The 71,481-nt window shown below is 44.9% G+C and overlaps 3 protein-coding genes across 3 annotated transcripts; 1 reads left to right on the top strand and 2 right to left on the bottom strand.

Annotated features, from left to right (window-relative positions):
- Window positions 1-33,557: 33,557 nt before the first annotated feature.
- LOC149383269 (uncharacterized) lies at window positions 33,558-34,290 on the top strand. Its single transcript, XM_089627730.1, has 2 exons — window positions 33,558-34,033; window positions 34,118-34,290. The coding sequence occupies exons 1-2, from the start codon at window positions 33,664-33,666 to the stop codon at window positions 34,288-34,290; spliced, it is 543 nt and encodes a 180-aa protein (XP_089483856.1). The 5' UTR covers window positions 33,558-33,663.
- A 4,432-nt stretch (window positions 34,291-38,722) lies between these two features.
- Window positions 38,723-41,053, bottom strand: LOC149383268 (snurportin-1 protein). The gene is made up of 7 exons (XM_089628130.1): window positions 40,566-41,053; window positions 40,293-40,479; window positions 39,931-40,181; window positions 39,731-39,845; window positions 39,532-39,624; window positions 39,313-39,456; window positions 38,723-39,042 (listed from the first exon to the last, which is right to left on the bottom strand). Exons 1-7 carry the CDS (start codon window positions 40,940-40,942, stop codon window positions 38,926-38,928), a joined length of 1,284 nt encoding a protein of 427 aa, XP_089484256.1. The 5' UTR covers window positions 40,943-41,053; the 3' UTR covers window positions 38,723-38,925.
- Window positions 41,054-49,293: 8,240 nt separating this feature from the next.
- Window positions 49,294-50,145, bottom strand: LOC149383267 (uncharacterized). Its single transcript, XM_089627729.1, has one exon. It carries the CDS (start codon window positions 50,143-50,145, stop codon window positions 49,294-49,296), a length of 852 nt encoding a protein of 283 aa, XP_089483855.1.
- Window positions 50,146-71,481: the final 21,336 nt, after the last annotated feature.

The raw sequence follows: 71,481 nt of genomic DNA, 5'->3' as shown, positions 1-71,481 counted from the left end.
AGAGTTTGTTCATGCAAATCTACATTTGTCTCTTCGTAAGTTGTTAAGTTTGTTTATGGACTAAAAGACTAAGGTTTTATCATAAAGCTTCAAACAAAGAAAGAATGAATGAACGTTTCAACTTTTTATTAATGAATAAGCAATTACAAGCAAGAGTCTTCGTAAGGCTATATGACATCAAATGTACATAAATAGACACTACTACTCTTCTTGTGGGCACCATTGACAACAAACTCCCACTTGACTCAAAGAAGATGTGAGTTGTCCTACATGCCTAATCCCTCTCGAAGTTGGTCGAAGACCATGTTCGCTAGGGCCTTGGTGAATGGATCTGCCAGAGATCTACTTCACCTCCACGTCTCCGCGTTGCGCGATCTCTTGAATCAAATGGTATTTCCTCTCAATATGCTTAGAGCGCTTATGGCTTCGAGGTTCCTTTGAGTAAGCGACAGCCCCACTATTATCACAATAAAGGGTCATGGGCTCGTCGACGTTTGGAACAACTTCCAAATACTTAAGGAATTTTCTAAGCCATACAGCCTCTTTGGATGCTTCACAAGCAGCCACATATTCTGCTTCCATTGTGGAGTCAGCAATGCAAGATTGCTTAATACTTCTCCACACAACAGCTCCACCATTAAGGATGAACACAGATCCCGAAGTGGATTTCCTGGAATCCTTATCCGCTTGAAAATCGGAGTCGGTATATCCCATCATAGTCAGGTCAGTACCTGAGTATGTAAGCATCAAGTTCCTAGTTCTTCGAAGATACTTAAGAACATGCTTAACAGCAATCCAGTGCTCGGGTCCAGGGTTGGATTGGAAACGACTAACTACGCCAACGGCGAAACAGACGTCAGGTCTAGTGCAAAGCATAGCATACATGAGGCTTCCTGCGGCAGAGGCGTAAGGAATCTTCCTCATGTCTTCAATCTCTTGTGCAGTCTTGGGAGACTGGTCCTTAGAGAGTGAAACTCCATGCCTAAAGGGTGTTTGACCCTTCTTGGAGTCTTGCATCGAGAAGCGATCCATAATCTTATCAATATAAGATGTTTGAGATAGCGACAGAGTCCGGTTCTTCCTATCTCGAAAGATTTGGATCCCCAGAATGTACGCGGCTTCTCCTAGATCCTTCATATCGAATTGCTTTGCTAACTAGACCTTAACCTAAGATAACTTACCCACGTCATTACCAATGAGTAGTATATCATCGACATATAGTACCAGAAACACAACTTTACCTTCGTGTATTAACTTGTAAACACAAGGCTCATCTATTGACTGTTCAAAGCCAAAGCTCTTTACAGTTTCATCGAATCTAATATTCCATGACCTAGATGCTTGCTTTAGTCCATAAATGGATTTAAGCAACTCACAAACCTTGGTCTCTTGACCTTTATCCACGAAACCGTCTGGTTGAGCCATGTAAATGCGCTCGTCAAGATTGCCATTCAGAAAAGCTGTCTTGACATCCATTTGCCAGATCTCATAGTCGAGAGCTGCAGCTATGGATAGGAGTATGCGGATGGATTTAAGCATTGCGACTGGCGAGAAGGTTTCTTCATAGTCAATCCCTTCCTGTTGGGTATAACCCTCCATAGTCAATCCACATCGAGTGCATTTCAACTTTCATGGCGTCAAGCCAAAGGTTTGATTCAGAACAAGCCATCGCTTGGCTATAGGAAACAGGGTCATCCATGTCGGAGACGGCTACAAGAGAGTCTCCATAAGACATGTACCTGTCAGGCTTTTGAGTAGCCCTCCCACTACGTCTAAGTACTACTTGACGAGATTCTGATGAGTTAGGTTGTGTTTCAGTTGGGGTAAGAACAGTTCTTACAGATGAGGTAGAAGCTTCCTCACCCAACTTTTCTTCAAGCACAATTTTGCTTCTAGGTTTCGCATCCTTCATAAAGTCCTCCTCAAGGAAACGAGCATTCGTGCTAACGAAAGTCTTATCGTCCTCGGGACTACAGAAAGTAAAACCTTTGGTTTCCTTCGGATATCCTACAAACAGGCACAATTCTGACCTACTAACCAACTTGCTAGTCTTTTGCCTCAGCACGTGTGCAGGGCAACCCCAAATTCGGATGCGGCCAAGATTCACTTTACGGCCAGTCCATCGTTCATAAGGAGTACCAGGAACCGTTTTGGACGGAACTTGGTTCAGAATATAGGCGGCTGTTTCAAGGGCATATCCCCAAAAGGAAAGCGGGAGTGATGAGTAACTCATCATCGATCTAACCATCTCCATAAGAGTTCGGTTTCTTCTCTCCGACACTCCGTTTTGTTGAGGTGTGCCAGGTGCGGTAAGCTGAGAAGCGATACCTTCTTCTTTAAGAAAGTCATCGAACTCTCCAGACATATACTCACCACCTTGATCAGATCGAAGGGTTTTGATCACTTTGCCAGTTTGCTTTTCCACTAAAGCCCTAAAGACCTTAAATACGTTAAAGGTCTCGGATTTGTGTTTAAGCAAATAGACAAACCCATATCTTGAGTAATCATCAGTGAAGGTAACGAAGTATTCGTATCCTCCACGTGCCTATTGGTTGAGCGGACCACATACATCAGAATGTATTAGTTCCAGCAACTCAGTGGCTCTTCGACCCTTATCGGAGAAAGGTCGCATAGTCATTTTTCCTTCTATGCAGGATTCACAAGTAGGTAGTGAGCCTATTGCAGAGGCTTGGAGTGGACCATCCCTCACAAGTCTCTTAATCCTATCTAGACTGATATGACCAAGTCTTAAGTGCCATAGGTATGTTGATTTTGTTAGATCAGAGGATTCAGAAAGTTTGATCCTCTTTGGCTCCCTTATTAGATCGTTATCTATTTCGGTGTCTAAAAGAGAAGGTTGAGTGGGATAGATGTAGGAAAGAGCATTCTTCATACATGCATCAGTGACAAAAGAATTATCAGGAAACGAAATACGAATTCCATTCTTAATGAACTTTAAAAAATAATCTTGCTCAAGAAGACGAGCAACGGATATTAAGTTCTTCCCAAAGGTAGGAACAAAATAAACATTATTCAAGTTTAAAGTGCGGTCTTCAAAAAACAGTGCCACGGATCCCACAGCCTTCGCGGACACCAGGCTCCCATCACCCCATTTGAAACAGAACTCGCCTTCCTCTAACCTTTTGCTTTTCTTGAAACCATTCAAGGAACAGAAAACATGGTTAGTAGCAGCGGAGTCAAGAATCCACGTTAATACATTATCAGCTACTAAGCATGCTTCGGTAACTAGTACAATACTATGTTCCTTTGCTTTGAGATAGGCAGGACAGTTCTTTTTATCGGCCTTGTGAGGTCTCTTCTTAGTTCCAGAGGCGGAGGCTTTGTGCTCAGTAGCATGTGCCTCTCCTTTATTCCTCTTTCTCTTAGTGAGACCTACAGCAGTGTGAAGTTCCATCATAAGCTTGGTAACAATGTGCTCTAGCTTGTTTATGGAGTAGTTCATCTTGAAGGTATCAAGAGATGCGGGGAGAGTTTCTAAGATCATATCTATGACATTCTTCCCTTCAATCTCAGATCCTAGGATTTCCATTTTATTTAGATAACTAATGATCAGTATCATAAAGTTTCTAACAGGAGTCCTAGCCTTCATTCGACAGTTCATAAACTGTCGAACTGCTTGTAGCCTTGTTTGACGCCTTTGCCCTCCAAACATCTCAAGGAGATTGTAGAGCATGTCAGCGGCAGTCTCGATGTCACGATGTTGCTCTTTCAGCATATTGTTCATAGATGCCAAGATATAGCACCTCACAATCTCATCGGAGCAGAGCCAGGCCGCTAAGGCGTCATTGTCCTCTTGAGTTGAATCATCATTCGTCAGAGGAGGACACGGGGTGGTGAGTACCCATTTGTGCTTGTTAACGGTAGGTATTATGTCGAGGTTACGTTTCGAATCTACGTAGTTTTCATTTTCGAGTTTGATCGAGGAAAGAAAGATTGAGAGATGGTTGAGAGACATATTGCCTATATAAGTTGAAACAAGTTTATGATTAGTCTTTGGTTTAGGATTTAAGTTTTATTAAGACTTTTGTAAAATCCAAAGGTGTTATAAACCAAACGATAATTTACTCCCTCAAGAGAAGGCCGCAAAAAATCTCCATTTATAAGTAAATGACACATCATTAATGCTAAGCCAAGATGTCAATACATCTATTTTGACTAGCCACCTTTTAAATTGGTTTGATCACTCACATCCTTTCGCAGAGCCTCAAGGGAGGATTACTAGGGATTGAGCCTAAGTGTGTAACCAACCACTTAGTCCAAAAGATCAGCTTTGAAAAACAATCCCCCAAGGGGAGGCCTTGTCATCATTGCATCACTCTCGGACGTAGCTCATTGAGCAATGATCGAAGCAATAACGCCTTGTAGTACTCACATTTAAGTGAGGGTCGCAAGAGCGGCTCTTAGTCCCACGTTATTGCATCTTTCACTAGTGTTGGGGTTACAAACAACGAATATAACCCTCCCACTTAGTTTTTGGAGATGGTTCATCGACTCTTATAAGTTCGGAAACAAATATCCTAGTTAGAGAGCGACAGAGCGGACAACTAGAAGAGAATCCTAGATCGACATGTTCAGAGCAGTATTAGTGCATAAAGGCACAAGGTACATACTCGATCTTTTCCTATTTTCTATTTCGGGAAAGTGCGTGAGGGAAGTGTGAACTTCAACTCACTCGAACACTTGAAAGTTTGAGATTACACATCTTTTTATTTTTTGGCTTGTCTACAAGGAGACCTCCCACTCAAAATTTTCAAGAGCATATAGATTTTGAACATATGTGATATAGATATAGTTTTGAAAACATTTTAAAAACTTATTTGATTTGGGTGACAAAATATTTTCAAGTTTGAAAGTGAAAACGGTTTTTCAAAATTCAAACTAGTTTTGTAAAAACTCAATTTCAATTAATCTTTCAAAAATCAAAACTTTTAATCTTACACATCATGTTTATAATCATATGAAAAACATTTTTTCTCAAGAAAGTTTTCTCATTAGAGTTCTATAACTCATGGTAGTGGGGTTTGAAAATCCGGATTTATAAAAAACTGCAGTTTCAGACAGCCGCGTACCTCGGAGTAAAATCGCCATATCTGGCGGCTCCGATGTCCTTTTCAGCCGAAACCGGTGGCATTGGACAGAAGACAGACAGAGCTTTAATTTGATTCAAGAATCATTAAATTTCGATTTCTGAGCAGAGAGTTATGCCACTTTTAATGCGGGTTTACTCCAGCTCGAAGAAAAAGAAATAAATTAAAGCTTGGTCCTACTTAGGTGCGAAAAAGAATCAAGTGTAACGGAACGTTTTAAGATGTTGTTTAAAGCTTTTATTTGTGTTTTATTAGCAGGGTAATAACATAAAATAAAAGAAATAACAACATGCATAAAACGATTACGGTAAATAAAAGAAACTAGAAAGACAAAGTAACTAGTCACAAAATTTACCGAAATTTCTCAAACCTTTAAAACACGTTTTTCAATATAAAAAATTAAAAACTTTTAGAACTGATTCTAATGTGTTTTAAAAACATCCCAAACTCATAGAAAAACAACATGCTTTTTAATTTAAAGACATGAGCAATAAATTAAAAAAAAAAATCTAAGATAACAATTCTAACTTGTCACAAAATTAGTAAACTTTCGAAAACGATTTTCAAGCTCATAATTTTAAAAACATGTACATGCTAATCTTTGACCATAGCTCTGATACCATTTGTTGGAATCGATCTAGGGTTTGAGAAAATAATTAACGCTTCGCTAAGTGGCGGAATTTTAAAAATTTTCTTTTACAAGTAAAACAGTTTTTACTAACCTAGACAAGTGCAAGTACATGTAATTAAAAACCAATATGAGCTAGAAGTTTACTAACCTTTCTTGAAGCTTGAACTTTGAAGAAGCTTGTGGAAAGTTTGCAACGCTCGTCTCCCCTCGCAGCACGTCTCTCTTTCTTTCCTTGGCACCTCGAGCAACCACGAAAGTTTCTATCACTAAATCACTCGAAAAGAAGGAATTAGTGAGTGGGCACTTTTAAACACTACGACTTAAGAACAAGTCTCGAAGTCGCAGAGCTAAACACTAGGTCGAGTGAGGGCCTAGGTGCCAAGACAAGAAAAAATCGAAAATAAACTAGAGAGAGAGAGAGAGGATTTTCGGCCAAGTTCTAGAGAGAGAGTCTCTCAATCTCTTAAACTTAGGATGAATGAAATGTGAGGAATGGGGCTCCTATTTATAGGAGAGGTTTTACCTTTAATAAGGTAGTTTCCTCTTCTATAGAATATCACATATTCATGAGCAAAAATCCTTTATTTCCCATTCTATCTTGGGCGCCCAAGGCTGCCTCCTAGAGGCTTGGATTTGTTTCCTTTTTTTTGTTCCTTGGCTTGCCCTTTTCTCACTTGGCCGAAATTCCCCATGCATGTGTGGGAAATTTGTTTCCTCTTTTTTTCTTTTGGCAAGTATCTAAATACATTTATGCACAAAATAAACTCTCCTATTTCTCTATAGGGTAGGCGCCCATAATCTTCTAGAAAAGGCTTCTAGAATTTTCTTCATTTGTTCATGACAACATAAGAAAAGGCCCATTTAGAATTTTCAATAAAATTCTTATGAAATGAAATTAATTCACAAGGCCCAATGATCAAGTCATGGCCGAGTGACATTAAGTCATCAAATGAACTTGTCAAAAAATTTATTGACATTCATTTCATCTTTTGTCTCAAAAGACAAAAATACCCTTTTGACTATTTTCGTTCTTGTTTTGACTTAGCTTCCAGTTTAACTATTCCTATCGATGTGATTCGTGACAGTGACCTCATGGACCCAAATGAACAAAGCTTGAGCTAAACACTTGGACTCAAAAGTTCACAAACCTTTTCCAAGTTTAGCTTAATACCAACTGACTCCACTAAAGAGCTGACACTGAAAATCTATCGGTTCAAATGAATTTATTTTCTACTCAAGAATTCGACCTAATTATGATGAGCGGATCCGCTGAATATTATCTATGTTTACCCTTCATGAATGTCATCAGCTAGTCGGGATTTACTAAATTACCATTTTACCCTTCTAGCTGTTATTTCCTCAACTCCTTTGTCGCTTGTGAATAAGTTAGAAACAATGTATTGACGAGGAGCTAACAAGTCACATTGTTTCATCCAAAAGAGTCAGGACTCAATTTGGACACTGGCCAGTTCATTTATTCACACTCCAAGGAACAAAGCATGAGGTGACATACATTGCATTTCAGCAATCTTGTACATGAATTCCATATCTATGAGAACTTCACAAAGTTACTCATGACAGACTCACAACTTAGTACTTCACCAATAGGCCTTGTTCGGAATCACATAGTGAGTCCGAACTTTGACTTTCTCAAATGAGAATACTAAGGTGTGAAATGGCATGTCTCATTTCAGGATTAAGGTAAGCATGATGCAATTCATACATAGTGACTTCGAGACATAAGAGGTTAAATGGTTTGTTCTTATATTGTCTCTAGAAGTGCACTGGTCAATTCAGTACCTTCGGAAGATACCTAGAAGAACTATAGAGTCCCCAACTCTCAATGCCTCATAACCAGACATCATAGATTCTTCTAACAATCATACTGAGGTCAATAGGCCTTTGACCCTAAGATTGCGAATATATCGTTTTAAGCAAACTACGAAGAGTTTGTTCATGCAAATCTACATTTGTCTCTTCGTAAGTTGTTAAGTTTGTTTATGGACTAAAAGACTAAGGTTTTATCATAAAGCTTCAAACAAAGAAAGAATGAATGAACGTTTCAACTTTTTATTAATGAATAAGCAATTACAAGCAAGAGTCTTCGTAAGACTATATGACATCAAATGTACATAAATAGACACTACTACTCTTCTTGTGGGCACCATTGACAACATCGAAGAGGTCGCACCGTGTAGCTCTCGGGGGATATGCGTCCGTGCCATTGGCGACTGGACGTGCACGTTGCGCCGGGTTAGGCCGGCGTCTTTTGAGTTCGTGCCCTGGGGCAAGCGAACGTAGGTTGCGCCGGGTTAGGCCGGCGTCTTTTGAGTTCGTGCCATGGAGCAAGCAAACGTGTGTTGCGCCGGGTTACGCCGGCGTCTTTTGAGTTCGTGCCCTGGAGCAAGCGAACGTATGCTACGCCGGGTTAGGCCGGCGTCTTTGGAGTTCGTGCCCTGGAGCAAACAAACGTAGGTTGGGCCGGGTTAGGCCGGCGTCTTTTGGGTTCATGCCCTGGAGCAAGCGAACGTATGTTGCGCCGGGTTAGGCCGGCGTCTTTGGGGTTCGTGCCCTGGAGCAAGCGAACGTATGTAGCACCGGGTTAGGCCGGTGTCTTTGGAGTTCGTGCCCTGGAGCAAGCGAACATATGTTACGCCGGGTTAGGCCGGCGTCTTTGGGGTTCGTGCCCTGGAGCAAGCGAATGTATGTTACGCCGGGTTAGGCCGGCGTCTTTGGGGTTCGTGCCCTGTAGCAAGCAAACGTATGTTGCGCCAGGTTAGGCCAACGTCTTTGGAGTTTATGCCCTGGAGCAAGCGAACGTAGGTTGCGCCGGGTTAGGCCGGCGTCTTTACTCAAACCCTGTGTGTTGCACCGGGTTAGGCCGGCGTCTTTGGTGTTCGTGCTCTAGAGCTAGCGAACCTATGTGTGGCTCAAATTTGGCCGTTTAGGGTTTGAGGCAGCGCCTTTACGCGACTTACATGCATCCCAGAAGACGTCTTTCACCTGCTCCTTTACGCATCTTACGGCACGCCGGGAAGGCCGACGTTTTACCTGAACCCGTATGCACGAAGGGCCGTCGGGGTCCGAGGTTCTTAAGTCTGTATCCCCGTGGGGGACTTAAGCCTGGATAAAAGTGTTCGTGCTGTTGAGCGACCGAACTTATGTGTTGCGCTGGGCTGAGCCGGTGTCTTTGAACTCGTGCTGTTGAGCGACCAAGCATATGTGTTGCGCCGGGTTAGGCCAACGTCTTTTCTCAAACCCGTATGCTTGATGGGCCGTCGGGGTTCGAGCTTCTTAAGCCTCTGTATCCCATGAGTGGGGGGCTTAAGGGTTTTTTGTTTTTTTTGGGCCGTGGATTTTTGTATGTCGCATGACCCACCAGCCCCCCCAAATTTTTAGTTTACAGGTCGTGCCGTAATGACTAAAAACTTTAATAGAGTGGATGAAAAGATCGCACACTTTATTTTTCTTTGCTAACAGGGAACATCCTCAAACAGTGGCACGTAGGCCTTATTGAATAAGGGAAATCAGAGCAATAAATGGGGGGAGCTCAGTCACAGGTGGTACTGCCTCAAGTGTTCGGCGTTCCACGGGTGCCGGATCGGAGTTCCGTCCGTGTGTTCGATGTAGTAGGTTCCGTCATGTATGACTTGTCGAACTCTAAACGGTCCTTCCCAGTTTGGGCCCAAGACCCCGGCACCTTGTACTTGGGTGTTCTGGAACACGCGCCTGAGTACGAGGCTGCCGACGGCGAAGATCCGCCTTTTGACTTTGGCGTTGTAGTATCTCTCAACATTTCGCTTTTGTGCAGCGAGTCTGGTGAGGACCTCGGATCTTTTCTCGTCGGTTAGATCCAATTCGAGGCGTACGGCCTCGTCATTTTCTTTTTCATTGAAAGTGTCGACTCGGTAGGTGGGGACCTCCGTTTCCACGGGGACCACAGCCTCAATCTCGAAAGCTAGGGAAAAGGGGGTCTCTCCGGTGGCGTTTCAAACGGTCGTTCGGTAGGCCCACAAGATGAAAGGTAGCTCCTCAGCCCAGGCGCCCTTTTTGGCTTTGAGCTTTTTCTTGAGGTTACTTTTTATCGTCTTGTTGACGGCTTCCACTTGGCCATTAGCCTGTTGGTGTCGCGGGGATGAGAATGTCTTGCTTATCCCTAGTTGGGCGCAGATTTCTCTAAACCTGGCATTGTTGAATTGCGCGCCATTGTCGGTCACAATTGATGCGGGGATGCCGTGGCGGCATAGTATGGACTTCCAGATGAAGTTTGTAGTGTTGGCCTCGGTGATTCTGGCCAGAGGCTCTGCTTCGACCCACTTAGTGAATTAGTCGATAGCGACGATGGCATATTCGTATTGTCTCGGAGCTTTGGGAAGCTTGCCGATGATGTGTACGCCCCATTTCGCAAAGGGACATGGAACTAAGATGCTACCCAGGGGAGATGGCGGTTGTCGTGGGACGTTAGAGAAACGTTGACACTTGTCGCACTTTCTCGCCCAGTCGTAGGCGTCTCTTTTCATCGTCGGCCAGAAATAGCCTTGTCGGAGTGCTTTGAGCGCAAGGGACCTCCCAGCGGAGTGGTTCCCGCAGATGCCTTCGTGAATTTCGCGGAGAACCTTGGTCGACTCGACACTATTGAGGCATCGGAGCAGCGGGGTTGAGTACCCCCGCTTGTATAAGGCTTCACCTCTCAACACATATTTAGATGCAAGGGCTTTCAGCCTTTCGGCTTCTTTGCGGTCATCGAGAAGTGCCACTCTTCGCAAGAAGTCCGTAAGCGGAGTCATCCAAGTTGGATGAGCGGTGCTCTCAATCGTTCCAACCTCGTCACGGGAGACGGATGGTCGCGAGAGAGACTCGATTGGGATAGTTCCCAACCCGTCTTCAGTGATACCGGATCCGAGGCGAGCCAGAGCGTCAGCCTCGGAGTTCTCTTCTCGTGGGATCTGGATGATCTCGAACCAAGAGAAGGCATCTAACTTGGAATTTGGTTTTGCCAGGTAGGCAATCATGTTAGGTTCTTTGGCAACGTAATCGCCTTTAACCTAATTTACGATTAACTGCGAGTCACAGTGTATTCGTAAATTCTGTACGTTGAGCTTTTGAGCGAGCTCAAGCCCTACGATGAGGGCTTCGTACTCGGCCTCATTGTTGGAGGCTTGGAATCCATAGTGGAGGGCGTAGCGTAGCGTTTCCCGGTCGGGATTTGTTAAAATCACGCCAGCGCCTGCTCCTTGGGCATTAGATGCTCCGTCTACGTGTAGTTCCCAAATGGGACTCGTAGGGTCGACCTTTCTCTTTCGAGCCGACAAGTAGTCGGTCGAGTCGTCTTCTACTCTTCCCATGTCGGGCTTGAGCCTTTATTTCCGGTCTCGAGTGAAACTCGATCCCGTACTCGCTCAATTCTTGGGACCAGATCGCCATGCGAGTCGATGTTCCCTTTTAAAGAACCTTACCGATGGGGTGTCCTGTTCGGACAACAATTGGGTGAGATTGGAAGTAGGATCGTAGCTTTTTGGAGGCTACGAGGAGAGCGAGAGAGAGTTTCTCTATCTCTGTGTAACGCGTTTCGGCGTCGAGTAAGGCTTTGCTCACAGAGAAGATAGGCCATTGAACCTTATCTTCTTCACGGATCAGCACAGCGCTTACGGCTCGTTCGGAGACAGCGAGGTAGACGTAGAGCGTCTCGCCTTCTTTTGGCTTGGAAAGGAACGGAGGTGTCCCGAAGTAGGCCTTCATTTCTTTAAAGGCCTTCTCGCACTCGTCCGTCCATATAAAGCCGTCCGTCTTCTTTATTGCTTTGAAGAACGGTTCACACTTGTCGGTTGCTTTGGCCACAAAACGCGAGAGGGCGGCAATCCGACCGGTCAGACTTTGGACTTCCTTGACACGTCGCAGATATTTCATGTCGAGGAGCGCCTTGATTTTCTTGAGATTTGCTTCGATTTCTCGCCGGCTAACGTTGTAGCCTAGGAACTTCCCGGATTTGACCCCGAACACACATTTGCTGGGGTTGAGCTTCATTTTGTACCGGCGGAGGATTAAGAACATCTCCCTTAGGTTGTCTACGTGATTGGTAGCCAGTAGGCTTTTAATGAGCATGTCGTCCACGTATACTTCCATAGTCTTGCCGATTAGGTCGGCGAAGATCCGGTTTACCAATCGTTGGTAAGTAGCTCCTGCGTTTTTAAGGCCGAAAGGCATGACCTTGTAGCAGTAGAGGCCACGATCAGTGACGACGGTCGTCTTGATCTGATCGGGCTCGTGCATTCGTATCTAGTTATAGCCCGAATAGGCGTCCATGAAACTTAGCAGTTCATGTCTTGCCGTGGCGTCGACCAGTTGTTCGATGTGTGGGAGTGGAAAGCAATCTTTTGGGCAGGCTTTGTTAAGATCTTTGTAATCTATACAAATGCGCCACTTCCCATTAGGTTTTTTGACCATGACCACATTGGCCACCCACTTGGGGTACTTGGCTTCTCGGATGAAACCAGCGGAGAGAAGCTTTTCGACTTCTTCGTTTATCGCAAGGTATCGTTCAAGGTTGAACGTGCGTCTAGCTTGTACCTTCTCAGTGATAGTTTTATCGTCATTCAATCGGTGCACAATCACATCAGGGTCTATACCAGGCATGTCTGCATGTGTCCACGCAAAGACATCCTTAAACTCCCGAAGGAAGGACGCGAGTTGAGTTTTGATGGCGAGAGGGAGTTGTGCACCGATCTTCCCTACCTGGTCAGGTTTAGCTTCGTTGAGAACGATCGAAGTGAGATCATCGGGGGTGTCAACTTTTAACCTCTCGATTTTGTCACGAGGGTCTAGTTACCCGAGTTGCCGTGCGTCTTTTTGATCGCACGGGTAGTCGTCTTCTAGCTGGTAGATCGTGTTAACCCTTTTTTCAGCGGGCTTGCCGTCCACGCCTTGGACGTAGCATATCCTCGCTTGAGTTTGATCACCAGCCATGACGCCGATCCCCTCCTCAGTGGGGAATTTCACCAGTAGGTGATACGTGGATGTGATGGCCCTTAGTCTGTTCAACGTGGGTTGCCAAATTATAACATTGTAGGGCGACTCCTGGTCGACCACAAGAAAGGGGACCTTGTGAATGACTTCGATACCTCCGGTAGTTCCGAAGGTGACTGGTAAATCAATGATTCTTTAGTCATGACCTTTTCTCCCGTGAACCCAAACAAAGGCGTTTGGGTCGGGACAGGGCAGAGCCCCCCGAGCTTCATGCGCTCTAGGGTGGTCTTAAAGATTATATCGGCTGCGCTGCCATTATCAATAAGAACTCTTTTTACCAGATTGTTGGCCACCTGGGCCTTAAGGACTATAGCGTCATTATGCAGGTGCACAACTCGCTTGGCCACTTCATTGGTGAATTGTATCGTCTCATGCGGTACGGACGGAGGTTCCTCATAGGTGAGGTTAACCTGCCCGGCAAGGCCTTCCTGAGAAGCAGCCCTGAGAAGCTTTTTCCTTTGCCGGGCTGAATCCCCGTCTTGCAACCCACCTAGGATGGTGGTGACGACGTGGAGTTACGCATCAGCCGTAGCCGCGACCGCGGTGCGGTCGGTGTCAGTGTTGGACCCTCCACCTTTCTCAGGCTGTGGCTTGTTGTTGGCGGGGGCCGCAGCACCTACCATGTGAAGGACAAACTCTTTGAGCTCGCCTTTTTGGATTAATGTCTCGATTTGCCTCCTAAGATGGAAGCATTGAGCGGTCGTGTGACCGTAATCTTAGTGGAACTCTCAATAACGCGACCGGTCGCGAGACGCGGGGCCACATTTCATTGGAGTTGGAGCGGTGAACTTGTCACCCGCCATAGCGTAGATCTGCTCTACCGGGGCGTTCAAAGGGGTGTAATTCGAGTAGTCTCTGAAATTGCTCGCAAGACGCGGCTTTTGAGACATAGGGGGTCGGCTATCGGAAGCTTGACCTCCCTTATTCACTCTTTTGCGTGGGTTGCCCGGCTCATTGCCGGACTCATCCCGGCGGTGGGAGCTTTGGTTGCTGCTTCTGCGGCCGTCGAGGTAATCTTCCACCCCCATGAAGGTTTTGGCTCGGTTCATTAACTTGGCCATCGTAGAAGGGACTTTGCCGACGACGGACTTTAGGAAGTCCCCACTGCGTAAGCCTTCAGTGATGGCTGTAATTGCGTCACTGTCGAGCCACACGCCTCACTCGCCGAGTCGTTGGACCCTCCCTGACATTGCCTCTTTGACCGAGTCGGTCATGGGCTGAACGTCGAGAGGTCTCTTCTTGAGAGGAGATCGGTATTGCCTTTGTTTTAGGCGGCGGATTTGACGGACCGGCTTCGATCTCAACAGGGAGTTCCCCGTCTTTGGTGAGAGAAGTCTCGATGTCTGCTGAAATTTCCAAGCCTTCATAGTCGGGGTCATAGTCATGTCCCTCGTCCATAAGGTCCTCGGATTCCCCGTGGTGGGTGCCTTGCGCAGGTGCCTTGCCCGCCAGTTGGAGGTGGTACGTTGCATTGGCTATCTTTAGTTGGCAGATTTTCTCCTCCATCTCAAGGATGCGGTCGTCCCGACTGTCCTGAGGTGGAGGAGGCGAGGGAGTGTGGCTCTCGTCGTTGAGAGACTCCTCGTCGCCTTGTGCCAGGTAGCGCAAGAAGTATTTCTTCACTCCAGTTGCGTTTTCAGGGTTATTCACGCCCTCAAAACGAACGGGTGGTTGACCACTCATGTCTTTCTCAAGTTGAGAAGAAAGGGGTCGAGCTGTAGAAGGGATTTCGGGCAGTGTAAGTCGGGAAGTCCCCTCCTTCTAGCGCCAAAATGTTGTCGCACGAAAATGAACAACGATTAAATATCTCGGGCGGTTCGATCCAAGGCCGGACCAAGTGACCACGCCCGGGCCAAAAATGGGAACTCGAAGACAGAGTTGCACCCTCAAGACCATGAGGTGTGTTTTGGGGGGTGTGACCGTGCCAAAGGTTGGCTGCCTACGTACCCTTTAGTCGGGATCAGGTTAGAACATAGTTCAGTTTGAATGTTGGGGGCTATCTTGGGCTCGGAGGCTTGAGAATCCAAGGCTTTAGAGTAGGACCCGGCTCGTAGCTTCTAGTGAAGACTTTAGAGGGGTCGCTTGCCTCGTAGCTCGGAGTTCTAGCTCAAGGGCCAAGAAGCGGGAGAGCAGTGTGTACTGCAGAGACTCGAGTCGCAGAAGAGGATCGCGCTCCCTCTCGCGGAGGGGGGTCCTTGAATTTCTGAGCCGAGGGAGGAGGAGCGCGCGCTCTTGGAATGTCACAAGAGCACGGAAGAGGAGAGAGAGCTCTCGAGATAGAGAGAAGTGTTGGAATGAATTGTGTATTTTCCCTCCCCCTAAGAGGGGGTATTTATAGCGTTGGAGGAGGCCTTGCGCGCGAGACTCGACGCCTGGACGGGCGAGGGGCGCGCAAGGCGTGCTGCCTAGACGGGTGCGGGGCGCGCGGGGTGAACAATTGGATGGGCGCGGGGCGCGCAGGGCGAAACGTTTGAATGGGTGCGGGGTGCAAAGTTGAGGCAACACGTGTGCCCGGTCGAGGCAGCAGAAGCTCTCGGCCCGAGCAATAGGGGCACCCGGCCGAGGCGGCAGGAGCGCTCGACCGGGGCAGCAGGGACGCCCGGCCGAGGCAGCAGGTGCGCTCGTCCAGGGCAGCAGAGGCGTCCGGCTTAGGCAGCAGGGGTGCTCGGCCGGGGCAACAGTGACGTACGGCTGGGGCAGCAGGGGCGCTCGAGCGGGGCAGCAGGGACGTCCGGCCGAGGCAGCAGGGGTGCTCGATCAGGGCAGCAGAGATGTCCGGCAGAAGCAACAGGGGTGCTCAGTCGGGGCAGCAGGGACGTTCCGCCGAGGCAGCAGGGGTGCTCGGCCGGGGCAACAGGGACGTCCGGCCGAGGCAGCAGGGACGTCCGGCCGAGACGCCCGGGGCGCAGGGACGCGCGCGGGCCGGGACACCCGGGGCGAGCAGAGCGCGCGTGTGCCGGGACGGCCGGGAGCACTACGGCACGCGCGCAGGCCCACTGTGCCGGGGGCGAACGTGCGTGCGCGGGCCGGGACGGCCAGGAGCGCTACGGCACGCGCGCAGGCCCACTGGGCCGAGGGCGCAGGTCCGCGCCCGGCCCGGGGGGGCGGGCAGGCTGGCGCGCGCGCAGGACCGTCGGGCCCTAGGGCGCGGACGCGCGCGAGCCGGGGCGCGGGCATGCTGGTGCACGCGTGGGCCTGTCAAGCCATGGGTGCGCTAGGGCGCTCGGGCCTCGCGGGCCGGGGCCCATCAGGCTTTCCGGCCGGCGAAGCCCAGTCGGTCTCAAATTGTTTTTGAATTTCCGATTTCCCGAAAACGACCGGTAACATTGTAGTCTTTATTTTGTACATTTGATGTAATAAAGTCTCACGAAGACTCTTGCTTGTAATTGCTTATTCATTAATAAAAAGTTGAAACGTTCATTCATTCTCCCTTATTTGTTTGAAGCTTTATGATAAAACATTAGTCTTTAGTCCATTTAACCTCTTATGTCTCGAAGTCACTACGTATGAATTGCATCGTGCTTACCTTAATCCTGATATGAGACATGCCATTTCACACCTTACGTATTCTTATTTGAGAAAGTCAGAGTTCGGACTCACTATGTGATTCTAAACAGGACTTATTGGTGAAGTAATAAGTTGTGAAGATGTCATGAGTAACTTTGTGAAGTTCTCATATATATGGAATTCATGTACAAGATTGCTGAAATGCAATGTATATCACCTCATGCTTTGTTCCTTGGGATGTGAATAAATGAACTGGTCAGTGTCCAAATTGAGTCTTGACTCCTTTGGATGAAACAATGTGACTTGTTAGCTCCTCGTCAATACATTGTTTCTAACTTATTCACAAGCGACAAAGGAGTTGAGGAAATAACAGCTAGAAGGGTAAAATGGTAATTTTGTAAATCCCGACTAGCTGATGATATTCATGAAGGGTAAACACTGATAATATTCTGTGGATCCACTCATTACAATTAGGTTGAATTCTTGAGTAGAAAATAAATTCATTTGAACCGAGAAATTTTCAGTGTCAACTCTTTAGTGGAGTCAGTTGACATTAAGCTAAACTTGGAAAAGGTTTGTGAACTTTTGAGTCCAAGTCTTTAGCTCAAGCTTTGTTCATTTGGATCCATGAGGTCACTGTCACGAATCACATCGAGTAGGAATAGTTAAACTGGAAGCTAACTCAAAACAAGAACGAAAATTGTCAAAAGGGTATTTTTGTCTTTTGAGACATAGGATGAAATGAATGTCAATAAATTTTTTGACAAGGTCATTTGATGACTCAATAACACTCGGCCATGACTTGATCATTGGGCCCTGTGGATTAATTTCATTTCATAAGAATTTTATTGAAAATTCTTAATGGGTCTTTATCATGTTGTCATGAACAAATGAAGAAGCTTCTAGAAGCTCCTTTTATAATTGAAATGGGCGCCTACTACCCAAGAGATAGAGAGAATATTCTGTGCATAAATGTATCAAGATACTTGCCAAAAGAAAAAGAGGAAACAAATTTCCCATGCATGCATGAGGATATTCGGCCAGGAGAGAGTCAAAGGCAAGGCATGGAACAAAATAGGAAACAAATCCAAGGCTTATTGAAGCCTATGTTGGCCGTGTGACTCAATGAAGGAAAAGGGAAATTGGCTCATGAATATGTGATATTCTATAGAAGAGGAAACTACCTTAATAGAAGGTGAGACCGCTCCTATAAATAGGAGCCTCATTCCACACATTTCATCCCATCCAAGTTTAAGAGATTTGAGAGACTCTCTCTCTAGAACTTGGCCGCCCCTCTTCTCTCTCTCTCTAGTTAATTTTCGAATTTTTTTTTGTTTTGGCACCTAGGTCCTCATTTGACCTAGAGTTTAGCTCTGCGACTTCAAGACTCGTTCTTAAGTCGTAGTGTTTAAAAGTGCCCACACACTAATTCCTTTTATTTCGAGTGATTTAGTGATAGAAACTTTCGTGGTTGCTCGAGTTGCCAAGGAAAGAAAGAGAGACGTGCTGCGAGGGAGACGAACGTTGCAACCTTTTTCCAAAAGCTTCTCAACGTTCAAGCATCTAATAAGGTTAGTAAACTTCTATGCTCATATTAGTTTTTATTTACATGTGCTTGCTCTTTGTCTAGGTTAGTAAAAACTGTTTTACTTGAAAAAGAAAATTTTTAAATTCCTCCGCTTAACAAAGCGTTAAACTTTTTCTTAAACCCTAGATCAATTCCAACACTCCGAATGTCAGCAAGTTTTTCGACGAACTATTCTGGGTTAGTGCAGAGACCTAAGTCAACAACTTACCAATGGAATAACTCTGTTTACGTGCATTTTTACGTGTTAGTAAACAAGAGTAGGAAAAGCCTTAAAAACAAATAATCTCAAAGATTAAAGTTTCGGCCGCTTTTCTTGAAAACTTAGCTCGGGTTCGCCAGATAAGTTCAAACATAGACTTGTGAAACCCAGCCTCTGCTAAGTGATATAACCATCCATTAGGTTCTGCGCTTGACGCGTTAGAACGGGGGAGATAGGAGAGTTGTGTTTAACTCTCGGATTCGAATCAAGGGTAGAGGTACCGGGAGTCACGTCTCGAGTCTTCCACTTAAAACACTAACGAGCATAAAAGGGGAATGAAATCTCTTTCACGGTTTATCCTGAGTCGCTCTCATGTAAGTAGCATAGGTGTGTACTCTGAATGTTGCAGAGTACCCAAACCATAATGAATTTTTGTCAGTGGTACCTACAAGTCATTGACTTGTATTGAGGACCATATCGGTTTGGATGGCGTTGAGTACTCAAGCGCAGGCCCACTGAGTGCCACGTACCCAATGAGGTTGTTTCTCGAAACGCATGCTCACTGTCGGCTGGAGACCCTGACGGAGGCTCACCGAGTGACCCGTGTGCCTTGGGACTGCTTCACGAAACGCAAACCCATTACCGACTGGAGACTCAAGCGGAGGCCCACTGAAAGCCCCGTGCCGCATTGAGATGGTAATCGCGAATTGAGAGCTCATTGTTGGAAAATCTCGGCCGCGCCGTCGTCACGATGAAGATGGTACCACAAGTGGATCCCAGAAAAATGTTAAAATTCTCAGACCGTCAGACGATTGGTGCTCGAAGTCTAATGCTGGTCTCTTGTCGTTCAAAAGGTTATAGCTAGGGATGTGTGTAACCTTGTGGACGACAAGTACTAGTTAGCGTATGCGCGCATTAGACATGCTCTAGAACTAGATAGATTTGCATCACACATTCTTATGTGCTTGTTTGCACGTCACATGTTATTACATGGCATTGGTCGCTTTACTTTCTAAGTTAGACTCCCACTTACTGAGTCAATCGACTCATAGTTTTATGACCCTTGGTAATGTAGAGAAGGGCAAGGCGTAGTAATCTTTTGTTGAACCTTTTTCCGTAATCTATGCTCCTAAAACTATCTCATGTAAATATACACAAACCCACTAGCTCATATGTATATATAAAGAGTCGTTATGAGACTCAAAGTTAGTATTGAAAAAAATGAAAATTTTCCCCGGGTTTTTCATATAACCACTTTTGATACTTATGTATTGTCGTTCTTAAATTATGTTTAATATAAGTATTGATGGTTATTATGTTTATTTATTTCTGCATCTGTTGATATAATATATTGATATGTTGATTATGATATGTGATGTTAATCGCCATCGCGTCTCGTGACATTTAGCCTTTTAACATCAAGGACATATTTGTTCCATAAAACTTATTGAAAGAGATCAGATATTTATCAAATATTAACTAATTTCAAAATTTAGACAATAATTGTATTACAACTAACTAAAATATTAACATATAATAATCAAATGATATTTTTTTTAACCAAATTAGATTTTTCCAGATTATACTTTGCAAATACTATTTTTGCTTACAATTGAGCAATGACAAGAGCAATAAGGTTTGCAAAGATATGCACCTGCTAAGAAAATGGATTAAATCATCTGAGCTTGACGGATATCAAGTCAAGTTGACTTGAAAGTTGGTCTTTGCCATTGCGTTCAGATCGCCCTCGGAAGCCTCGTCTTTAGGGTAGGACAGTGGATAGACTGACGGTGGCCGTAGTGATCATGTGAACCTCATAAACACAGCCGGCGCGGGTGTCGGGGTGTAGACCACTGGTGGCCTCCTCTGACGAAAAGGCTTTTCATCCGATGATGAAATCATAATTATCTTCCCAACAATCTTCAACAATGAGGAGTAGACCTCATCAACCGCCTTGGGATGTGACATAAGGGTTTTAGATTATTGGGTCTCTTCAGCTCGGGTCTGGTCCTCGCTGCCATCAGCCTGGGTCTTGTTGCCATCTACTTCTTTTGGCCCTCATCTTTAGGACCTCCCCCACCAACTTCTCATCTTCACCATCATTTTTTTTCTTCAGTAGATCATCTTCTTTACATTTTCCTCCATCATTCTGCCGATCTTCTCCGTCATTGTTCAAATCCAATTCATTTAATTTGTTCACCATCTACTTGTTCATTATCTTTGTCCTCTTCCTTGTTCTCTTCTTCTTCTCCCTGTTTCTCTTCGACATCCACGTCGTTCATGGGAACTTCTGTCTTCCTGTACCTGACAGTCCCATCGTTCCCGTCTTCTTCATATTCTTTGTTCTCTTTTTCCTTCTCCTTCACCTCCTCTTCTGTTGGAATTGATCTAGGGTTTAAGAAAAAGTTTAACGCTTCGGTAAACGGCGGAATTTTAAAAATTTTCTTTTTCAAGTAAAACGGTTTTTACTAACCTAGACAAAGTGCAAGCACATGTAAATAAAAACTATTATGAGCATAGAAGTTTACTAACCTTTCTTGAAGCTTGAACTTTGAGAAGCTTTTGGAAAGTTTGCAACGCTAGTCTCCCTTCGCAGCACGTCTCTCTTTCTTTCCTCGGCACCTCGAGCAACCACAAAAGTTTCTATCACTAAATCACTCGAAATAAAGGAATCAGTGAGTGGGCACTTTTAAACACTACGACTTAAGAACGAGTCTTGAAGTCGCAGAGCTAAACACTAGGTCAAATGAGGACCTAGGTGCCAAAACAAAAAATCGAAAATAAACTAGAGAAAGAGAGGAAGGGGCGGCAACCACAAGTTCTAGAGAGAGAGGCTTTCAATCTCTAACTTATGTGGAATGAGAAAAATGAGAAGAATGAGGCTCCTATTTATAGGAGAGGTCTTACTTTCAATAAGGTAGTTTCCTCTTCTATAGAATATCACATATTCATGAGCCAATTTCCTCTTTTCCTCTATGACATACTCGGCCAAGGTAGGCTTCATTAAGCCTTGGATTTGTCTCCTATTTTGTTCCATGCCTTGCCTTTTGTCTCTCTCTTGGGCGCCTACCTCATTTCCTCTTAGGGGAAATTTGTTTCCTCTTTTTCTTTTGGCAACTTATCTTCATACATTTATGCACAAAATATTTTCTCTTTCTCTTGGGTATGTTGGGCGCCTATCTCATTCAAGAAAGGCCTTCTAGAAGCTTTTCCACTTGTTCATGACAACATGAAAAAGGCCCATTAAGAATTTTCAATAAAATTCCTATGAAATGAAATTAATTCACAAGGCCCAATTATATTAATATGGCCGAGTGACATTAAGTCATCAAATGAACTTGTCAAAAATTTATTGACATTCATTTCATCCTATGTCTCAAAAGACAAAAATACCCTTTTGACAATTTTCGTTCTTGTTTTGACTTAGCTTCCAGTTTAACTATTCATAATCGATGTGATTCGTGACAATGACCTCATGGATCCAAATGAACAAAGCTTGAGCTAAACTACTTGGACTCAAAAGTTCACAAACCTTTTCCAAGTTTAGCTTAATGTCAACTGACTCCAATAAAGAGTTGACACTGAAAATCTCTCGGTTCAAATGAATTTATTTTCAACTCAAGAATTCAACCTAATTGTAATGAGTGGATCCACATAATATTATCAGTGTTTACCCTTCATGAATATCATCAGCTAGTCGGGATTTACAAAATTACAATTTTACCCTTCTAGCTGTTATTTCCTCAACTCCTTTGTCGCTTGTGAATAAGTTAGAAACAATGTATTGACGAGGAGCTAACAAGTCACATTGTTTCATCCAAAAGAGTCAGGACTCAATTAGGACACTGGCCAGTTCATTTATTTACACTCCAAGGAACAAAGCATGAGGTGATATACATTGCATTTCAGCAATCTTGTACATGAATTCCATATCTATGAGAACTTCACAAAGTTACTCATGACATTCTCACAACTTAGTACTTCACCAATAGGCCTTGTTCGGAATCACATAGTGAGTCCGAACTCTGACTTTCTCAAATGAGAATACTAAGGTGTGAAATGACATGTCTCATTTCAGGATTAAGGTAAGCACGATGCAATTCATACGTAGTGACTTCGAGACATAAGAGGTTAAATGGTTTGTTCTTATCTTGTCTCTAGAAGCGCACTGGTCAATTCAGTACCTTCGGAAGATACCTAGAAGAACTATAGAGTCTCCAACTCTCAATGCCTCATAACCAGACATCATAGATTCTTCTAACAATCATACTGGGGTCAATAGTCCTTTGACCCTTAGATTGCGAATATATCGTTTTAAGCAAACTACGAAGAGTTTGTTCATGCAAATCTACATTTGTCTCTTCGAAAGTTGTTTAGTTTGTTTATGGACTAAAGACTAATGTTTTATCATAAAGCTTCAAACAGACACGGAAGAATGAATGAACGTTTCAACTTTTTATTAATGAATAAGCAATTACAAGCAAGAGTCTTCTTGAAACTTTATTACATCAAATGTACTATATAAAGATTACAACTCTTCTTGTGGGCACCATTTACAACAAACTCCCACTTGACTCAAAGAAGATGTGTGTAGTCCTTCATGCCTAATCCCTCTCGATGTTGGTCGATGACATTGTTCGCTAGGGCCTTTGTGAATGGATCTGCTAGGTTGTCCACCGTTGAGATCTTCTTCACTTCCACGTCTCCGCGCTGCACGATCTCTGGAATCAAATGGTACTTCCTCTCAATATGCTTAGAGCGCTTATGGCTTCGAGGTTCCTTTGAGTTAGCGACAGCCATACTATTATCACAATAAAGGGTCATGGGCTCGTCGACGTTTGGAATAACTTCCAAATACTTAAGGAATTTTCTAAGCCATACAGCCTCTTTGGATGCTTCACAAGCGGCCACATATTCTGCTTCCATTATGGAGTCAGCAATGCAAGATTGCTTAATACTCCTCCACACAACAGCTCCACCATTAAGGATGAACACAGATCCCGAAGTGGATTTCCTCGAATCCTTATCCGCTTGAAAATCGGAGTCGGTATATCCCGTCATAGCCAGGTCAGTACCTGAATATATAAGCAACAAGTTCCTAGTTCTTCGAATATACTTAAGAACATGCTTAACAGCAATCCAGTGCTCGGGTCCAGGGTTGGATTGGAAACGGCTAACTACGCCAACGGCGAAACATATATCAGGTCTAGTGCAAAGCATAGCATACTTGAGGCTTCCTACCGCAGAGGCGTAAGGAATTTTCCTCATGTCTTCAATCTCTTGTGCAGTCTTTGGAGACTGGTCCTTAGAGAGTGAGACTCCATGCCTAAAGGGTGTTTGGCCCTTCTTGGAGTCTTGCATCGAGAAGCGATCCATCACCTTATCAATATAAGATGCTTGAGAGAGCGACAGTGTCCGGTTTTTCCTATCTCGAAATATTTGGATCCCCATAATGTACGCGGCTTCTCCTAGATCCTTCATATCGAATTGCTTTGCTAGCCAGACCTTAACCTCAGATAACTTACCCACGTCATTACCAATGAGTAGTATATCATCGACATATAGCACCAGAAACACAACTTTGCCTTCGTGTATTAACTTGTAAACACAAGGCTCATCTATTGACTGTTCAAAGCCGAAGCTCTTTACAGTTTCATCGAATCTAATATTCCATGACCTAGATGCTTGCTTTAGTCCATAAATGGACTTAAGTAACTCACAAACCTTGGTCTCTTGACCTTCTTCCACGAAACCGTCTGGTTGAGCCATGTAAATGCACTCGTCAAGATTGCCATTCAGAAAGGCTGTCTTGACATCCATTTGCCTCATAGTCGAGAGTTGCAGCTATGGATAGGAGTATGCGGATGGATTTAAGCATCGCGACTGGCGAGAAGGTTTCTTCATAGTCAATCCCTTCTTGTTTGGTATAACCCTTCGCCACAAGTCGTTCTTTGAACGTCTCGACGTTCCCATCAGGACCCATTTTCTTCTTGTATATCCACTTACACCCTACGGGTTTAATCCCTTCAGGAAGGTCTACAAGTTTCCAGACTTTGTTGACATACATCGAGTGCATCTCAACATTCATGGCGTCAAGCCAAAGGTTTGATTCAGAACAAGTCATCGCTTGGCTATAGGAAACAGGATCATCCATGTCAGAGACCGCTACGAGAGAGTCTCCATAAGACATGTACCTGTCAGGCTTTTGAGTAGCCCTCCCACTACATCGAAGTACTACTTGACGAGATTCTGATGAGTTAGGTTGTGTTTCAGTTAGGGTAAGAACAGTTCTTACAGATGAGGTAGAAGCTTCCTCACCCAACTTTTCTTCAAGCACAATTTTGCTTCTAGGTTTCACGTCTTTCATAAAGTCCTCCTCAATGAAACGAGCATTCGTGCTAACGAAAGTCTTATCGTCCTCGGGACAATAGAAGATGAAACCCTTGGTTTCCTTTGGATATCCAACGAACAAACACAATTCTGACCTACTAACGAACTTGCTAGTCTTTTGCCTTAGCACGTGTGCGAAGCAACCCCAAATTTTGATGCGGCCAAGATTCACTTTACGGCCAGTCCATCGTTCATAGGGAGTACCAGGAACCGTCTTGGACGGAACTTGGTTCAGAATATAAGCGGCTGTTTCGAGGGCATATCCCCAAAAGGAAAGCGGGAGTGATGAGTAACTCATCATCGATCTAACCATCTCCATAAGAGTTCGGTTTCTTCTCTCCGACACTCCGTTTGTTGAGGTGTGCCAGGTGCGGTAAGCTGAGAAGCGATACCTTCTTCTTTAAGAAAGTCATCGAACTCTCCAGACATATACTCACCACCTTGATCAGATCGAAGGGTTTTGATCACTTTGCCAGTTTGCTTTTCCACTAAAGCCCTAAAGACCTTAAATACGTTAAAGGTCTCGGATTTGTGTTTAAGCAAATAGACAAACCCATATCTTGAGTAATCATCAGTGAAGGTAACGAAGTATTCGTATCCTCCACGTGCCTATTGGTTGAGCGGACCACATACATCAGAATGTATTAGTTCCAGCAACTCAGTGGCTCTTCGACCCTTATCGGAGAAAGGTCGCTTAGTCATTTTTCCTTCTATGCAGGATTCACAAGTAGGTAGTGAACCTATTGCAGAGGCTTGGAGTGGACCGTCCCTCACAAGTCTCTTAATCCTGTCTAGACTGATATGCCCAAGTCTTAAGTGCCATAGGTATGTTGATTTTGTTAGATCGGAGGATTCAGAAAGTTTGATCCTCTTTGGCTCCCTAATTAGATCATTATCTATTTCGGTGTCTAAGATGGAAGGTTGAGTGGGATAGATGTAGAAAAGAGCATTCTTCATACATGCATCAGTGACAAAAGAATTATCAGGAAACAAAATACGAATTCCATTCTTAATGAACTTTAAACAATAATCTTGCTCAAGAAGACGAGCAATGGATATTAAGTTCTTCCCAAAGGTAGGAACAAAATAAACATTATTCAAGTTTAAAGTGCGGTCTTCAAAAGACAGCGTCACGGATCCCACAGCCTTCGCAGACACCAGGCTCCCATCACCCCATTTGAAACAGAACTCGCCTTCCTCTAAGCTTTTGGTTTTCTTGAAACCATTCAAGGAACAACAAATATGGTTAGTAGCAGCGGAGTCAAGAATCCACGTTGATACATTATCAGCTACTAAGCATGCTTCGGTAACTAGTACAATACTATGTTCCTTTGCTTTGAGATAGGCAGGACAGTTCTTTTTATCGGCCTTGTTAGGTCTCTTCTTAGTTCCAGAGGCGGAGGCTTTTTGCTCAGTAGCATGTGCCTCTCCTTGATTCCTCTTTCTCTTAGTGAGACCTACAGCAGTTTGAAGTTCCTTCATAAGCTTGGTAACAGTGTACTCTAGCTTGTTTATGGAGTAGTTCATCTTGGAGGTATCAAGAGATGCGGGGAAAGTTTCTAAGATCATATCTATGACATTCTTCCCATCAATCTCAGATCCTAGGATTTCCATTTTATTTAGATAACTAATGATCAGTATCATAAAGTCTCTAACAGGAGTCCTAGCCTTCATGTGACAGTTCATAAACTGTCGGACTGCTTTTTGCCTTGCTTGACGCCTTTGCCCTTCAAACATCTCAAGGAGATTATAGAGCATGTCGGCGGCAGTCTCGATGTCACGATGTTGCTTTTTCAGCATACTGTTCATAGATGCTAAGATATAGCACCTCACAATCTCATCGGATCGAAGCCAGGCCGCTAAGGCGTCATTGTCCTCTTGAGTACTCGAATCATCATTCGTCAGAGGAGGACACGGGGTGGTGAGTACCCATTTGTGCTTGTTAACGGTAACTATTATGTCGAGGTTGCGTTTTGAATCTAGGTAGTTTTTGTTTTCGAGTTTGTTCGAGGAAAGGATGATTGAGAGATGTTTGAGAGACATATTGCCTATATAAGTTGAAACAAGTTTATGATTAGTCTTTGGTTTAGGATTTAAGTTTTATTTAAGACTTGATAAAATCCAAAGGTGTTATAAACCAAACGATAATTTACTCCCTCAAGAGAATGCCGCAAAAAATCTCCATTTATAAGTAAATGACACATCATTAATGCTTAGCCAAGATGTCAATACATCAATTTTGACCAGCCACCTTTTAAATTGGTTTGATCACTCACATCCTTTCGCAGAGCCTCAAATGAGGATTACTAGGGATTGAGCCTAAGTGTGCAACCAACCACTTAGTCCAAAAAGATCAACTTTGAAAAACAATCCCCCAAGGGGAGGCCTTGTCATCATCGTCTCACTCTCGGACGTAGCTCATTGAGCAATGATCGAAGCAAAAATGCCTTGGAGTACTCCCATTTAAGAGAGGGTCGCAAGAGCGGCTCTTAGTCCCACGTTTATTGCTTCTTTCATTAGTGTTGGGGATCGTGGGTTACAAACAACAAATATAACCCTCCCACTTAGTTTTTGGAGTTGGTTCATCGACTCTTGTAAGTTCGGAAACGGATTTCCTAGTTAGAGAGCGACAGAGCGGACAGCTAGAAGAGAATCCTAGATCATCATGTTCAGAGCAGTGTTAGTGCATAAAGGCACAAGGTACATACTCGATCTTTTCCTATTTTCTATTTCGGGAAAGCGCATGAGGAAGTGTGAACTTCAACTCACTCGAACACTTGAAAGTTTGAGATTACACATCTTTTTATTTTTCGGTTTGTCTACAAGGAGACCTCCCACTCAAATTTTCAAGAGCATATAGATTTTGAACATATGTGATATAGATATAGTTTTGAAAACATTTTGAAAACTTATTTGATTTGAATGACAAAATATTTTTCAAGTTTGAAAGCGAAAACGGTTTTTCAAAATTCAAACTAGTTTTGTAAAAATTCAATTTCAATTAAACTTTCAAAAATCAAAACATTTTAATCTTACACATCATGTTTATAATCTTATGAAAAACATTTTTGCTCAAGAAATTTTTCTCATTAGAGTTCTATAACTCATGGTAGTGGGGCTCAAAATCCGGAATTCTAAAAAACTGGACTTTCGGAACAGCCGCGCACCTCGGAGTAAAATCGCCATAACTGGCGGTTCCAACGTCGTTTTGACCTGAAACTGGTAGCATTGGACAGAGGACAGACAGAGCTTTAATTTGATTCAAGAATCATTAAATTTCGATTTCTGAACAGAGAGTTATGCCACTTTTACTGCGGGTTTCACTCCAGCTCGAAGAAAAAGAAATAATTAAAGCTTGGTCCTTTTTAGGTGCGAAAAAGGATCGAGTGTAACGGAACGTTTTAGGAGGTTGTTAAAGCTTTTATTTTTGTTTTATTAGCAAGGTAATAACATGGTATAAAAGAAACAACAACATGCATAAAACGATTCAAGTAAATAAAAGAAACTAGTAAGACAAGAAAACTAGTCACAAAATTTACTCGAAAATTCTCAAACCTTTAAAACACGTTTTTCAATATAAAAAATTAAAAACTTTTAGAACTGATTCTAATGTGTTTTAATAACATCCCAAATTCATAGAAAATCAACATGATTTTTAATTTAAAGGCAAGAGCAATAAATTAAAAAAAAAAATCTAAGATAACAATTCTAACTTGTCACAAAATTAGTAAACTTTCGAAAACGATTTTCAAGCTCATATTTTTAAATGCATGTACATGCATATCTTTGACCATAGCTCTGATACCATTTGTTGGAATTGATCTAGGGTTTAAGAAAAAGTTTAACGCTTCGGTAAACGGCGGAATTTTAAATATTTTCTTTTTCAAGTAAAACGGTTTTTACTAACCTAGACAAAGTGCAAGCACATGTAAATAAAAACTATTATGAGCATAGAAGTTTAATAACCTTTATTGAAGCTTGAACTTTGAGAAGCTTTTGGAAAGTTTGCAACGCTCGTCTCCCCTCGCAGCACGTCTCTCTTTCTTTCCTCGGCACCTCGAGCAACCACGAAAGTTTATATCACTAAATCACTCGAAATAAAGGAATCAGTGAGTGGGCACTTTTAAACACTACGACTTAAGAACGAGTCTTGAAGTCGCAGAGCTAAACACTAGGTCAAATGAGGACCTAGGTGCCAAAACAAAAAATCGAAAATTAACTAGAGAGAGAGAGGAAGGGGCGGCAACCACAAGTTCTAGAGAGAGAGGCTCTCAATCTCTAACTTATGTGGAATGAGAAAAATGAGAAGAATGAGGCTCCTATTTATAGGAGAGGTCTTACCTTCAATAAGGTAGTTTCCTCTTCTATAGAATATCACATATTCATGAGCCAATTTACTCTTTTCCTCTATGACATACTCGGCCAAGGTAGGCTTCATTAAGCCTTGGATTTGTCTCCTATTTTGTTCCATGCCTTGCCTTTTGTCTCTCTCTTGGGCGCCTACCTCATTTCCTCTTAGGGGAAATTTGTTTCCTCTTTTTCTTTTGGCAAGTATCTTCATACATTTATGCACAAAATATTTTCTCTTTCTCTTGGGTATGTTGGGCGCCTATCTCATTCAAGAAAGGTCTTCTAGAAGCTTTTCCACTTGTTCATGACAACATGAAAAAGGCCCATTAAGAATTTTCAATAAAATTCCTATGAAATGAAATTAATTCACAAGGCCCAATTATATTAATATGGCCGAGTGACATTATGTCATCAAATGAACTTGTCAAAAATTTATTGACATTCATTTCATCCTATGTCTCAAAAGACAAAAATACCCTTTTGACAATTTTCGTTCTTGTTTTGACTTAGCTTCCAGTTTAACTATTCCTAATCGATGTGATTCGTGACAGTGACCTCATGGATCCAAATGAACAAAGCTTGAGCTAAAATACTTGGACTCAAAAGTTCACAAACCTTTTCCAAGTTTAGCTTAATGTCAATTGACTCCACTAAAGAGTTGACACTGAAAATCTCTCGGTTCAAATGAATTTATTTTCTACTCAAGAATTCAACCTAATTGTAATGAGTGGATCCACATAATATTATCAGTGTTTATCCTTCATGAATATCATCAGCTAGTCGGGACTTACAAAATTACCATTTTACCCTTCTAGCTGTTATTTCCTCAATTCCTTTGTCGCTTGTGAATAAGTTAGAAACAATGTATTGACGAGGAGCTAACAAGTCACATTGTTTCATCCAAAAGAGTCAGGACTCAATTTGGACACTGGCCAGTTCATTTATTCACACTCCAAGGAACAAAGCATGAGGTGATATACATTGCATTTCAGCAATCTTGTACATGAATTCCATATCTATGAGAACTTCACAAAGTTACTCATGACATTCTCACAACTTAGTACTTCACCAATAGGCCTTGTTCGGAATCACATAGTGAGTCCGAACACTGACTTTCTCAAATGAGAATACTAAGGTGTGAAATGACATGTCTCATTTCAGGATTAAGGTAAGCACGATGCAATTCATACGTAGTGACTTCGAGACATAAGAGGTTAAATGGTTTGTTCTTATCTTGTCTCTAGAAGCGCACTGGTCAATTCAGTACCTTCGGAAGATACCTAGAAGAACTATAGAGTCTCCAACTCTCAATGCCTCATAACCAGACATCATAGATTCTTCTAACAATCATACTGGGGTCAATAGTCCTTTGACCCTTAGATTGCGAATATATCGTTTTAAGCAAACTACGAAGAGTTTGTTCATGCAAATCTACATTTGTCTCTTCGTAAGTTGTTTAGTTTGTTTATGTACTAAAGACTAATGTTTTATCATAAAGCTTCAAACAGACACGGAAGAATGAATGAACGTTTCAACTTTTTATTAATGAATATGCAATTACAAGCAAGAGTCTTCGTGAGACTTTATTACATCAAATGTACGATATAAAGATTACAACTCTTCTTGTGGGCACCATTGACAACATCTTCATGGTTCTGGTAGTTGATAAAATCATCTTCCTTGTTTTCTTGTTGTTCGTCCACAACCTCTTTCAAGGTTTTTGAAATGGCTCGCATTTCCGTTGAAAACTGTTTCTTCCACTCCACAAACTCAATTCTAAAATGTTTCAGATCTGTTTCAATGGCAGCTAGGTGAATCTGTGATGTACACAGATAATTTTGTATTAGTGAGAATACATTCACGAAATGAAGTCTTTTCGGAAGAAAAAAGTCATGAAATAAATTATTTTCGTTACAGTAAAGTCACGAAATCAAGTATATTCATGACATTAAAGTCACGAAAGTAAATATATTCGTGACAGTAACGTCACAAAATCACGTATTTTCGTGATAATAAAGTCACGAAATAAAATTGTTTTGTGATAATAAAGTCACGAAACAACTACAATTCGTGACTTTCATGTCACGACATACTTTGTTGTTACGAAACTAATTAAACTATAAGAAAAATTAGTCACAAAAATGTTACCTCGGTTGGTGATGTGGGGCCTCCATAAAATTTTTTCTTCTCCCCTTTCTTCTCAGAGGGGCTCACTGTTGGAAGTGATCTAGGGTTAAGAAAATATTTAACGCTTCGAGCAAGCGGCGGAATTTACAAATTTTCTTTAAAACAAGTAAAACGGTTTTACTAACCTAGACAAAGAGCAAGTACATGTTAATTAAAACTATAAATGAGCATTATATGTTTACTAACCTTTGAGAAACTTGAACGTTGAGAAGCCTTATGAAGGTTGAAACGTTTGTCTCCCCTCGCAGCACATCTCTCTTCTTTCCTCTGGAACTCGAGCAACCACGAAAGTTTCTATCACTAGAATCACTCGAGAAATAAAGGAATTAGTGTGTGGGCACTTTTAAACACAACGACTCAAGAGCTAAAACACTAGGTCAAATGTGGACCTAGGTGCCAAAACAAAAACGAAAAGAACTTAGAGAGAGAGAGAAGAGTGGACGGCCAAGTCTAGAGAGAGAAGCTCTCAATCTCTAAAACTTTGGAATGAATAGAATGACGGGAATGAGGGCTCTATTTATAGGAGAGGTTTTACCTTCAATAAGGTAGTTTCCTCTTCTATAGAATATCACATATTCATGAGAAATATTTTCTCTCCTTCCCTTTAATTCACACGGCCAAGAGGGGCTTCTAGAAGCCTTGGATTTGTTTTCTCTTTTGTTTTGCTTCTCCATTGACTCTAGTTAGCCGTAATCTCCATTTCCATGTAAAGGAAATTTGTTTCCTCTTTTTCTTTTGGCAAGTATCTTGATACATTAATGCACAAAATAATCTCTCTTTTTCTCCTTGGGTTGGATGGCCAAGTCTATCTAGAAGGGGCTTCTAGATGCTTCTTCATTTGTTCATGACAACATATGAAAGGCCCATTAAGAATTTTCAAGTAAAATTCTATGAAATGAAATTAATCCACAAGGCCTAATAAACTTGTTATGGCCGAGTGATAATATGTCATCATATGGCAATGTCAAAATATTTATTGACATTCATTTCATCCTATGTCCAAAAAGACAAAATTACCCTTTTGACAATTTTCGTAAAACCTGTCTCGTTCTTGTTTTGATTTAGCTTCTAGTTTAACTATTCCTACTCGATATGATTTGTGACAGTGACCTTATGGATCCAAATGAACAAAGCTTGAGCTAAATACTTGGACTCAAAAGTTCAAAAACCTTTTCCAAGTTTAGCTTAATGTCAACCGACTCCACTAAAGAGTTGACACTGAAAATCTCTCGATTCAAATGAATTTATTTTCTACTCAAGAATTCAACTAAATTGTGATGAGTGGATCCACTGAATATTATCTATGTTTACCCTTCATGAATATCATCAGCTAGTCGGGATTTACAAAATTACCATTTTACCCTTCTATTTGTTATTTCCTTAACTCCTTTGTCGCTTCTGAATAAGTTAGAAACAATGTATTGAAGAAGAGCTAATAAGTCACATTGTTTCATCCAAAAGAGTCATGACTCAATTTGGACACTGACCAGTTCATTTATTCACATTCCAATGAACAAAGCATGAGGTTATATACATTGCATTTCAGCAATCTTGTACATGAATTCCATATCTATGAGATCTTCACAAAGTTACTCATGACATCTTCATAACTTAGTATTTCACCAATAGGTCCTGTTAAGAATCACATAGTGAATCCGAACTCTGACTTTCTCAAATGAGAATACGTAAGCTATGAAATGACATGTCTCATATCAGGATTGAGGTAAGCATGATGCAATTCATACGTAGTGACTTCGAGACATAAGATGTTAAATGGTTTGTTCTTATCTTGTCTCTAGAAGTGCACTGGTCAATTCAGTATTCTTTGAAGATACCTAGAAGAACTATAGAGTCTCCAACTCTCAATGTCCCATAACCAGACATCATAGATTCTCCTAACAATCGTACTGAGATCAATAGTCCTTTGATCCTTAGATTGTGAATATATTGTTTTAAGCAAACCATGAAGAGTTTGTTCATGCAAATCTACATTTGTCTCTTCATGTGTTTTTAGGTTTGTTTATGGACTAAAGACTAAGGTTTTATCATAAAGCTTCAGACAAGGAGGAATGAATGAACGTTTCAACTTTTATTAATAAATAAGCAATTACAAGCAAGAGTCTTCGTGAAACTTTATTACATCAAATGTACATAAGTAAAGACTACAACTCTTCTTGTTGGCACCATTGACAACACTCACAACCGTCAACGCAGACTCGGGCTCACCACCAATTGGCTTGAATTCAATCTGAAAACAGATTAATGTGAATAAGTAAAAGGATAATTTACAAGATTGCCCCCTGAACTCGTGCTTGATTAACAAAGTGCACCCTGTACTCGGATTTTCAACAAAAAATACCCTGAACTCAGGTTTTTGTTGAATTTTGTCCCTTCTGTTAAACCTTTTCAGTTACCGTCCAATTGAGGTGCACGTTTCACTCACGTGAGCTGATTATGGAGTTGAAATTATCATTATACCCTTCGGAAACTAATAAAAACTAATAAATTATGGCAACATTTGAATTTTGATTTGGATTTGGATTTGGATTTGAATTCAGAAACGTAATACAGGGTTCAATCTTTGGATTTGGATTTGGATTTGGATTTGGCGAAGAAAGCGGGTAATTGCAAGAAAAGAGAAGACTGACTCTGTGAAGCGAAGAGAGAGAGAGAGACCACCATGAACGCTCTTTTGGGCTCAGAGCTTTCTTCTCTGGCGTCCGTGTCTCCAATATGCGCGGGAAAATCGAGGAGCCCGAATCGCTCTCGATTTGGGGCGGCGATCTGTTTTCCGGCGAGGAATCGCAACCGCCGCCGGAGGTTTCAGGCGACGAGGGCTCTGATGGACTCTGCGACGATCGAGCAGCTAGGGCTTTCGGAGTCGGATATCAGGAACCCGGCGATTTCGACCTCGTTTCGGAGCGCGAGGTTTCCTAGGCCGAACCAGACCGTCCTCGATGCTCAGACTAGGGTTTGCACCGGACCTACCCAGACCAAGCCGCTTGACGAAGAACAGGCTTTCAAGGTTCTCGATACGATTCTGAGATCAGGTAACCATAGATTTCGCTTCCCCAGATTAACATAACGAGTCGAGATTTCATTTCATTTCATTACATTTCTTGCTGGTTTTCTAGTCCGCGGAGAGCTGAAAGACGAAGAACAAGTTTCCACGGCTCAGCTCGGCGCGTTTTTCGCTGGAATGACGATCCGAGCCAACGCTTTTCCGGAGGTGACTCAGTGGAGCGAAGAAACCCTAAAAATTTGCGATTGGGGGTTTTCTTTTCAGACTTGTTTGGGCGGCCTTTAGTTTTATCCTTAGTTTTAATCTTTAATAATTTCGAATATAATTATAAAACTAAATATAATTAATAATTTCGAGTTATTTAATAAATGAAATACAATTATAAAACTAAATATACCTTTATACCCTCCATATTCAGCTCACGTGAGTGAAACGTGCACCTCAATTGGACGGTAACTGAAAAGGTTTAACAGAAGGGGAAAAATTCAACAAAAACCTGAGTTCAGGGTATTTTTTGTTGAAAATCCGAGTACAGGGTGCACTTTGTTAATCAAGCACGAGTTCAGGGGGCAATCTTGTAAATTATCCTAAGTAAAAAAGTAGAAGTTAATTAAATGTGCATGTTCTTATCAATCATATTCATACGTTTTGAAATCAAATTTTTGGAGTTAGGACTCCAAGACCTTCCCTAGTTTAGTAGTCCAACGCCTCATCAACGGCGTTGCATGGGCATCGAATAAACTAGCGAAGTTCAGGGCCACAAATCGTGGTATGCATTCGTAGCTCTAAATCTTGAGTGGGAGCACAAAACACGATAAGTGGAGTTTAGATTTCTTTTCATCTTTGAGGATCTTGGCCTTGCTCACAAAGCCCTTCACAGACTCCAGAAAGAAGTCCCACGTGTTATTTCCCCATGGGTACTTGTTGAAAACCACCGGGTCGTCCACCTTTTTTTTATGTAGCTATCACAGGGGAGATTGACGGTCTTTTTGGCCGCAAGGAGTACGTTATACAGAAAGTGTACGAGAAGTCGGCTCACTCTCCTCTCATCTGACCACTTCTTGCTAGTCTCAATGATTGCAACAATGTTGGCCCTTTTCCGGCCAAGTTCACCATTGCAGAAGGTGTCTTGGTATAGCCCTCCCTCAACCAGATTAGCATATTGTGGCTGCTCTCCGTAGTCGTCGCTGAATCTTAATCTTGTGATTAAAGAAAAGTGCTCTTTGGTGAACTCCCGGGGTCTCCCACCAATCTCCATGACCAGAGATGCATTCGATGGACCGTCCCCCCTGCCATAAAATCTCGATCTCAAAACTAAGTGATTGATTATTCTAGATGATTTTGTGATACATGGCATGTCTAGGAACTGCCCAAAACACAATTTCCTGAATAGCTCTTTTTGGTTCGAGGTCATGCCTGTCTCCCTCTCGAACTCGTCCAAGTTTCCATGGAATTTGAATGAATACCCTTCTTCTATGTCTTCTTCTTTTTTTCTTGCGTATGAAACCCTAAAAATAAGAACATTAAACACATAAAATTTAGAAGATTAAACACATATATTATTCAAAATATATACACTCTAAGTTTCGTGATAACACTGTCACGAAACCCTTGAAGTTCGTGATAATTGTGTCACGAAACTTCGTGGTTTCATGACAATTATGTCACGAACTCTATGGGTTTCGTGACTGGACTGTCACGAAATTTATGGTTTAGTGACAGTCAATTCACGAAACCCATGAAGTTTGTGACACAATTGTCACGAAACCACGAAGTATCGTGACACAATTGTCACGAACTTCATGGGTAAATTTATGGTTTTGTGACTGTCAAGTCACGAAACCCATGATGTTCGTGACACGATTTTCACGAAACCACACTTTTGTGACACAATTGTCATGAACTTCATGGGTTTTGTGACAATCAAGTCACGAAATCCAATGGTTTTGTGACAGTCAAGTCACAAAACCCATGAAGTTTCGTGAACAGTGTATGCCACGAAATAACATCCTACATCTTAAAAAAATGCACAAAAATAATCAAAACAATTCACAGAACCTACATCTAATATGAGCAAGTCTAAAAAAATCTAATTTTTACAATATCCAAACAAAATCCACAATAACATAAAAAAAATGAACACTTTTGTCAGACTAACAGTTTCATCAAATACAAAATAAACATACAAACCCAAAAGTTTTCATTTTTGTCATGAAATCAAAAACTAAGCAACCAAAAAAATCAAGACGAATTGCAAGAGTAAAAATACTCACCGTGTGAGATCTCTCGGATTTGCAACGCGCCAGGAAGAATTCATTAACGTCGAAAGAGGATGAGTTAGACGCCTCAGGCTCCTCAATTTTCTAGCGCTTCCCGAAAAGTTTCTTCAGCAGCGCAAGAACCTTCCTCTTCTTCTTTGCCCCGCCGTTTATAAGCTTCGTTGGTCGGTCTACATTCTCGACCAAGGACACGTCAGAACCCACACGCGGGCTCCGACGTGGGGATGCATGCGTCACTGGCGGAGTTTCGGTGGATGTTTGAGGAAGACTCTTCTTTTTAGGATTAGAGTTAGGATTATTAATTTTTGGAGGGCGTTTGGACGGTGGACTAGACTTTGTCCTCATCTCAAATGGGCGAAGAAAAGAGAGTGACGAAATGAAGAAAATTGATGTTTTCAAATGACAATATGGACGGTTTTGAGTTTGGTTTCAAATGAGAGTGGCGGTTTTGTCGAGTGAAAGCAAGTGACGGTTTTTACAGGAAATGAAAGCGTAGGAAATGAAAGAGAAACTGACTCTTTAGAGGAAATAAAAGACAAAGTTGATCGGCAAGAGATGAAGGGAAGTTGGACGGTTTTTGAGTTGGTTTCTCTCTCTCTCTCTCTCTCTCTGGTTAACTGACGGGAATGATGAAGAAATGAAGAGGGAGAAAATGACGTGGTGAAGGGAGGTAAGTCAAAGAAGACCGAAAATTTGGGTTGACGTGTAAAGTGAGCTTGATTTTGTGGACCCGTTTCAACTAAAACTATCTTTATTTCGTGACCTTTTCGTGACTTGATATTTAAATTTTAATGTTAACAGGGGTAAAATTGTAATTTCATAAATCGAATTTAATTAGGAAGTTCTATTGCTGACCTTTTTGAAAAAAAGTCCAAAAAATATAGTTTATGAGAAGTAATGGAATAACTCTAAAGGGAGTTGAGATTTGAGATGAGATTTGACCCACTGGATTGAAGAGATTCAACGGTTGAATCGGTGGTAGTAGTATTGGATTTTGCCATTTAGAATTGGCGGAAACCCTATAGAGGGTGTTTGGCTCTAAGACAGCTCTGATACCATGAGAGCAAAAATAATTTAGTGGAATGAATTTCTCATTAGCAGACTTGGTATATATAGTGCTAGGGTTGCAGATTTGCCATAAATGCCATAAATAGGATTGGCTGGCTAAATATAAATAATTAAATATAGCATAATTAATTGATGGGAAAATAACACATTTATACCCTGTGTTTTAGTGAAATGTCGACTTTAACCTTTGGTTTTCAAAAATGTCGAAATCATACCTTCGGTTTACCGAAAATGACAAAATTATACCCTGAAACGGATAATAGTGTCACAAATCTCCCTTTCATTGATATTAACTCTTATATAAGAAAAACAAAATCAAATCCAAAACAGTATCATAACTTTCAAATTTCCAATTTTGAAATAAAAATAGCCTTAAATTGAAATTAAATAATAAAATTCATATCTCCCAAGAGATGACTTCATTCTGTGTTCGAATTGCAACTCTGAATCATGGGTTCTCCATTCGAATCTGTAATTTTGATGACTATCAACTGTCGATTTTAACCATTTTGCCTCTTTTTGCGTTCTTCACGATTAAGAGACCTATTGTTTATTTTTTGGTTTTTAAATAAATTACATATATGACGCAAATGAATAAAGATAATTGGTGTTTACATATAAATATTATAGTCAACGTCAATGAAAAATCAATAAAAAAAAGATTTGTGGCACTGTTTTCCGTTTCAGGGTATAATTTTGTCATTTTAGTTAAACAGATGGTATAATCTCGACATTTTTTAAAACCAAAGGTTAAACTCGACATTTCACTTAAACACAGGGTATAGATGTGTCATTTTCCCTTAATTGATTTAGCAAATAAACTAATTACTACTACTTTATTCTATATTTATTTACAATATTCTAACACTCTTAGGTGGTTGAGAAAATAAATAATAGAAATAGAGACGCTTGGGAATTTCATTCAAGTTATCCTCGTTCTTGTTTTATATTTATTTATTTTATATAAACTGGCATTCATTCATATATAAAAAAAATGTTTATTAGCTATAATATTGGCAGCAGTAATGAGACGATGTTTTCCCAAGTTAAGGAACTAGTAAAATTTAACGAGAACTTGGCTAAGAGGTGAGCCGAGACATTTGCGAAGCCAGTACTTTGGCTTCTTAAAACTCTAAAAGACCCGATTAGTCTTTATTATCCGTTTTCTTGCCTCTTACTTAATAAACCATGTTAGCGTTAAGTATAAACGTTTTGTGTTCTTGTCATGTGTTATAAATAAAAGCGGTAGAGCTTAGTAGAATATTAAGTTTCTTTCCCCCTATATTATTCTATGTATGTTCTTCGTGATCAACTGATTAAATTTCTTTCTGATCCTAAGTACAACGGCATAATGCTGTCTCCTCCAAAAATGAATTTTCAAGATAATGACTAAGAACAATATTTAATTAGAAGTGTGACTTTACCAACAGAAAGGGTTTTTCAATAAATATAACTTTGGAGACAGAAAAAGTATAAACCAACTGCTTAACATTTTGGACAGGAAATCTGGACTTGCAATTAGCTGTAACAAAATATACAGACATTCGAGGTCTTGTTACCTCGGTTCTCGACATCAACCAGCCATGTCGATGTCGGTTGGTCTATTTCCTTCCACAGGTGAGGAGTTAATCGATGCCACAATATCAGCGATACTAAGAGGAGAGTGTCTTACCATATATTGAAACATAACCTGTACATGTAAAATCCCAAAAAAAAAAAAAAAAAAAAAAAAAAAAAAAAAAAAAAAAACCTTCAATAAGGTCCAATTGATTTCTCTATTTGTAACAGCACAAATTAAGACTAAACCAGTGTGTCTAGATTAAGTTATTTAGGCATATACAGGTTTACTTTTTGGTGATTTTAGCATGACATATTATCATGGTCAGAACCTATAGACCACTAAAATGGAAGATAGGCCAAGAAAGTGTAGAATTCCGCATGTAGATCTAGTTTCACAAACCTTCGAGTAACTATCTGCAAAAGCCCGAACTCTATTGCACTTTCCAAGGTACTGTAAATCAGCCTTCTCGAGCTTCCCATCGATAATACTCAATCCTCCATCACCAATGGAAAAACGAAGAAGACTTCCACTTTCCAAACCCATCTAAACAGCATTAAGAGTAACAATCATTAAGCATTCATAGAATAACCATTCTCATGGAATGATGATAAGCAATACCTTTTGGATGAACTCCAAATCTAAGCAGCCAAAATCGACCGGAGGATCATCGGATGTTGTAAGCTTGTGATCAACTTGAAGCTCCAAAACTATCTAATAATGAAATGAAAAGAAAGGAAATTCCTCACCAATACCCGGGAAAAAAAATAAAAATAAAAAAAGAGCCTTCGATAAAGCTTTTGCATCGCACAAAAAATACCTGTTGTTGGCTCAGGACATTTCCTTTGTTGTCGGTATCAATAACATACTCACTGCATCGCTCGTCTTTCCAAACCAATGCCAACGGTGTATTTCCCGGTTGATAATGTGCATTCCTACGAAACCATTACACCAAAACATCATCGGTATTGTCTATTACGAACATTAAGACTTAAAAACTTCCATAAAAAAGACTCGTACTTGTTGTAGAACGACAGACCGTCTTTGACATATGGCATGACTCCCTCGTAAGCCGATTGAAGACCAGCCAGATCGCACGAGTAAACCGGAACCAATCTGAAGCTGAACTTGTGGAACCGCGAGGGAGGATCGCAAGCTCCGGTCTCGGCGAGCTTCGAGTTCAACCAGAAGAACCGAAACTCGGCACCGCAGTCGTACAAAGAATAGCCTCGCCAGCACAACATGTCGATAACGTAATAAGTCTGATCGCCCTATTCACAACCAAATAAAAAGAATGATAAATATCCAGAGAGGTGTGATGTAGAACTCTCATCAATCAATGATAAAAACAGGAAAAGCAAGGATCTTTGTTGGGTATGTACCTCGTGGAATATGCAGTCGAGAATTGAGTACGAGTGAGCAGAGCCTGAGCCGTCTCTGGTCCGAGCTCCGTTCGGAAGAGCTGACGGGAAATGGTGAAGCACAGACCCGTTTCTCTGCCGACTTATCGTCGTTCCGTTTGAAGCCACGACGAAACATCTCTTCCCTGAAGGCCTCGCGAATACAAACCTAGCTAGGACGAAAAGCCAAATTTCAAATCCCTAAACTCAAATAGAAAATCAGACAAGATTCTGTGTGTGAATGTGGAAACGAACCAGTCGTCAGGCAATCGATCGGGGACGTCGATCATCCACTCGGGAAGCATGAGCTGTCTCGCGAACCACTTCCGAGCCTCGCTTCCTCTCAGCTTCGAAGCTTCGCGAACGTCGTCGACGTCCCTCGGCGGAGCCTCCGGTTCTTTCTGGGAACGGTGCTCGGTCTCTGGTTCAGCTCCGACCTCGATGTTCTCGGCCTCGTCGGAGGAGGAGGACGGTCGGTCGAGGGAAAGGAGAGTGGAGGCCAATCGCCGCGCGTGGAGCTGCGCGTCGCGGCGGCTCTGCTCCTGCCGCCGGAGCGTGAGTTCTCTTCGTCGCTGCTGGTCGGACACCGCCGGCTTCTTGTACGGCCTCCGGAGATCGTTCAGTGACGCCATCGACGAACGTTACTAAGCTATCTCTCTGTCACTGGATCAAAACGACATCGTTTGGATCAAACCAGCGTCCTTTAAAATAAATGGCCCTCATGCTTTAGAAAAAAGCCCTAAATCAATAGTTGCTCGAGGTAATGGGCAGAATTATATGTTTACATATTTTTATTGATAAAATAACAAGTAAAAAAAATTATTTACAAAAAAAAAAAAAAAAAAAAATGAAACCTCACGAGAGAGGCTAAAAATTCATTAGAGGCTTAACTCATGAGGAGAGTGTCCCCCTTTAATTTTTGTTATTGCTTTGCTTCCTGCCTCATTCAAAACGTTTTTTTGTTTTTCAGGTCTCGGAGCTCGATCTCACTAGAGATTTCTTGGCATTTTTTTTTTTGATAAAACGTGGGCAGGACCGCGCGACAATATATTAAAACACTCATGTATGGCGGATGAAAACCGTGGTTACATCACCGGAAAATCATTAAAAACACCACGGACGGCACAAGACGGGACATGCCCCGACCAACGAACCTCCGAATTGACAACAAGAGAAAAATGAGCCAAATTATGGGGTACCACATTACACGAACGAGGGATGAAGAGGATACTAAAGTCATGAAAACCAAGCATAATAACCTTAATATCCTCCAAGATAGTACCAAGCTCCGTAATCGGGATGATTCCGTTCTTCATCGCACAAACGACTTGGAGGCAATCGGACTGCACCACCACCCGATAGCCCCCTAAGAATGGCGGTAGCCTCCGCAAGAGGGGCGTCAAACCCATGAGCCTTGGTCGAGACTTCCGACGCCACGACCACCCCCATATGGTCTCGAATCACACAACTGGTGCTGTAGCGGTGCCCTCTATCGTCGATGGCTGCGTTGACGCTCACCGCCATCACTCCGGGAGGCAGGGGCGGCCACTTGTCAAGCGCGGACTTGCTGCCCTTGGCGGAGGAACCCATGTTCGCCGCTCTATACTCCTCGAGGAAACCTCCCGACCACTCCACAAGCGCTTCGGGGGACCACGTAGGGTTACCGGCAAGGACTTTGTTCCTATGGTTCCAAATCTCCCAAACCAAGACAACAAAGAAATCAAGATTACTAACCTCGTCGGACTCTACGGCGTTGGCGAAGATGTTTAACGCCTCCCCTCCTTGAAGTTCCTTCAACATCGTCCCGAAGCGAGTAAGTTTCCACACCTTCCTTACCCACTGACACCCCCACAAGGCATGATTGACAGTTTCCGGGCCCACACGGCAAACGGAGCAGCGGGAATCGTCGGTAATGCGGCAGCGGCAGAGCATCACGTTCACCGGGATCCACCCTTTGCAAACTCTCCAAGCGAAGAGTTTAATTTTAGGCGGAATCTTAAGTTTCCAAAGAGTGTTCCACCACGTAGCATACCCCGAACGAGTTGACGATCTAGCTACCGGAAGGTTCAAACTAGCCCGCCAATACCCGCTTTTCACCGAGTACTCCCTGTCTTTGGAGTAGTGCCACCGAAGTACATCGCCCGAACTCGCACGACTCATCGGGATGGCAAGAATGGACTCCGCATCCTCCCTCTCGAACATGTCTCGGACCAAGGCTTCATTCCACCCCCCTTCATAGTTCATAAGCTCCGCCACCCGCATATTATCCGGAATAAAAGGAGGGTCGACAAGGGAGAAATTATCGGATCGAGGAATCCATTTATCCTTACTCATGAACACGGACTAACCATCTCCCACTCTCCACCGAGACTCCTCGATAATAATCCTCTTTCCCCACGTTAACCCGCGCCAAAGGCTAGACTCGGCCGAGGGGCAAGTCGCTCCAAGAAGGTCTCCCCCCGGAAAATAGCTCGCACGCAACACTCGCTCTATGAGGCTGCCCGGTCTCCTAAGAAGACGCCACACACTCTTGGCGATTAGAGCTTGATTAAATTTTTCCAAGTCCCGAAACCCAAGCCCTCCCTCGCTCTTATGCTTGGTGAGATCTTTACAATGGATCTTGCGTTCTTCACCGTTATTCCCCCACCAAAACTTCGCTACCGCCTTGTGAATGACGGGGATAAGAGTTTTGGGGAGCCGGAAGCAACTCGCTGCATAGCTAGGAATAGCTTGGAGGACCGACTTGATGAGCACCTCCCTACCGGATTGGGAGAACCATATACCCCTCCACGACTTGATCTTTGCCCACACTCTATCTCGGACAAAGTTAAACACTTCAATCTTCCTCTTACCGGTAAGAGTAGGGAGGCCGAGATACCGATGGTGGCATTCCGTGATCGACACTCCAAGGCTCAACGCGATGTCTTCTCTATCCTCTTCCGCCACCTAGCACCCAAAGCTAATGTCGGACTTGGCTTAGTTGATAAGTTGACCGGACGCGGCGGAGTACGTCGCAAGGCTGCCCCTAATCGCCTCACTTTCCTCAAGGCAAGCACGGAAAAAAATGAGGCTATCATCGGTGAAGAGCAAGTGCGAGACTCGGAGATTGCCGTGCCCGAATCGGACCCCCGTAATATCCCCTCGTCTCTCCCCCTCCTTGAGAAGGCAAGAGAGCCCCTCCGCACAATTAAGGAAGAGGAAAGGTGAAAGTGGATCCCCTTGGCGGAGGCCCCTTTCCGGCACCACTTTCCCGCACACCGAGCCGTTGATGTTGAAAGAATAGCTCAGCGAGGTGACACACCGCATAATGATTTCCACCCACTCCACGGCGAAACCAAGCTTTAGCCTCCTCTCTTCATCGTGTAGATCCCCTTAAAGCACACCATAATGTTGCAAAAAATTTGGCGTCGGTTCTCCGAGATCACCTCCTCCATAATACCCTTCAACCTCGTTACAAGACATCGAGAAACCACTTTGTAAATCACGTTACAAAGACTAATGGGCCGGAACTCACTAACCTTTGAGGCGTTGTCGACTTTAGGGATCAAAGTGATTATGGTGTCGTTGATGTCCGATATTGGACCTCCTTCGTTGAGGATCTCCAAGCAAGCTAAGGTCACACGATCCCCAACAATCTCCCAATTCTTTTGGTAGAAGAGTGCCGAAAACCCGTCACTACCCGGCGCTTTGATGGGTCCCATCGAGAACACCTCCCTATTCACATCATCTCTCTCATAGGGACGAAGCAAGTCTCGATTCATCTCGGCGGAGACTCGCGGTCCCACCCCATCCACCACCCTGCTAATGCACTCCGACGAGGGTCTCGATGATGTGAAAATCCCCTTAAAGTAGGAGGTAATAACATCCTCGATACCCTTCTCACCGACCCTCCGCACCCGGCATCGTCGAGGAGGCTCTCGATGCAATTCTTCTTTCTTCTCGTCGAGGCCTTACGATGGAAAAAAGTAGTATTTTTGTCGCCGCACTTCATCCAAGCAACTCTACTCCTTTGTCTCCAATACTTCTCGTCATTCTCAACAAGCGCATCAAGTTTCCTTTGCTCTCGGCCCAAATTCCCGCGGTCGACTCCAAGACTAGAGTCCCTCGCCCTCCGGACCACCTCCTTTTGAAACTCGATCTTGACCTTCAATTCCGACTTCTTGCCCACTCCCCACTTGCTAAAGGAGTCCTTGCAAGACCGAAGAGACTCGATGAGGCCCGGCAGCCCCGTCCCCCTACACGACTCCCAAGTACTCCGAATTCGTTGGCCATAACCCTCCTCATCACACCAAGCCTCCTCAAAGAAGAAACGTCTCGATCTCCTCGGGGGAAAATTAGTTCTCTTACCATGAGAAGTCACAAGGAGTGGAATATGATCTGAACTCCAATACTCAAGGTGGAAAACCTTAGCCCTCGGAAAGCACAACTTCCACTCCGGAGTGAAGAGACATCTATCAAGCCCTTCCTCCAACACTATCCGGATCCGAACTCCTCCGCCATGTGAACCTCTCCCATTTGAAAAGTTTAAAAAGTGGATTTTGAAAAATTGAAAGTGAATGGAGGAAAGGTCAAGTTTTTAAAAAGTAATGCTTCAAGATCTTGTTAATTAAAGTTAAGTTAAAAAGTTCTATTTTACATATATAAGCAACATTTTCGTTTTTTTAAAAAAAAACGAATTTCATTGAGCTTCCATATTTGTTGCAGTCATGAACAACCACAAATACACTAAATAACTAACTCGTGTTATTTGTGGTTGTTCTCGGTTATTCTATTTGTTATTTGTAATTTGAATGATAATATGATTTTACAAGATGATTGTTTATATAAATAAACTCATTATTCAGCTAAATAGGTTAGTATAATTTCTGGACAAATAATGATGTGGAACAATTGTTATTGGACATGAACAACCAATTTTGTACAAGAGCATTTTATGGGTTCATGGTGGTTGTTCTTCGCTTTTTTTCATTGTTGGTTCATAGATAAAAGTTTTTTTTTTTTTTACATATGAAATAAGTTTCAAAATGTACATTTGTTATGTGGATAGTTTGTAGTTTTTAGAGGAGAAGTTGATGTATAATTTTTATAACTTTGCTTTACAATACTTAGAGATCAACTATAATTATTAAACCAAATTATTTTACAATATTTTGCATATATGAGTTGCATTTACGTTCACATATAGAGTGATGAAAAATGGAAAAATATTGATGGTGGCTCTTGGAAATGGATTGAAGTTGGTATGGCCAAAGGATTTGCAATTGAAAGAAGTGCCAAGTTTTCAAAATTGGTGGATACAACTTATGAAAGAACAAGCTATGAACGAGAAAAAGTCACTATTGAAATAACTCACAGACCCCCCTAGCCACATATTTGGAGACTACGTTGCGCCGGTTGTTATTTCAAATTATGCGGACATTAAAGATTTGATGCTCTTGTATCAAGAAAAAGAAGGAATGAGTCTTTTATGTCATGCATATAGAAACTTATTGAAAGGAAATAGTATGGGTCAATGGTCATGGTGGTCTGAATGAAGCATATAATGATTATTTTGATTGTCAAATTGTTAGAGATGGCCTTGCCGTTGAAAATGATCATTTGAATTTGTCTCATTCCGGTTAGCAACTATCATATATTTTTGTTTACTTTCAAAATAATATAGCTACTATTTTTTATGGTTATGATTATGTTTATTATTGTATGTCAAGTATGGACAGTGATGCTATAATGGGAGACAATGAGGCTATAATGGAAGATCGCGATGAGGCGAACAAAGAAGATAATTTGGGTGGAGATGATTATATACTTGATGGAACTGAAAATAGTTTGCAAGAATGCGACAACGTACATGAGACGGTTTATGATGGTCCTAGCCGAGACCGTGCATTCGACAAACCTGAAATTGTTTCACACACAACTCTCCAGACTAAGAGGCATGATGAGTCTAATGTTAAAGTTTGTGATTCTTTTCTCAACAAAGCAGATTTTAGTCTCAAAATGAACCTCGTAGCCATCAGAGGAAAGTTCGAAATGAAAGTGGTCAAGTCAACAAAATCTTTGAAAGAAGTAGTGTGTATTGATGCAAGTGGAGGTTGCGCGTGACAAAGGAGCTAGGATCAAACACATTTATTGTACGAAAATAGAATGGGTTCCGCACATGTTCGCTAGGATACAGATCCATCTGTCATTGGCAAGCTTCGAGTCGTTTCATTGGTGCTTGCATGAAAGGACACTATAGTGAGTGGAACAAGCTTCCGAAGCCAAAAGTTCTTATGGGATTCATGCGAAGCAAACTTAAGGTTTTGTACGTTATTGGAATGCTTGGAAAGGAAGACAATTTGCCAATGACTTAATTAGAGGCACTCCACAACACAGTTTTGCGATTCTCTCGTCATATTGCAACATGTTTAAGCAAGTTCCATTCAGAGATTTCAAAACATGCGAAAAGTTGTTGCAATCGATGCGGCATGGATAAAAAATAAATACAAATGGATATTGTTAGTTGCCACTACACAAGACACTGAAAGTCACACCTACCCTATCGCTTGGTGTGTGGGAATGTGTACGGAGAATATCGATTCTTGGTCTTGGTTCTTGGAGAAGGTGCAAGAGGTGTTACCAGATAGTCCAGAATTATGTTTTATTTATGATAGGAATCAGAGTATTGCAAATGCATGTTCACGAATTTATCCTATGGTGCATCACGGGGCTTGCTACTTCCATGCTATACTCAACATAAAAAGCTTTAGGAGTTCAATGTCAATTGACTTATTCAAGAAAGCAATTTTGGCATACGTATGGATGAGTTTTGGGAGCATTTTAATGTTATGCACGAAAGATATCCTAAATTTGCCGAATATCTCAAACATGATGTGAAGTTTCAAAAGGGGTCTAGAGCTCACTTTGCCGGCAATATGTATGAAGTTATGACTACTAACATTCTTGAGACCTTGGATAGTATATTGAAGGATGCAAAAGAGTACCCATAACTGCGTTGATCAATTTTATTGTAAAAAATATGGGGAATGGTTTTTTAAACGGCGATAGGATGCAGAAGCGGTAACTACACTAATCACACCAACAATAGACAAAAAAAACTCAGAGCAAGATTCGATTTGGCTAGCAACTGAATGAGGAATAATATGTGGTGAATGGTGTTGTTTTCATTTCGAACGTGAACTTGAGAATACATAGTTTACTTTTCGAGTCATTGATCTTGAAAAGATTCCTTACATTCATGCAATAGCGGCCGCATGGTTTCAAAACCCGAATGAAACTGGAGCATATGTGTACCAACTTTGCTCCAAATACTAAAATTCAGAATATAGAATGTTGGCATACGCTGAAACTATTTACAATGTTCCTTTGGAGTCTCAATGGATCAATATCTCGGAAGAAGTTAAAGCTATACAGGTTTTGGAGCCAGAGGTGAAAAAAGTCAAAGGAAGGCCAAGATTATCTCGATTTTCGTCTCAATGTGAGTTTATATAAAAAAAAAATACAAGTGCACGGTATGCAAGAAAGTAGGACACAATTCAAGAAATTGTCCATATCGTCCACAACAATCTCATGTAGGAGCTATCGACAACGTACATTGATAATTTGAGTTTACCTTTTGTTCTACATAAATATTTGAAAAGTTCCTTATGATTATGAATATTCAGAATTGTTCTCATTATTGTGAATTGTGGAAGGTCATGGAACAACAATGAGTTGTTCGCAGTGTATTTCGTGATTGTTCTGTCTTATTTGTGGTTGTTCTACATACTTTTACAAATATTGAAGCCATATTGGTATATATGATTAATATTATAACTTAAAATATCTATTTTCAATAACTTTTTAACGACTTTATTGAAAATCAAACACATTGGATAAATCATACTAGATCTAGTATAATCATTAATGGACAAGTGACCAAAAATAATAATTAACGTATTAATAACATTTATTGAATAATTTTCCATAACTTATTAAGAGTTTGGAGTTTCTAAATTAATGTTTCACTTTATTTTCTATAAATTATAATATTTTTTATGTCTTAATGATGTGCAAAGTCTTGAAACAACAAGAGGTTGTTCTCAGTGCATTTATCAGTTGTTCAGTCTTACCACAACTTGTATTTATTCTCCATACTATTACAAATATTGAAGCCCTCTTAGTATATATATTTGATATATAACCTGAAATATCTATTTTCAATAACTTTTTAATGATTTTATTGAAAATCGAACACATTGGATAAATCATACTAGATCTAGTATAATCGTTAATGGACAAGTAGTCAAAACTAAACCTTAACGCACTAATAATATTTATCGAATAATTTTCTGCAGCATATTAAGAGTTTGTAGTATCTAAATTAACGCTTCACTTTATCTTCTATGAATTATAATATTTTTTATTTTTTTAATGATGTGCAAAGTCTTGAAACAACAAAGGGTTGTTCTCAGTGCATTTATCAGTTGTTCAGTCTTATTTTTTGTTGTTCTCCATACTATTACAAATATTGAAGCCCTCTTAGTATATATGTTTGATATTATAACTTAAAATATCTATTTTCATTAACTTTTTCAATGGCTTTCTTGAAAATCGAATACATTTGATAAATCATGCTACATCTAGTATAATCGTTAATGGACAAGTGGGGAAAACTAAAACTTGACGCACTAATAACATTTATTGAATAATTTTCTGCAGCTTATTAAGAGTTTGGAGTATCTAAATTAACGCTTCACTTTATTTTCTATAAATTATAATATTTTTGATGTATTAATGATAGTGCATTTATCAGTTGTTCGGTCTTATTTGTGGTTGTTCTCCATATTATTACAAGTATGAAAGACATCTTAGCATATATGTTTGATATGATAACCTGAAATATCTATTTTCAATAACATTTTTAATGATTTTATTGTAAATCGAACACATTGGATAAATCATACTATTTTTTCAATGAGAAAAGATGTCACTTGGAATTTGGTCAAGGCATATCTGCAAGTGTGATCTCCCACATGTTGGGAGGAACACTGTAAAACCAGTAAACATAAGAGTCATAGTGAATGGCCATTTTATCCAGATTGTGAACTATTAGATTACACTCTCGTGGGGTGTGAGAGACACTAAAAGAAGAGAAGTCATGTGATAAGAGCCGGATGTCATTGAGGAGGAGGCCGAGTTCATTCGCCGGGGAGCTGTTGTTTAAGAGAAGTTTTAATAAGGAGCTGCCATCTATTTGGAGCACCACGCTGTTGATGCCGATATCGCGACAAGTCTCGAGTCCACGTCGGATAGCAAACCCTTCCTCAATGATTGGGCTTAGGGGATGCTGACAGTGATGAATGAAGGAGAGGATGACCTTTCCATTGCAATCTCTGAGAAGACCCCTAAAGCCATGCTGGAAAACATCTGCGATGAAAGCGGCATCTATTTTTAGGGTTGTAATAGTCATTGGTGGCGAGGACCATCGAGGGTTGTGGCCTGGGAGCTTTGGGGTTGGAGATGGGCGCTGGTTGCAGCTACAAAATTTCTCTAAGAAATTCATCGCCCAGTTGGCGATTTCCGTCGGGAGACGCATCTTGTCATTGAAAACAACATCATTTATGGAATTCCATACGTTCCATGTGACCGTGATGAAGTTTTCAAAGTCAACAGGTTTCAGTTCGTGTTTGATCCCATTTAGGAACCCGATCATGTCTTCGTTGTAGTTGATTTTGACTAACCGCCACCAAGGTGTTGATTTCCATATTTTTTTGCTAGTAGGGCAGGTCCAGATTGCATGGAAGATCGACTCCGGTTTCTTCTTACATCGGCCGCAGAGAGAGTCCACCTCCATGCCTCTCCGAGTAAGGTTGACAGCCACCGGGAGCCAATTACGGGAGACTTTCCACGCGAAATGGTTTTGGTGGGATGTTTAGTTTCCAGATGGATTCCCACCACAGCTTGGTTGCTCGGGGATTGGAAGGGCCTTCTTGAGCCGTGGCAGTGCCATGTTTGTCCGCCTCAACTCGATAGCCACTGACCGTGAACTCACTGTCAACGGTGTGGTGCAGTAGATAGTGTCAGTGTTGCGCGATATGGTCCAAGGGATTCTTAGTACTTCAAGCGCCTCGTCCTCGTCGAGATAGGAGTGAATGAGCTCTTTATTCCAATCTCTGTGGGGAAGCTTCACGTCTGTGACTTTGGTGCCTTTTGGAATTCGGGTTGGGTTGCGAATATGGAAATCAGGGGACGGGGGAGCCATCGGTCTTTACAGACATCCAGTGAGGATCTAGAGCAAATTCTTTAGCGAAAGCCTCAGATGATGATTTCCCGACCCCATAGAACCCATAGCCAGAGGCTAGACGCTATCCTGGGCAGGTGGCGTATAGGAAATTGTTGGCTGAAAGGTAGCTCTCGGCGAGGACCCTTGAAGCAAGAGAGGAGGGGCGTCGAAAGATGCGCCATTCGACTTTGGCAAGAAGCAATTTGTTGAACCACTCAAGATTGCGGAATCCGAGTCCTCTGGCAGATTTCCGGGTGCATAGCTTGTCCCATGCCCCAATGCAATTTCCGTTTTTCATTGGTGCTTCCCCACCAAAATTTGGCCGCGAGCTTGTGAATATCGAAGGTGAGGCGTTTTAGGATTTAAAACAGCTCATAACGTAGCTTGGGATAGCTTGAATAACCACCTTAATGAGAATCTCTTTGCCAGCTGCGGAGAAGAAAGAGCCTTTCCACCCCTTTAGTTTTCTTCCAAACCCTTTCTCTAATGAAATCGAAGATCTTGAATATGTTGCAACCCACAGACATAGGAAGCCAGATGTTATTTGTCGTGACTGGAAGTGAGTTTGACTTGGAGTGCATGCTGCCATTTCTCCATCGTTAGTTTTAATTTTCTCCCCGAAGCAAACTCCCGATTTGTCGAAATTGATGATTTGCCCCGACGCTCGGGCATAGGTTTCTAAGCACTTCTTTACTTCTCTTCCTTCTTTGGTTTGAAGAAAATGAGGCTATCGTCCACGAAGAAGAGGTGTGAAACTGTGAGACCGGGATTTCCAAATCGAAGACCACTAATCGAACCAACGTTCTCCGTATTTTGAAGGAGCACCGAGAGCCCCTCCGAGAAAAAGAGGAAAATGAGAAGTGAGACCGAGTCTCCTTGTGGAAGTCCTCTTACAGAATTTGATGTGGCCTTTGACTTCGCCATTAACAAAAAGGAGAATTTCACCGATGTGACGCATCTCATAATTAATTCGATCCATGAGGTGGCGTAGCCAAGGCGGAGCATGATAACTTAAAGATAATGCCATTCTACTCTATTGAAGGCTTTTGACATATCCAACTTAAGAGCGCCACAAAAGTTGTTGCTGAATCTTCCGCACTTCATGGTGTGGATGCCTTTGAGGCCAATAATGACGTTGTCGATGATTTGTCGGCCTTCGATGAAAGCGCTCTGGTTTTCCGACATCGTCTCTTCCATTGTGATAGTTAGGCGATTGACAATGCATTTGGAGATGGCTTTTTAGACGACGTTTCATAGACTTATTGGGCGGAAGTCTTACACCCGTCTCGGATCTTTGATCTTTGGAATGAGTGCAAAAACGGTGTCGTTGAGGGAGCCGAGGCCTTGCTTGTTGTTCAGGATGTTAGGCAAGTCTTGGTCACGCTTGGGCCGATGATTTCCTAATATTTTTTGGAAGAAGATACCCGAGAAACCTTCGGGACTAAGAGCTTTGTTGGGGTCAGTACCAAGGAATCCAGCTTGAACTTCATCTTCGGAGAATGGTAGTGAGCTTGTCATTGGTGGCATCTATGATAGCTAGTTGTACACATTGAATCACATCGTCAATATTTCTCGCCGAGGGGTTAGAGGACGAGAAAATATTGTCAAAGTAATATGAAATTGTACTTTCTTTCACAATTGGGGAGGAGGACTAGACCTGATTGGCATCGAGAATACCAGTGATCAGATTTTTCTTTTTTCGGGTGGTCGCCTTTCGGTGGAAGAACTTGGTATTTCTATCTCCATTCTTGAGCCAAGTGATTCTGGTCCTTTGATTCTTGTTCTTAGTGCATTTATCAGTTGTTCAGTCTTATTTGTGGTTGTTCTCCATACTATTACAAATATTGAAGCCCTTTTAGTATATATGTTTGATATTATAACATTAAATATCTATTTTCAATAACTTTTTTAATGACTTTAGTGAAAATCGAACACATTGGATAAATAACACTAGACCTAGTATAATCGTTGATGGACAAGTGATAAAAACTAAAACTTAACGCATTAATAGCACTTATCAAATAATTTTCCGCAGCTTATAAGAGTTTGGAGTATCTAAATTAATGTTTCACTTTATTTTGTATAAATTATAATATTTTTGATGTCTTAATGATGTGCAAAGTCTTGGAACAACAAAGGGTTTTTCTCAGTGCATTTATCCGTTGCTCAGTCTTATTTGTGGTTGTTCTCCATACTATTACAAATATTGAAGACATCTTAGTATATATGTTTGATATTATAGGCGAAAATATCTATGTACAACAACTTTTTTACGACTTTATTGAAAATCAAACACATTGGATAAATCATACTAGATCCAGTATAATCGTGAATGGAGAAGCGGTCAAAACTAAGACTTAACGCACTAATAACACTTATAGAATAATTTTGTGCAGTTTATTAAGAGTTTGGTTATTTAAATTAATGTTTAACTTTATTTTCTATAAAATTATGATATTTTTCGATGTCTTAATCCTGGACAAAGTCTTAGAACAACAATGGGTTGTTCGCAGTGTATTTTTGCGATTGATCTGTTTTATTTTTGGTTGTTCTCCATACTATTACAAATATTGAAGCCATCGTAGTATATATTGTTGTTATATTGTATGGCATAGTTTATATGGAAAAATAAATTGTAACACAGTTGTTCAAGCCGTAGCAACAACGAGTTGTTCAAGCAACTTACGCAACTAGCAGTCATGGCAGTTGCATCTTTTTCGTTACGCAAAAATCAAGTAACTACGACGTTGGTTAGTTACTCAATTTGCTTGGAGATGTTATCTCAGACCTGTAGGGATTCATTTGATTAATTTTCGCGTAGGATTTCAGAACCTAAGCATATATAAATCCACCTGGGGTTTGTATCTTTGGTGAACGAGGTTCTTCAACTGTTTGGCTATTCACGAAGCCGTATTTTCTTTGCCTGCCATCTATTTCCTGAGAACTTCATCGACAACAAGCATTGATCAGCTTTTGTATAGTCATACTAAGATTGATATTATGTGTCGTGTAGGTGTGTTATTGATCTTCGGTGAAAGATCGGGGTAATACAGGGATATGAGTCTCTGGTTCAAGTTGGGTTTGAAGCCTACCCATTGGAGATAATCATTGAAGAGAGGTATTAGCAAAGAAGAGTTCTGTCTAACTTAATATTCCTATAATTGTGGTTGATTGAGATAGTGGATTACGTTTCTCAAAGGCATTGACGAGAGTGCCTGCTAGGCTATTGAACATGGATATAAGCCCCTACCATCGTAATAGAAAACGAAACTTTTGATCTGCCTCTTGACAAGTGGACAGATGTGCATCGCAAAGACACTAATGGGAACTTTTAAGGCGATGAAGCACATTTTTTGTATAAGTATTCGAAGAATAGTATTTTATATTTATACATTTACGAGAAAATTTATAAAGATTTGTTAGGAATTCTTGCCCACGAGAAGATACTTTTGTAAATTCTCGCTGAAATATTATTTAGTAAAGTTTTTGTTGTCGCACGAAAATGAACAACTATTTAAAACCTCGGGCGGTTCGATCCAAGGCCGAACCAAGTGATCGCACCCGAGCCAAGAGTGTGAACTCGATAGTCTCGAGCTAGGGTTTTCTCCGATCAACCCGCCTCTCGGGAGAGGTGGGGGGTGAGGATGAGGAGTGACCGTGCCTTGGTTGTCGGCTGCCTACGTACCCGTGTATGGGATCAGGTCAGAACGTAGTTCAAGCGTGAAACACGCAGTATGAGGTGCGGAGCCTTGGTGGAGAGGCGTGCTCGACGAAGGAGACGGGGCGCGAGGAGTCCTCGGCAGCGTCTCAGAACTTCGGAGATCGCGTACGCGTCTAGCGTGTTAGACGCGCGAGGGGAACTCTAGTCGAGAACCCTAGGGGCGTGCTTGAGCACCGGAGAACGTTCGGTCAAGGGGAGCGACGTCCGGGAAGTCCCCGTGAGTGCTTCAGAACCTCTGAGAACGAAGGAGAGAGAAGAGAATCTGCTTCAGGCCAAATATGGCATCCAGAGAAGCAGAGGAGATGAAGAGAATTTTCTGAATTGAATAGGATTCAATGGGATCACTTTCCCCTCAATGGGAGGGGTTTATATAGGTGTTTGGAGGCCTTAGAAGGTCCCTTTTTCGTCCATGTGGGACTAGGATCGCGCATGCCATCAAGTGGAGGCGCACGGCGCGCGCGGCGCACAAAGCGCGGCGCAAGGGGCGCGGCGCGCGGGTCACCGGGCGCGGCGCGGGATGCGCGACGCAGGACGCGTGGCGCAGGATGCGCGGCGCATGCGCGGCGCGGGCACGTTCTGGTCCGGCCGCGCCTGCCTGGCGCGGCGCGCTGCCCGGTGCATGGCTGGCCGGCGTAGCGTGTTGTGCGCGCGGCGAACGGCTCGTCTTGCCGGGCTCTGGCGGGCCTTCGAATACCATTATTCCCACGTGAAATAGGAAGGTTTCCACTTGACGAGAGTGACTCGACTCGAGGAGCGGAGCTCGACTCGACGAGAGTGACTAGTGGCTTGACTCGAGGAGCGATTCGAGAATGACTCGAGGCTCGACTCGAGGAACAATTCAAGGCTCGACTCAAGGAGCGAAGCTCGACTCGAGGAGATTGACTCAAGGCTCGACTCGAGGAGCGAAGCTCGACTCGAGGAGTCAAGAACTTGGGCGAGGGCTTGAAGATTTGCCGCTCTTCAGAACCTCCGGCCTGACCATCGGCCCTTTGAGCGACGTGCCTTCTTGGCGTCTCGGGTTTTCCGAAAACGACCGACAACATTAGCCCCCCAAGTTCGTCGTTCGGGAGGCGTCTCAGCGATGAACTTTTTGTCCTTCTAGTTGGGTGTTTGAGGAAAATATTTCCCGAGTCCCGTGACCCTAAGAAAAAATCTTTTTCCTTCTTTTTCTTTTTTTTTTTTTTTTTGAGGGGGCCGCGCGGCGCGCGCCCTGGACGGCGCGGCGCGCGGTCTGTGCAGCGCGACCCGCGCGGCGCGCCCCTTGCGCGGGTCTGGTTCACCTTGCGCGGGAGAACTCCGACTTTTTGGAGTTTTTTTCTCCGATTTTGCTCCTTGTGGGAGTAGGATTTCGACTCCTACCCCCCTAGAAGTCTATAAATAGACCCCCCCTCTTCTCTTATTCCTCACTTTATTTTTTTCTCTCTTTCTCTACGCTTGTTTCTTTTTACGTCTGCATTATGGGTGTTCCTCCCCTTTTCTCAACTGAGAGTCCCGAGATTGATTTCTCTCTCTTGTTTCAGGGTTCTGAACATGTAGAGGACGATCTCTTCGCGGGATTAGAGGAGATTCCTCTGCACGTGGAAGAGAATCCAAGAGGAGTAGAGCAGTGGCTCGAGGAAGGCGAGCTGGGCGCGACCGCGCCTGCTACTCAGCCTCAATAAGAGTGCGTGCCAGCTAGGCGCGACACAAGTGGGGAGTCTGATCAACCCGTGTCCGGGGAACCTGCCCCTCGTCTCGTGATCAAGTTAGTTGGCGAGGGGGTTCACGGCAAAGCCCGCCCCGACGTGCCGCAGTCCGACTTGGACTCTCAAGGCGTGCCGGGAGATGCTACGGACGCGGACGCGGTGACTCTGCTAGAGTCGGTTCTCGACGAGATAGACTGCGTGGACGACTTTGGTCCCGAGTCTGAAGATCCCGGAGGTGAGTCAGAGACATGTCCGGGGGCCGAAGGCCTCGCATCGGAGTGTCCCGAGGTGCCGCCGGCGGCTGCCGCGGTTGTGTCGGAGGGCCGGAGCCCTTCCGTGGAGCCAGGGGGTCCTCAGCCCGGGACCCCTGACGCAGAGGCGTTGGTATCGGCGAGGTCGCTTGCTAGGATGGAGTGGTATCCCGAGGAGGGCCTTGCTGCTCCTGAGGACTTCGATTGTTCGGGGGTTGATGCTTCGAGCTCGCTCACCTACCGGACATTCGTCGGTCTCGTCGTGGTGCTTCTCCGTCCCTTAAAGGACGACCGTCCTTTCCGGCCTCGTCGTGGTTTTGCCGCAGTTTCAGTTGCGAGTCTCAAATGCGGGTTGCGGCTGCCGTTTCAACCCATCGTTCAGCAGCTTCTCGCCCGTCTGGGGGTGCACGCATGTCAGATGAGCCCGGCATTCTACCGCATAGTGGCGATGTGCCATATGGAGTGGCATTGCCAGACTGAGCGGGTGATGACCGTGAGTGATTTTCGCAATCTCATCGCGGTCTTTCCTGCGCCCGGGCAACCCAGTTTCTTTGTGGCCCGCGATCGCCGGAATACTAAGCTGATCATCGATTCAGAGAAGTACAATCGACGACCAGGGGTGTGGGTCTCGGCGGAGGCTTTCGGTGACGCGCCGCTCCGGTTCGGCCCCTTGTCCGAGTTTCCCGCATCATCTCTCTCGAGCGGCGATCCTCAAGGTATGTCGACGTTTTGTACTTCTTGCTTTTGTTTTTAGCTTAGGGTTTTGACTTTGTCGCTTTTGCAGTCTCTTCGGCTAGGGCGAGGGCTCGAGCTCGTCTAGCGAAGGCTTCCCGGGACCCGAAGTCGTTGGCGGCGGTTCGTCGTCGGATTGCTGCGCGGGATGGTCGGGAAAAACTCGATACCGATCATCGGGCGAAGAGCGGTCCTCGCGCTTCTTTGAAGCGACCTTCCTCCTCGGCTTTGCCAGACACGTCTTCGGACTCTAAGCGCGTGAACTCGATGGTCGACGTGGAGGCCGCGGAGGTTAGGGGGGAATGTTCCCTGGGCCTTGCTCAATCTTCGATGAAGATGTGGAAGAGCGTTGTGGCCAGCAGTGACGTGGAGTTCTTTCGTCACGGCGTTTCCGATGCACAGAGAGTGAGTTTCCCTTGCCTCGTTTGCGATGAATCTGTCTTTTGCTAAACTGTCTTTTTGCCTTCTCAGGTGCTTGCTCGAGCGACTCGGGGCGAGAAGATCCTTCACGACCTCATCAGGCGGATGAGTCGTGCCCAGGAGGAGCTTGCTCAAGCGAAGTCTCAGCTGGCCCACGCCGAGCGAGGTTCTCACTCAAAGGCGGAGTTTGCGAGTCTCCGCGAGCAGCTTCAGGAGGCTCGCGTGGAATTGGGAGTTACCCGCGGCAAGTGCGACCGTGCTCAGGCGGCGGTGGCGAAGATGGCCGAGGAGCTATCGACGGAACGTCAAGCCCTCGAGGTGGCGACTCGATCGACGGAGGTCTTTCGGAGCGAAGCACGGGACCTCCGACGTCAGTTGGAGTCTCGCACAGAGGAAGTTGGCATTCTCCAGGGCCAGCTTACATCGAGCGAGGCTGCCCGTGTTCGTGCGGAGCGTGAGAGCGCTTCCTTGGCGAAGGATGTGGCCCGGATCACCGAGGAGAAAGCCGCGGCGGAACAGTTTGCGTCCGACCTTCAAGATGACTTTGATGTCGGAGTCGAGGAGGCAAGACATGCGGCGGCGGTGGAGTGTCGGGACGCCACAGCTACCGAGAATGTTTCTCGGGGGGTCACCTTCGACTTCTTCGATTCGCTATTCCCACCACTTGACGGGGCCGACCCTGTGGGCGACGGTCCCGCCGAGTGAACTTTTCTTTTCTTTATTTTTCCTGCGCAAGTGTTTTAGCGCATGCTTTTTAGGTTTTTCCATTCAGCGCACTTGTCTTAGCGCTTGCTTACTAGGATATTTCCCTTTAGCGCACTTGCTTTAGCGCATGCTTTCTAGGTTTTGAGGCAGTTGCCCCTTTCTTTTATGAGGAGTTGTTTATTTATTTTTATGAATGTTTTCGCACATTCATCTTCTACGGCATGCATGGATGGTCACTTGTTTGTGTCAATGATTTTGTCCATCCTTTTACCTCGGCAGGATACCTTTTCAAACACGCCAGTCACTTGGATGGTTTGCGTTCTTAAGTATTTTCAACTGCGAGTCAGCCATGATACGTAGGTGCCTTACGCGTGCCGGATTGTGCCACGAGGACGTCTCAAATCGCGCCATGTAGGCGTCTTGGGTTGCGCCATGTAGGCGTCTTACGTGCGCCATGTAGGCGTCTTAAATGCGCCATGTAGGCGTCTTACGGGCTGCGCCATGTAGGCGTCTTCCGGGCTGCGCCTTTACGCGACTTACATGCGCCATGTAGGCGTCTTAGGCTGCGCCTTGTAGGCGTCTTACGGGCTGCGCCTTTACGCGACTTACGTGCGCCATGTAGGCGTCTTAGGTTACGCCATGTAGGCGTCTTACGGGCTGCGCCTTTACGCGACTTACGTGCGCCATGTAGGCGTCTTAGGTTGCGCCATGTAGGCGTCTTACGGGCTGCGCCTTTACGCGTCTTACGTGCACCATGTAGGCGTCTTAGGTTGCGCCATGTAGGCGTCTTAGGCTGCGCCATGTAGGCGTCTTACGGGCTGCGCCTTTACGCGACTTACGTGCGCCATGTAGGCGTCTTAGGTTGCGCCATGTAGGCGTCTTACGGGCTGCGCCTTTACGCGACTTACGTGCGCCATGTAGGCGTCTTAGGTTGCGCCATGTAGGCGTCTTACGGGCTGCGCCTTTACGCGACTTACGTGCGCCATGTAGGTGTCTTAGGTTGCGCCATGTAGGCGTCTTACGGGCTGCGCCTTTACGCGTCTTACGTGCGCCATGTAGGCGTCTTAGGTTGCGCCATGTAGGCATCTTACGGGCTGCGCCTTTACGCGACTTACGTGCGCCATGTAGGCATCTTAGGTTGCGCCATGTAGGCGTCTTACGTGCGCCATGTAGGCGTCTTAGGTTGCGCCATGTAGGCGTCTTACGGGCTGCGCCTTTACGCGACTTACGTGCGCCATGTAGGCGTCTTAGGTTGCGCCATGTAGGCGTCTTACGGGCTTCGCCTTTAAGCGACTTACGTGCGCCATGTAGGCGTCTTAGGTTGCGCCATGTAGGCGTCTTACGCGCTGCGCCTTTACGCGACTTACGTGCGCCATGTAGGCGTCTTAGGTTGCGCCATGTAGGCGTCTTACAGGCTGCGCCTTTACGCGACTTACGTGAGCCATGTAGGCGTCTTAGGTTGCGCCATGTAGGCGTCTTACAGGCTGCGCCTTTACGCGACTTACGTGCGCCATGTAGGCGTCTTAGGTTGCGCGATGTAGGCGTCTTACGTTGCGCCATGTAGGCGTCTTACGGGCTGCGCCTTTACGCGTCTTACGTGCGCCATGTAGGCGTCTTAAGTAGCGCCATGTAGGCGCCTTATGGGTTGCGCCATGTAGGCGTCTTTGGTTTGCGCCATGTAGGCGTCCTAAGTGCGCCATGTAGGCGTCTTAAGTTGCGCCATGTAGGCGTCTTACGGGTTGCGCCACGTAGGCGTCTTATATGCGCCATGTAGGCGTCTTAAGTTTTTTGGTGGAGCGTGTTCTTTTGAGAGTTTCCTTACCATAGCTAGCCCCCCAAGTTTTTGGGTTATAAATTAATTGTTTGATAACCAGAAAACTTGCATAAAACAAAATTTGAAACGGAAAACTTGAGTTTTATTTCTTTTGCGAAAAACTTGCGAGAAAATTTGAATCATAAAACATTGGCTCGTAGGCCTTATTGAAAATGGGAAATAAAATCGATAAAAAAGTGGGGGACGCTAGCTACTGATAGTACTCTCTCAAGTGCTCCGCGTTCCAGGTTTTGAGGCAGTTGCCCCTTTCTTTTATGAGGAGTTGTTTATTTATTTTTATGAATGTTTTCGCACATTCATCTTCTACGGCATGCATGGATGGTCACTTGTTTGTGTCAATGATTTTGTTCATCCTTTTACCTCGGCAGGATACCTTTTCAAACACGCCAGTCACTTGGATGGTTTGCGTTCTTAAGTATTTTCAACTGCGAGTCAGCCATGCTACGTAGGTGCCTTACGTGTGCCGGATTGTGCCACGTGGACGTCTCAAATCGCGCCATGTAGGCGTCTTGGGTTGCGCCATGTAGGCGTCTTACGTGCGCCATGTAGGCGTCTTACGGGCTGCGCCATGTAGGCGTCTTACGGGCTGCGCCTTTACGCGACTTACGTGCGCCATGTAGGCGTCTTAGGCTGCGCCATGTAGGCGTCTTACGGGCTGCGCCTTTACGCGACTTACGTGCGCCATGTAGGCGTCTTAGGGTGCGCCATGTAGGCGTCTTACGGGCTGCGCCTTTACGCGACTTACGTGCGCCATGTAGGCGTCTTAGGTTGCGCCATGTAGGCGTCTTACAGGCTGCGCCTTTACGCGTCTTACGTGCGCCATGTAGGCGTGTTAGGTTGCGCCATGTAGGCGTCTTACGGGCTGCGCCTTTACGCGACTTACGTGCGCCATGTAGGCGTCTTAGGCTGCGCCATGTAGGCGTCTTACGGGCTGCGCCTTTACGCGACTTACGTGCGCCATGTAGGCGTCTTACGTTGCGCCATGTAGGCGTCTTACGGGCTGCGCCTTTACGCGACTTACGTGCGCCATGTAGGCGTCTTAGGTTGCGCCATGTAGGCGTCTTACGGGCTGCGCCTTTACGCGACTTACGTGCGCCATGTAGGCGTCTTAGGTTGCGCCATGTAGGCGTCTTACGGGCTTCGCCTTTACGCGACTTACGTGCGCCATGTAGGCGTCTTAGGTTGCGCCATGTAGGCGTCTTACGGGCTGCGCCTTTACGCGACTTACGTGCGCCATGTAGGCGTCTTAGGTTGCACCATGTAGGCGTCTTACGGGCTGCGCCTTTACGCGACTTACGTGCGCCATGTAGGCGTCTTAGGTTGCGCCAAAGTAGGCGTCTTACGTTGCGCCATGTAGGCGTCTTACGGGCTGCGCCTTTACGCGTCTTACGTGCGCCATGTAGGCGTCTTAAGTTGCGCTATGTAGGCGCCTTATGGGTTGCGCCATGTAGGCGTCTTTGGTTTGCGCCATGTAGGCGTCTTAAGTGCGCCATGTAGGCGTCTTAAGTTGTGCCATGTAGGCGTCTTACGGGTTGCACCACGTAGGCGTCTTATGTGCGCCATGTAGGCGTCTTAAGTTTTTTGGTGGAGCGTGTTCTTTTGAGAGTTTCCTTACCATAGCTAGCCCCCCAAGTTTTTGGGTTATAAATTAATTGTTTGATAACCAGAAAACTTGCATAAAACAAAATTTGAAACGGAAAACTTGAGTTTTATTACTTTTGCGAAAAACTTGCGAGAAAATTTGAATCATAAAACATTGGCTCGTAGGCCTTATTGAAAATGGGAAATAAAAGCGATAAAAAAGCGGGGGACGCTAGCTACAGATAGTACTGCCTCAAATGCTCCGCGTTCCAGGTTTTGAGGCAGTTGCACCTTTCTTTTATGAGGAGTTGTCTATTTATTTTTATGAATCTTTTCGCACATTCATCTTCTACGGCATGCATGGATGGTCACTTGTTTGTGTCAATGATTTTGTTCATCCTTTTACCTCGGCAGGATACCTTTTCAAACACGCCAGTCACTTGGATGGTTTGCGTTCTTAAGTATTTTCAACTGCGAGTCAGCCATGCTACGTAGGTGCCTTACGTGTGCCGGATTGTGCCACGTGGACGTCTCAAATCGCGCCATGTAGGCGTCTTGGGTTGCGCCATGTAGGCGTCTTACGTGCGCCATGTAGGCGTCTTAAATGCGCCATGTAGGCGTCTTAAGGGCTGCGCCATGTAGGCGTCTTACGGGCTGCGCCTTTACGCGACTTACGTGCGCCATGTAGGCGTCTTAGGCTGCGCCATGTAGGCGTCTTACGGGCTGCGCCTTTACGCGACTTACGTGCGCCATGTAGGCGTCTTAGGTTGCGCCATGTAGGCGTCTTACGGGCTGCGCCTTTACGCGTCTTACGTGCGCCATGTAGGCGTCTTAGGTTGCGCCATGTAGGCGTCTTACGGGCTGAGCCTTTACGCGTCTTACGTGCGCCATGTAGGCGTCTTAGGTTGCGCCATGTAGGCGTCTTACGGGCTGCGCCTTTACGCGACTTACGTGCGCCATGTAGGCGTCTTAGGCTGCGCCATGTAGGCGTCTTACGGGCTGCGCCTTTATGCGACTTACGTGCGCCATGTAGGCGTCTTAGGTTGCACCATGTAGGCGTCTTACGGGCTGCGCCTTTACGCGACTTACGTGCGCCATGTAGGCGTCTTAGGTTGCGCCATGTAGGCGTCTTACGGGCTGCGCCTTTACGCGACTTACGTGCGCCATGTAGGCGTCTTAGGTTGCGCCATGTAGGCGTCTTACGGGCTGCACCTTTACGCGTCTTACGTGCGCCATGTAGGCGTCTTAGGTTGCGCCATGTAGGCGTCTTACGGGCTGCGCCTTTACGCGACTTACGTGCGCCATGTAGGCGTCTTAGGTTGCGCCATGTAGGCGTCTTACGGGCTGCGCCTTTACGCGACTTACGTGCGCCATGTAGGCGTCTTAGGTTGCGCCATGTAGGCGTCTTACGGGCTGCGCCTTTACGCGACTTACGTGCGCCATGTAGGTGTCTTAGGTTGCGCCATGTAGGCGTCTTACGGGCTGCGCATTTACGCGACTTACGTGCGCCATGTAGGCATCTTAGGTTGCGCCATGTAGGCGTCTTACGGGCTGCGCCTTTACGCGACTTACGTGCGCCATGTAGGCGTCTTAGGTTGCGCCATGTAGGCGTCTTACGTTGCGCCATGTAGGCGTCTTACGGGCTGCGCCTTTACGCGTCTTACGTGCGCCACGTAGGCATCTTAAGTTGCGCCATGTAGGCGCCTTATGGGTTGTGCCATGTAGGCGTCTTTGGTTTGCGCCATGTAGGCGTCTTAAGTGCGCCATGTAGGCGTCTTAAGTTGCGCCATGTAGGCGTCTTACGGGTTGCGCCACGTAGGCGTCTTATGTGCGCCATGTAGGCGTCTTAAGTTTTTTGGTGGAGCGTGTTCTTTTGAGAGTTTCCTTACCATAGCTAGCCCCCCAAGTTTTTGGGTTATAAATTAATTGTTTGATAACCAGAAAACTTGCATAAAACAAAATTTGAAACAGAAAACTTGAGTTTTATTACTTTTGCGAAAAACTTGCGAGAAAATTTGAATCATAAAACATTGGCTCGTAGGCCTTATTGAAAATGGGAAATAAAAGCGATAAAAAAACGGGGGACGCTAGCTACTGATAGTACTGCCTCAAGTGCTCCGCGTTCCACGGGTGGCGAATCGGAGTTCCGTCCGTGTGCTCGATGTAGTATGTCCCGTCGTGAATGACTTTGCGGACTCTGTAAGGGCCTTCCCAGTTCGGGCCTAGGACGCCGGCGCCTTGGACTTGTGTGTTCTGGAATACTCGTCTGAGGATGAGGCTTCCGACGGCGAAGGTTCGCCTTTTGATCTTGGAGTTGTAGTATCTTTCGACCTTGCGCTTCTGTGCGGCGAGGCGTCTGAATGCTTCCGCCCTCTTTTCATCGATCAGGTCCAACTCAAGGCGCATGGCCTCGTCATTGTCCGCTTCGTCGAATGTATCGACTCGGAACGTGGGTACCTCGGTTTCAATTGGAACCACGGCCTCGACCCCATATGCCAAGGAGAATGGCGTCTCGCCGGTGGCGTTTCGCGCGGTTGTCCTATATGCCCATAGGACGAATGGCAATTCCTCGGCCCAGGCGCCTTTCTTGTCTTCGAGCTTCTTTTTCAGGTTGCTCTTGATAGTCTTGTTGACCGCCTCGACTTGGCCGTTGGCCTGAGGATGACGCGGCGAGGAGAAGGTCTTGCTGATCTTTAATTGATCGCAGATATCTCTTACTCGCGCGTTGTCAAATTGTGCTCCGTTGTCGGTCACAATCGAGGCGGGGATACCGTGCCTGCATATGATGCTTTTCCAGATGAAGTTTGTCGTGTTTGCTTCAGTTATTCTGGCAAGCGGCTCGGCCTCTACCCACTTAGTGAAGTAGTCGATGGCGATAATGGCGTACTCGAATTGTCTTGGCGCTCTTGGGAGCTTGCCAATGATGTCCACGCCCCACTTAGCAAAGGGACGCGGAACAATGATGCTGCTTAATGGGGTCGGGGGCTGTCGCGGAATTTCCGCGAAGCGCTGGCATTTATCGCAACGCCTTGCCCATTCGCAAGCATCTCGCTTCATGGTAGGCCAGAAATAGCCTTGCTTAAGCGCTTTGAGCGCAAGGGAAGTTCCAGCGGCGTGGTTTCCGCAGATGCCCTCATGAATTTCGCGGAGGACCTTGGTCGACTCAACGCTATCGAGGCACCGGAGCAGCGGCGTTGAGTAGCCGCGCTTATAGAGTATGCCCTCACGGAGCGCGTATTTGGATGCTAAGGCCCTCAGTTTATCGGCTTCCTTGCGGTCCTCGGGGAGTTCCCCTCTTCGCAAAAACTCGACAATTGAGTTCATCCAAGTGGGCTGAGATGCCACCTCTATAGTCCCAACTTCGTCTCGGGAGACGGATGGCCGTGGGAGAAATTCGATGGGCACGGTCCCCAATCCGTCTTCGTCGATGCCAGATCCGAGGCGAGCAAGCGCGTCAGCCTCCGAATTTTGTTCTCTCGGGATTTGGTGAATCTCGAACCAAGAGAAGGCATCGAGTTTGGAGTTTGTCTTAGCCAGGTATGCGACCATGTTAGGTTCCTTGGCGGCGTAGTCTCCTTTAACCTGGTTTACGATCAACTGCGAGTCGCAGTGTATTCGCAGGTTACGGGAGCCGAGCTTCTGTGCCAGCTCTATCCCTACAATGAGCGCTTCGTATTCAGCCTCATTGTTGGAGGCTTGGAAGCCGTAGTGGAGGGCGTATCGCAGCTTTTCCCCGTCGGGGTTATTCAAGATTATCCCGGCGCCAGCCCCCCGAGCATTAGATGCTCCGTCTACGTATAACTCCCAGATGGGACCTGTTGGGTCTACCTTCCTTTTCTGAGTTGGCGCATCGTTGCTTAGGTCGGCTTCTGCTCTTCCCATATCGGGAGCGTAGGAGAATTCTGCCACGAAGTCGGCTAAGGCCTGCCCCTTTATAGCCGTTCTTGGGTGGAACTCAATCCCGTACTCGCTCAATTCTTGGGACCAGATCGCCATGCGAGTCGATGTTCCCTTTTGAAGAGCTTTACCGATTGGATGCTCAGTTCGCACCGCAATTGGGTGAGCTTGGAAGTACGGTCGTAGCTTCTTTGCTGCCGTTACGAGAGCCAGAGAAAGTTTCTCGATCTCGGTGTAGCGCGTTTCTGCGTCGAGTAAGGCTTTGCTCACGTAGTAGATCGGCCATTGGACCTTGTTTTCTTCGCGGACAAGGACGGCACTTACAGCTCTTTCAGAGACGGCGAGATACACGTATAGCGTCTCGCCCTCTTTCGGTTTAGAGAGGAATGGTGGGGACCCAAAGTAAGCCTTCATTTCTTGGAAGGCACTTTCGCATTCGTCCGTCCACTCAAAGCCGTCCGTCTTCTTTAGGGCTTTGAAGAACGGTTGACACTTGTCGGTGGCTTTAGACACGAAGCGTGTCAGAGCGGCAATCCAACCGGTCAGGCTTTGTACCTCTTTAACTCGTCTTGGCAACTTCATTTCAAGGAGTGCCTTGATTTTTTCCGGGTTCGCCTCAATGCCTCGTCGGCTGACGATGTAACCGAGGAACTTTCCCGATTCAACCCCGAATACGCATTTATTGGGGTTGAGCTTCATTTTATATCGGCGGAGGATTGCGAACATCTCCCTTAAGTCGCGTACGTGATTGGTTGCCAGTAGGCTTTTAACGAGCATGTCGTCCACGTACACTTCCATCGTCTTGCCGATTTGATCGGCGAAGATCCGATTTACCAAGCGTTGGTACGTTGCTCCCGCGTTCTTAAGGCCGAAAGGCATGACCTTGTAACAGTAGAGACCTCGATCAGTGAAAAAGGTCGTCTTAATTTGATCGGGCTCGTGCATTCGAATTTGGTTGTAGCCTGAATAAGCGTCCATGAAGCTTAGAAGTTCATGGCCGGCCGTGGCGTCCACCAGTTGTTCGATGCGCGGGAGTGGAAAGCAGTCCTTAGGGCAGGCTTTGTTAAGATCTTTATAGTCTATACAAATTCGCCACTTCCCGTTGGGCTTTTTTACCATTACCACGTTGGCGACCCACTTGGGGTACTTAGCCTCTCGAATGAAGTTTGCGGTGATGAGTTTCTCGACCTCTTCATTTATGGCCAGGTATTGTTCTGGGTTGAACGTTCGTCTAGCCTGCACTTTTTCGGCGACTTTTGGGTCGTCGTTTAGTCGGTGCACTATTACCTCGGGATCGATTCTGGGCATGTCCGCATGAGTCCATGCAAAAACATCCTTGAACTCCCTAAGGAAAGCGGTAAGCTGAGTTTTGATGGCGAGTGGAAGTCGGGTGCCGATTTTTACAACCTGATCAGGCTTCGATTCGTCCAGGACGATTGGCACAAGATCATCGGAGGTTTCCACTTTAAGTCTTTCGATTTCATCACGGGGGTCAAGTTCTCCGAACTTCCTTGCATCCCTTGGGTTGCATGGGTAATCGTCTTCCAGTTGGAAGATTGTGTTGACCGCTTTTCCCGCGGACTTGCCATCAACTCCTTGCACGTAGCATATTCTGGCTTGGGATTGGTCTCCAGCCATGATGCCAATTCCCCCTTCGGTGGGGAACTTCACCAGTAGGTGATACGTGGAAGTGATTGCCCTTAGCCGTTTCAACGTGGGTCGCCCAATGATTAGGTTATAAGGCGACTCCTGGTCAACCACTAGGAACGGGACCATGTGAACGGCCTCAATTCCTCCAGGGGTCCCAAAGGTGACTGGCAGGTCGATGATGCCCTCGGTCATAACCTTTTCCCCAGTGAACCCAAACAATGGCGTTTGGGTCGGAGTCGGGCGCAGCCCCCCGAGCTTCATGCGCTCTAGGGTGGACTTGAATATTATGTCGGCAGCGCTGCCGTTATCAATGAGAACCCTTTTCACCAGGTTATTAGCCACTTGGGCTTTGTGCACGATCGCGTCATTGTGCGGATGCACAACTCGCTTGGCCTCTTCATTGGTGAAATACATCGTCTCGTGAAGCACGGACGGAGGTTCTTCATATGTGAAGTTGACGTGCATAGCAGCGTCTTCTTGAGACACGGCCCTAAGGAATTTCTTCCGTTGTCGGGCTGAATCTCCATCTTGTGGACCTCCCAGTATGGTGGTTACCACATGGAGTTGTGGGTTGGCGTTGGCAGTAGCCGTGGTTCGGTCGGCAGAAGCGGCTGTTCCTCCTCCTTGACCAGACTGTTGTCTGTTCGTGGTGGGGCCCGCAGCGCCAATCATGCGCAACACAAATTCCTTAAGCTCACCCCGTTGGATCAAAGCCTCGATTTGCCTTTTGAGGTTATAGCATTCCGAGGTCAAATGACCGTATTCCCGATGGAACTCACAATACCTGGATCGATCGCGAGTTGCGGGATCCTTCTTCATTGGAGCCGGGGGCGTGAACTTGTCACGTGCCAGAGCCAAGATCCTTTCCGGCGCTGTGTTAAGCGGTGTGAACGACGAGTACCCTTTGAAGTTTTCCGCAAGTCGCGGTTTCTGAGGTACAGGGGGTTGGTTGCTAGAAACCTGGTTCCCCTTGTTTCGCCTCTTATGAGGTTCGTTCTGCTCGCGGATAGGTTCTTCTCGACGGCGAGAACTTTGATTAGTGCTCTTGCGGCCGTCGAGGTAGTCTTCGACTCCCATGAAGGTCTTAGCTCGAGTCATTAACTCGGCCATGGTAGAAGGGACACGGCCGACGACAGACTTGAGGAAGTCACTTGTGCGCAAGCCTTCTATGATAGCGGCAATTGCGTCACTGTCGTCAAAGCGGTCGACCTTGTTTGACTCTTCAGTGAATCGGGCGAGGTATCGTCTAAGAGACTCGCCACTCTCTTGCCTGATTGACCACAGGTACATCTTGGTCTTCTTTTGGACCATAGACGTAGCGAACCGTGCTAGGAACATGTCCTTCAGGTCTTTGAACGAGTGGATGCTTCCTGGCCTTAAGTTTTTGAACCACTCAAAGCCGGGTCCGGTGAGGGTCAAACTAAAAGCTTGGCACATGGCGCCAGGAGAAACACCCTGCATCGTCATCCAGGTTTCATAGTGCTGGATGTGGTAAGCAGGATCTGCTTTTCCATCATAGAGAGCGAGGTTTGGGAGCTTGAAATTCCCCGTACAAACCTCAGCTAGTATCTGAGTAGTGAAAGGTGATGAATTCTCCTCAACGACCCCATAGGCACTTCCACCCATTCCGTATTCTCGGAGATCTCGTACCTCATTTCGAAGGTTGTGGATCATAGTGACCACATCGAGACCGGTCGTTGGAGTAACCCCTTGATCGGGAGGAGTCACCTGCAGCCTTTCGTTAGACCCCTGTCTTGCGCGGCGGTTCCCGTTAGTTGGGGCTGCCAGCGGGACATTGGGTCTAGAGCTTAGTCGCTCTCTCAGATCATGGCCACGCCCAATGCGTTGAGCAGTGAGGCGGTCCCTAAGGTCAGGGCTGGCCGTACGGAGACGCCGGCTTTGCTTGCGGCGGTGCGCTCTCCGCGCGCCCTGACTTTCCGCAACATTCTCCCTCGGACCTAGTCGGTCGAGAGCCGAACGTCGGGAATTCCCCTCTTGAGAAGCTGCCGGTGCATCGCCTGTTCGGGGTAAGGGATTCGACGGACCGGCTTCGAACACGGCGGGGAGTCCCCCGTCCTTCGTGAGAGAAGTCTCGATATCCTCCGACTCACCAATACCCTCGTAATCAGGGTCGCGGCTTTCCTCATTGAGGTTCTCATGATCCCCGTTGGGGATTGTCGTGTCACGCATAGGTTGCTTCGCAGCCAGTCGGCTGTGATACCTTGCGTTCCTCGCCTTCAGTCGGCGGATACTCTCCTCTAACTCCACGATGCGGTTGTCCCTGCTATCAGGAGATGGAGATGGCAAGCGGGTCGAGCTCTCTTCGTGGAGCGACTCTTCGTCACCATGCGCTCGGGAGCGCAAGAAGTATTTCCTGGTCCCAGTGACGTTTTCGGGGTTGTTCACGCCCTCAGAACGTACGGGTGGTTGGCTACTCATCGTTTCTCAAGTTCGAGAAGGTTGAGTTCGCAGAAGAAAAGAAGAAGATGAACAGAAGGGATTTCGGGGTGAATAGGTCGGGAAGTCCCCTCCTTCTAGCGCCAAAATGTTGTCGCACGAAAATGAACAACTATTTAAAACCTCGGGCGGTTCGATCCAAGGCCGGACCAAGTGATCGCACCCGGGCCAAGAGTGTGAACTCGATAGTCTCGAGCTAGGGTTTTCTCCGATCAACCCGCCTCTCAGGAGAGGTAGGGGGTGAGGAGGAGGAGTGACCGTGCCTTGGCTGTCGGCTGCCTACGTACCCGTGTATGGGATCAGGTCAGAACGTAGTTCAAGCGTGAAAGACGCAATATGAGGCGCGGAGCCTTGGTGGAGAGGCGTGCTCGACGAAGGAGACGGGGCGCGAGGAGTCCTCGGCAGCGTCTCAGAACTTCGGAGATCGGGTACGCGTCTAGCGTGTTAGACGCGCGAGGGGAACTCTAGTCGAGAACCCTAGGGGCGTGCTTGAGCACCGGAGAACGTTCGGTCAGGGGGAGCGACGTCCGGGAAGTCCCCGTGAGTGCTTCAGAACCTCTGAGAACGAAGGAGAGAGAAGAGAATCTGCTTCAGGCCAAATATGGCATCCAGAGAAGCAGAGGAGATGAAGAGAATTTTCTGAATTGAATAGGATTCAATGGGATCACTTTCCCCTCAATGGGAGGGGTTTATATAGGTGTTTGGGGGCCTTAGAAGGTCCCTTTTTCGTCCATGTGGGACTAGGATCGCGCATGCCATCAAGTGGAGGCGCACGGTGCGCGCGGCGCACAACGCGCGGCGCACGGCGCAAGGGGCGCGGCGCGCGGGTCACCGGGCGCGGCGCGGGATGCGCGACGCAGGATGCGCGGCGCATGCGCGGCGTGGGCACGTTCTGGCGCGGCGCGCTGCCCGGTGCATGGCTGGCCGGCGTAGCGTGTTGTGCGCGCGGCGAACGGCTCGTCTTGCCGGGCTCTGGCGGGCCTTCGAATACCATTATTCCCACGTGAAATAGGAAGGTTTCCACTTGACGAGAGTGACTCGACTCGAGGAGCGGAGCTCGACTCGACGAGAATGACTAATGGCTTGACTCGAGGAGCGATTCTAGAATGACTCGAGGCTCGACTCGAGAATGACTCGAGGCTCGACTCGAGGAACAATTCAAGGCTCGACTCGAGGAGCGAAGCTCGACTCGAGGAGATTGACTCAAGGCTCGACTCGAGGAGCGAGGCTCGACTCGAGGAGCGAAGCTCGACTCGAGGAGTCAAGAACTTGGGCGAGGGCTTGAAGATTTGCCGCTCTTCAGGACCTCCGGCCTGACCATCGGCCCTTTGAGCGACGTGCCTTCTTGGCGTCTCGGGTTTTCCGAAAACGACCGACAACAGTTTTGACATTTATAAGTTATTCGAATCGAAAATGTTATTTCTTATATATTAAGATTTATCAAACATTCATCAACCCATAGTCTCCGTATCGAACTGAGTCACAATGCACGACATCTGAGCTCGGGCGGTGAACTAAAACTGGTCGATGATTGGTTCATGCATGGGTAGTTGAATCTGAAATCATATATGTGGAACACAAGTCAAGGTTAATCACTTAGTGGGAGGATTCTACACGTGTGGTAAGTGTACGACCCAGACAGATCTTGCTTGTAGATGTGTCGTTTAAAGACCGTTACAACACACTAACCGAGATCACAAAGGTCATAATGAGACTTGATCTAAATCCTGAAGTGATCATGGACACTTGATTATGTTACCGCACTCGTTGATTCATTCGCTAAAAGGCCATTATCATGCCAATCATTGCTTATGTCATGGGAGCATTGCGGAATATGGTTCGAGCGGAAAGTGATTTACAGATACGGAATCCAGTCTTGCTGAAAGAAGGTAAATGTTCTCTCACCGAATGATTGATTCCAGAACCGATAGATTGCGTGCAGTTGATAGGTGCGTTTATTACGCGTAAAACTCC

This window comes from Urtica dioica, chromosome 10, assembly GCF_054948205.1.
Source record: "Urtica dioica subsp. dioica isolate 48M chromosome 10, U.dioica_male_clone48M_v1_H2, whole genome shotgun sequence".
NCBI lineage: Eukaryota > Viridiplantae > Streptophyta > Magnoliopsida > Rosales > Urticaceae > Urtica > Urtica dioica.
Note: the sequence above shows the minus strand (reverse complement) of the source record. Positions and strands in the feature narration are given on the sequence as shown.

What these genes read in the sequence shown, in the direction of transcription:
- LOC149383269 (XM_089627730.1), top strand. Translation starts at nt 33,664, where the DNA reads ATGAACGCTCTTTTGGGCTCAGAGCTTTCTTCTCTGGCGTCCGTGTCT. An exon ending in CGATACGATTCTGAGATCAG is followed by an intron (nt 34,034 to 34,117) that starts GTAACCATAGAT and finishes CTGGTTTTCTAG; the next exon opens with TCCGCGGAGAGCTGAAAGAC.
- LOC149383268 (XM_089628130.1), bottom strand. Translation starts at nt 40,942, where the DNA reads ATGGCGTCACTGAACGATCTCCGGAGGCCGTACAAGAAGCCGGCGGTG. An exon ending in ATTTGGAGTTCATCCAAAAG is followed by an intron (nt 39,457 to 39,531) that starts GTATTGCTTATC and finishes AATGCTGTTTAG; the next exon opens with ATGGGTTTGGAAAGTGGAAG. An exon ending in TTGCAGATAGTTACTCGAAG is followed by an intron (nt 39,043 to 39,312) that starts GTTTGTGAAACT and finishes TTACATGTACAG; the next exon opens with GTTATGTTTCAATATATGGT.
- LOC149383267 (XM_089627729.1), bottom strand. Translation starts at nt 50,145, where the DNA reads ATGGAGGTGGACTCTCTCTGCGGCCGATGTAAGAAGAAACCGGAGTCG.